The 69814-nt window shown below is 53.6% G+C and overlaps 2 protein-coding genes across 7 annotated transcripts; one reads left to right on the top strand and one right to left on the bottom strand.

The window, feature by feature from the left end:
- The first annotated feature begins 25009 nt into the window (after window positions 1-25009).
- Window positions 25010-29050, top strand: Irgc (immunity related GTPase cinema). 2 transcript variants are annotated; one of them, XM_042271750.2, is made up of 2 exons: window positions 25010-25132; window positions 27502-29050. In XM_042271750.2, the coding sequence occupies exon 2, from the start codon at window positions 27560-27562 to the stop codon at window positions 28952-28954; it is 1395 nt and encodes a 464-aa protein (XP_042127684.1). In that variant the 5' UTR covers window positions 25010-25132; window positions 27502-27559; the 3' UTR covers window positions 28955-29050. The 2 variants fall into 2 exon arrangements, with proteins under 2 accessions (XP_042127684.1, XP_006993324.1); XM_006993262.4 differs by having other exon boundaries at window positions 25021-25273.
- Window positions 29051-39306: 10256 nt separating this feature from the next.
- On the bottom strand, window positions 39307-59147 carry Smg9 (SMG9 nonsense mediated mRNA decay factor). Of its 5 annotated transcripts, none has more exons than XM_006993263.4 (14): window positions 58866-59147; window positions 55421-55576; window positions 53401-53475; window positions 53051-53315; window positions 52871-52968; window positions 51291-51403; window positions 46328-46439; window positions 44868-44963; window positions 44565-44650; window positions 42077-42183; window positions 41435-41542; window positions 41160-41288; window positions 40874-41018; window positions 39307-39725 (listed from the first exon to the last, which is right to left on the bottom strand). In XM_006993263.4, the coding sequence occupies exons 2-14, from the start codon at window positions 55568-55570 to the stop codon at window positions 39647-39649; spliced, it is 1563 nt and encodes a 520-aa protein (XP_006993325.1). In that variant the 5' UTR covers window positions 55571-55576; window positions 58866-59147; the 3' UTR covers window positions 39307-39646. The 5 variants fall into 5 exon arrangements, with proteins under 5 accessions (XP_006993325.1, XP_015842269.1, XP_076429387.1 ...); XM_015986783.3 differs by lacking the exon at window positions 58866-59147 and adding an exon at window positions 58681-58817; XM_076573272.1 differs by lacking the exon at window positions 58866-59147 and adding an exon at window positions 58729-58759.
- Window positions 59148-69814: the final 10667 nt, after the last annotated feature.

The following is a 69814-nucleotide window of genomic DNA, read 5'->3' as shown; positions in this document are numbered from 1 at the left end:
AGAGCGCACCCAGCAAGCACGGGGTGGCAGCTGCCTGTTCCTTTGTGACTTAGCCTTGGAGGTCACATCACGTCACTTCAGCCATGCTGGGTTGGTTGAAATGGTCCCCAATCTTGGGGCAGGTGTGTGACTCATACCTGTAACTCCAGCTACTGGGAAGGCTCTGAGGTGGAAGAACCCAAGTTCAAGGCCAGCCGGAGCTGCATAGTGAGACCCTGTATCAAACAACAGAAAAAAAAAATTAAGCTGGGCAGTGGTGGCGCATGCCTTTAATCTCAGCACTCCAGACGCAGAAGCAGGTGGATCTTTGTGAGTTCGAGGCCAGCCTGGTCTACAGAACGAGTTCCAGGACAGCCAGGGCATCACAGAGAAACCCTGTCTCGAAAAAACAAACAAACAAAACAAAATCTAGTTGGGTTTGGAAGGGAGATGGGGACATGGGGTGGGTAGGAAAATGGTAGCTGACAAGTCAGAGACAGAGGGCTGTATTTAGTCACTTGAAAAAAATAAAAAAAATTTTCCAACTCACTGCAGCCTCCAGGCAAGTTAATGTGCAGTTTCTTTTTCTTTTTTTCTTTTTGAACATAAAACCTGGTTAAAATTTAAAAGTCCAGGGTTATTTTAAACAGTAAAATGTTTTCTCTGCAGAAAATAGTATAAATGATAACATTTCCCAATAAGCCCTTTTAAGCCAAATAATAGCCGAATTATACATATAAATATTGATTAGATTCTGGGATACAGGAGAGACCTATCTTCATCTGTTCAGAGAGCTATGTTTTACTAAGTTGTGTAAGTGAGATTCCTATCCATCTTCCCCTTCACTGTTTGATTTACAGCAGACATTTTTCTGTAGGCTAATCCATAATCTAAGAAGATTTTAGCCTCCCCTCCTGAAAGTACAGCCAGCATTTTCTTTCATCAGCTTGATACAGTACAAATTTTTATCCTAATAGTGAAATGTTTCACTGAGGCTTGCCCAGTGATTGAGTAAAACCCAAACTTATTCTAAGCCACAGTCATCCTAGGGTCCCCCCTGCTATGTAGCCTCCCTGGATCTGTGGGTTGCAATCTGATTGTTCTTTGCTTTATATCTAGAATCCACTTATGAGTGAGTACATACCATGTTTGTCCTGGATCTGGGTTACCTCACTCAGGATGATATTTTCTAGTTCCATCCATTTGCCTGCAAATTTCATGCTGTCATTGTTTTTCTCTGCTGAGTAGTACTCCATTGTGTATATGTACCACATTTTCTTAATCCATTCTCCAGTTAAAGGGCATCTAGGTTGTTTCCAGGTTATGGCTATTACAAATAGTGCTGCTATGAACATAGTTGAGCATGTATCTCTGTGGTATGATTGAGCATTCCTTGGGTATATGCCCAAGAGTGGGATGGCTGGGTCTTGAGGTAGATCGATTCCCAATTTTCTGAGAAACCGCCATACTGATTTCCACAGTGGTTGTACCAGTTTGCGCTCCCACTAGTATCATGTCTTTTAAAATCGTGTTTGTACACAGATGTGAGAGGTCAGAGGACAAGGAGGGAGTCATTTCTCTCCTTCTGCCCTGAGGTTCCCGGGGTTAGAATTCAGGTTGTCAGGCTCAGTAGCCCCCGCTTACCCACCGAGCCGTCTCTCCAGCTCCCACATCTTGCATTTTTGATACACAGTGGTGGTGTATTCACGAGACTAGCCTGGAACTCTTGATTCTCCTTCCTGTACTTCCCCAGTTCTGGGATCACTGGTCGGAGCCCATGCTCATCTTGTGTATTTACTTTGAGTCAGGGCCTCACAGCATAATCTAAAGCCACTCAAACATCTGCCTTAAGAGATCCTCCTGAGAGGCAGGCGGGTCTCTGTGAGTTCGAGGCCAGCCTGGTCTACAAAGCAAGTTCCAGGACAGCCAGGGCTACACAGAAAAACCCTGTCACAAAAAAAACCAAAACCAAATCAGAACAAAAAAATACACCTGATATTTTAAGCCGGGTAGTGGTGGTGGTGGTGGTGGTAGCAGCGCACGCCTTTAATCCCTGCACTCGGGAGGCGGGAGGCAGAGGTAGGCGGATCTTTGTGAGTTTGAGGCCAGCCTGGTCTCCAAAGCGAGTTCCAGGAAAGGCGCAAAGCTACACAGAGAAACCCTGTCTCGAAAAACCAAAAAAAAAAAAAAAAAAAAAAAAAAGAAAAGAAAGAGAGAGAGAGAGAGAGAGAGAGAGAGAGAGAGAGAGAGAGAGAGAGAGATGGGGCTATAGGCAGGCATCGCCGTTGCCTGGTTGCAGACACATTGTTGAAACAGACGCATTCTGGGAAGATGTGGGTTGGAGGGAGGACTGTTTCAAAATTTAAAGCCCCTAGCAGAGGGGACAAGAGGGCTCACTGGGAAAAGGTGCTTGCTGCCAAGCCTGCAGGCCTGAGTTCAATCCCCAAGCTCCACCTGGTGGAAGGAGAGCGCCTACTCCCGCAGGTTGTCCTCTGACCCCCACCACCACTCCCCACCCACCCCCCACTCCCCACCCCCCACCCCCTGCACACTGGTACAGATGTGCCCCCTCTCCAATAAATAAATGCAAAAATAATAATAATAATACAGCAGACAAAGTTTGTAAAAAACGGCAAAGGCCATATAGAACAATTGAGACACGAGCAAGAGATTGAGGTGAGATCCCATTTAGTCTTATTAAATAAAAACCCGGAGTCAGATATTAGGGTGGGAGCTGAAAGATCAGCGAAGCAGAGCAGCCAGCCACAGTCACTCTTACCTCTACAATCCTCAGACCGAATTGGGGGGGGGGGCAGATCCTGTCCCCACCCACCTTATATTCCTGTCTCCACCTCCCTTGTGCTGGGATCAAAGGTGTGAGCCGCGACCACCGCCTGGCTCTGTTCTTCTTTTAGAATGGTTCAATCTCGTGTAGCCCACGGTGGCCTTGAACTCCTAATCTTCCTGCTTCCTCCTCCCAAGCGCTGGGATCAAAGGTGTGAGCCACCACGGGCTGGCCTCTATGGTTAACGAGTGGCTAGCTCCACCCTCTGATCTCTAGGCAAGCTTTATTTGTCAGAACACAAACAAAATATCACACAAGAGGTGGCTTGCATGGTTTCAGATAGAGAAAGGCAGACATCAAAACGGGGCGCTCTGCCTCCGAATCGCTCCTGTCACCTCCCCTGCTTTTACAAGGTACTTCTAAATCCTGGAGGACTGAGCCACACTTGAAGTGCAGACCTACAAGGGAATGGCACCCTGGGTCCAGAGGGCGCGCGCTCCGCCTCGCCAGTCAGACTGAACGGAACCCTCCAGGCTCCTCCCGCCCAGCCTGGTGCTCCCCTCAGAACCCATCCTCTCCACCTTCCTTCCTTGGCATACGCTCTTCCCAACAGCATGTGTCCCCAGGGCGCTCAGCACCCTGCCAGGGTGCTCTCAAGAGGAACCACTTACACAGCGCCCCACACATTCAAAAGCAGAGCGCCGCTGGCACACGCGACGGACTCTCACGATTCCATCCCAGCACCCACTGCGAATCTCCACAGCTGCAGGAATTTTAAGCTCCACCATCCCGAGCTGTGAGATTTGAGACTCAGGCTCTATTTAAGGAAGGAAAATCTCATGGTCGAGTTCCTTCTTCTTCCACTTCCTTGCTTGTGTAGGAAGGTAGATTTGCTAATAGTCTTCTTTGACATCACCAAAGAACATTCACTATTATCTTTGTCTTGGGGGAAGAAATGCTTGCTGAAAAAGGGTTTATAAGAGGAGCCTCTATGCAACGTAGAACATTTATCTATATGCCCCCAGTGAGGGGCTGGGGTGTGGTTCAGTGGTAGAGCCCCTGCCTAGAATCCCCAGTGAGGGGCTGGGGTGTGGCTCAGTGGTAGAGCCCCTGCCTAGAATCCCTAGTGAGGGGCTGGGGTGTGGTTCAGTGGTAGAGCCCCTGCCTAGAATCCCCCAGTGAGGGGCTGGGGTGTGGCTCAGTGGTAGAACCCCTGCCTAGAATCCCCCAGTGTGGGGCTGGGGATGTGGCTCAGTGGTAGAGCCCCTGCCTAGAATCCCCCAGTGAGGGGCTGGGGTGTGGCTCAGTGGTAGAGCCCCTGCCTAGAATCCCCCAGTGAGGGGCTGGGGGTGTGGCTCAGTGGTAGAGCCCCTGCCTAGAATCCCCCAGTGAGGGGCTGGGGTGTGGCTCAGTGGTAGAGCCCCTGCCTAGAATCCCCCAGTGAGGGGCTGGGGTGTGGCTCAGTGGTAGAGCCCCTGCCTAGAATCCCCCAGTGAGGGGCTGGGGTGTGGCTCAGTGGTAGAGCCCCTGCCTAGTATCCCCCAGTGAGGGGCTGGGGGTGTGACTCAGTGGTATAGAGAGGCAGAGACAGACCTAGAGAATTACTGGGCAGCTATTAAGTGAATTCAATCTAACGAAACTGTAGATATTTTAGACTTGTGAAAACAATGTTCTCTCTGCTTGGAGGATGCAGATGATGCCTTTGTTAGATGCTTCCAGCCAGGCCCATTCTGAGATGCAGAAGATGTTCCACATGCCGGATCTGCAGGCAATGCCAGAACATTCTCACCTTCGCATCCTCAAATTCCCAGCTGCCAACAGCTTTACTTTCAAAATTAAGCAGCAGATTAAATTAATTATCACAATGAAGAAAAGAGAGGCAGATGTGGGAGCGTGGAATTTACAATAGGAAAGGAGAAGGACAAGAGAAGATTGCCGAGGGGGTGTGGAATTTTTGCATATACGGTCCCTATGGATATGGACATAACATATCCATGTGTATGCATGTGCAGTCCCAGACCCGTTCTCAAAGGGCTGGTGGTGCAGCTCAGCAGTAGAAGGCTTGTCTAGAATTTACCATGGAAGGGCTATGAGTGTGACTGACTGGTAGAGCGCCTGCCTAGAGTCCCCCAGTGAGGGGCTGGGGGTGTGGCTCAGTGGTAGAGCCCCTGCCTAGAATCCCCCAGTGAGGGGCTGGGGGTGTGGTTCAGTGGTAGAGCCCCTGCCTAGAATCCCCCAGTGAGGGGCTGCGGGTGTGGCTCAGTGGTGGAGCCCCTGCCTAGAATCCCCCAGTGTGGGGCTGGGGTGTGGCTTAGCAGAAGAGTACTTCCCTAGCAGTCATTATGTCCTTGGTTCTAACCCCAGGATGGAAAATAAATCTCACATAGTTGTAGAATATGTAAATCCTTATCATATATGTGTGTGTACATTTATGCAAACACACATATATATAGAGAAATATAAATGAACTCATTCTAGCCTCGAACTCACAGTCCCCCACCTCTACCTCCTAATGCTAGACTTATGGGTGTGCAACACCATGCCTGTCACACGCACAGGAATACATTTGAACACTTCGGAACAGGGCCATCTTCCTATTTTCCCATCAAGATCCGATGAGAGTCCCTGCAGTCTCATCCACAGCCCCCGCTGTGTTCCAGAATCGTGCTGTTCAGTGCGAGCCCAGGGAGCCACAAGTGGGTACCGAGCACTGGTGACGTCGCTAGTCCTCATCAGTACGTACTGTGTAAAATAAACCGATTTCCAAGAGAACTTTGAATGCAGTTCGTACTTTCTTTCTGCCTCCTCCTCCTGTTCCTTCTTTTGTCTTTTTTCTTTTTTGTTTGTTTGATTTTCAAGACAGGGTTTCTCTGTGTAGTTTTTGGCACCTGTCCTGGATCTCGCTCTGTAGATCAGGCTGGCCTGGAACTCACAGAGATCTGCCTGCCTTGCCTCCCGAGTGCTGGGATTAAAGGCGTGCGCCACCACTGGGTGACTTGATACTTTCTTACACTGAAATTACATTATTAATTCCTCCTGGTCCTTTGACCTGTTTAATGCAGCTACTAGAGGAATTTTAAATTGTGTATGTGGCTCATATTACACTGCTTTTGGATGGCACCTAGGAAGGTTTTTCTTTTAAGATGTATTTATTTTTATTTTATATGCGTTAGTTAGTATTTTGCTGGTAGGTATGTCCACGCACTGCTTTCATGCAGTACCCACGATGACCAGAAGAGGGCAACGGTCATAGTTGCTGTTCTATTGCTGTCAGGAGACAACCCACGGCCAAGGCAACTTAAGAAACCATTTAACTGATGGCTTGCTTACAGATGGTTAGTCTGTTGCCACCATGGCAGGGAGTGCGGCAGCAGGCACAGTGTTGGAGCAGTAGCTAAGAGTTCACATCTGATTGGCAAGATGTAGGCAGAGACACCGGGTTTTTGAAACCTCAAAGCCCACCCCCGGGACACATCTCCTCCAAGAAGGCCACACCTCCTCATCCTTCCCAAACAGTTCCATTAACTGGGGACCGAGCATTCAAACACATAAACCTGCAGGAGCTATTCTCATTGAAACCACCACAGTGTCAGATCCCCTGGGACTGGAGTTGCAAATGGCTGTGAGCCGCCCTGTGGATGCTGGGAAACAAACTGGGAGCTTCTGGGAGAGCAGCTGGTGCTCTTAGCCACTGAGCCGCCATCACCCTGTCATCCAAGAGGGTTAATGCATCATGCAACTACGTTCTCACAGTGTCTTTATGAATTATGGGCTATTATACTCCTTTTCTTTTTATTTCCTTTTCTTTAGGCAGATCTCTCTATGGAGTCAGTCCTCTAGGCTGGTTTCAAACTCTTGCCCTTCTGCCTCAGCCTCTCAAGTGCTGGGATTACAGGTGTGAGCCACCAGCCCAGAGAGCATCTCTTTTTTTTCAAATGGCAAAACTGTGGCACAGAGAGGCAAATCCACCCATACAGGGTCACCCAGCACATCGGTGGCGGATCCGGAATGTAAACCCAGCACCAGGCCCCAGAGTTCCTCTCTCGTTTCTCTTGTGGGTTCACTTTGTCCCCACGAAACGTCTTGAAATTCATCTGCCCCTCCTGTGTACTGGGAGGGATAGTTTAGATCACAGTGTGAGCTGGGGATGTGACTCGGTTGAGTGCTTGCCTGGGGTCCAAGCAGCCCTGGACTCTATTCCAGCACCGTATAAGACAGAACTGGGGGCACACACTTGCAATTTCAGCACTTGGAGGTGGAGGCAAAGGATGAGACATTCAAGGCCAGCCAGGGCTACCTGAGACCAGACACACACACACACACACACACACACACACACACACACACACACACACACAGTTGCTTCTCATGAGTCCCGCAAACAGAATCAAGCCCCAGATGCATTTTTTATTTTTATTTATTTATATTTATTTTTTAAATTTCACTCATGATATTCATTACTTACACTCATGATATTAATCACATTTGTGGTATTCATAGATTACATTCGCAGTATTCATTCAATTATATTTTAATTTTAAATATCGAATGTCATTTCTTGAAGGGGGTAGGAGGTCTTAAATACAGGCTTACAGCACAATGGGAGGACCCCGGAGGGCAGAAGTTTGCTACTGATGTTTTACAATCTTGCATCTAAGCTGTTAACACCCATTATTCAGGATACACAGACAAGGAACTTCCCTTAAGCATTCAGGAGGGTGGAACCTGGCAGGGAATTAGCATTGGGAGGATATCAAGGTCAAGGTCTGCAAGCAAGGCAACAGTTACCCAAAACGGGGGCCAGGGCCCTGCAGGTCACCCTTTTATTAAAAAATGAGTTTCTGGCTTGGGTTGCGTGGGACATCAGCAGGTCACCTTACCCGTCATGGAGACGCCTGCCCAGGCCACACAGGCACTCTGTCTTAGGTTGGTGAGTGCCCCCCAGGCATTACCCATCTCTGAATACTCATTATCATATAGGCTCAATCGTGTGTGAGCTGCATGGTTAATTGCTGCCAAAGATCTCAAAGTGGCACTGGGCTTGCAATCTGTGTGTTCGATACAGAAAAGACCAACAGAGGTCCTATCTCACCCATAGCCAGTAGGCTAAAGGCAACTGAGTCATTCCCTCCCTTATCAAGCCATACTGTATGTTGGAGTCCTTGGAAGATAGTATCCCAAAAGCAACTGGAACTTGAGTTTATAAATTTATAATTTTCAAAGCCAATCGAAATGTATATAACTATTGAATTAAATTTATCATGCCCAATAAAATGAAAGATTAACTAACTGTGGTAGCTACTTTTGTTGCCAGAGTCTCCACTGTGCTAGCTGTAGTAAGCAGTTATGAAATGGTAATCCCAGAAACAGTAGCAGTGGTGTGTGCCATTGTTATAACAGCAGCAGCAGCAGCAGCAGCAATGTTGAATTCTCTTCTGGATTGTGTGGACATCCACTGGCATGGATACAACTCCAGGAACACAAACTGCCAAGGCCTGTTTTTCTTGATCCCAGCATGACTTTGGCTGGCAGCTCTCCTGGAGAACCCAATCTCATGGCTACAGTTCCTAGGCTTACATTAATTCTTGCCAAAGCTGGCCATATTGGGCTCTCAATCTCCATTGACATCAGAAGGGTAGATTTTTTTCATGAAGACCCATTAGGTCTCTGTGGTGTTGGGCTTCAGCAGCAGCCACAGGGTGTGTTCAGTGCTCAGGAATCCAAAGAGGACCCTCATTGTCCTGAGGAAAGACATAAACCAAACTCCGGAGCCACACCAACACCAGATCGGGTCTCCTCCATGTGCTAGTAGAAAGATCCTTCCATCGCTCCAGAGGGTGATTTGCAACAGGAGCCCTCCAGTACTTATCTGCATCGGATCCTCCAGCAGAATCCACCGATAAAAAAATTTTAAATATATAAAACAAGGGAAAGAATAGAATGTGGAGAGGAATGATGAGTCCCTAGTTCTCCCTTTTTTTAACTTTAGTAAAATGTTTGTTTGTTTGTTTAATATTTCAAATTTTTCTTTTATTTTTATTTATTTTTTATTGTTTAAAATTAATTTATTTTTCTATTATCAGCATGATAGAGTATGTATTCTTATCTTAATAGTGAGATGTTTCATTGAGGCTTGCTCAGTAATTGAGTAAAACTGAAATTTTTTATAAGCCACAGTCGTCCTAGGGACCACCATGCTATATATATATACATAGCCTCCATGGTTCTATGGGTTGTGGTCTGATTGTTCTTTATTTTATATCTAGAATCCACTTATGAGTGAGTACATACCATGACTGTCTTTCTGGGTTTGGGTTACCTCACTCAGGATGATTTTTTTCTAGTTCCATCCATTTGCCTGCAAATTTCATGATATCATTGTTTTTTCATTTTTGTCCCTAAGCAGTGTGCTCAAGCACATTGCCTCCATTCAAAGACCATATCCAGCCAAACACAGTCTCCCCACAGAGTTGCTGCGTGCAGAAAGAGGCATTGCAGAGTCCTGCTGGCCCTCAGGATGGGTAAGACACAGGAAGTCACCCGCACAGCATGAGACTGGCTGTGCAGAGGACGGTGATGGTCGGTGACTAGGCCTCTCAGGACTGTCTGGGATCCTTGGTGCACTCACAGGCTCTACCATGGGGGATTTCCCACTGGGCTCGGGGCCAGGGTTCTTACGTGGAGGACTGAGGGTTGAGTGATGTTCCCAACAGCCTATCTTCCAAAGACCAGCCCTCCTCCGAAAGCACACACTCTGTTCACCCAAGTGAGCGCCTCCTAGGGAAGCAGGGGGGTCCTGGCAGTTACTTGTCGACGAGGAGGTGTTGACCCAGAAGCCAAAGCCAGTGCCGTAGCAGAGAACCAGGATGGAGGCCCCGATTTCATAGTCCTGGAGGCCACGAGAACCAGTTCTCCAAGGAACAGTGCTCCCTTCCTCTAAGGCTGGAGAGATGAGGGAAATACGAGAATGAGAACAGGCAGCCACAGCCTCGCCTCTCAATGGAACTGCCAAAACCCTGTGTGTGACCTACCCGCCTCCATTCTACCAGAGGTCACCACACAACACATCCAAAGTTGGGCTCTGCTAGGGGAGACATTTCTCAGAGAACCCCCCAAGCCCTGTGTTTTGGACACACCTGTAATGCCAGCCCTCAGGAGGCTGAGACAGGAGGACCTCACGTTCACCAACATTTGGCTACCTAGCTAGACCCGGGCTGAAAAATGAACAGGCTGAGGATGGGGGCTCAGTGGCAGAGCCCCTGCCCAGAATCACCCAGTGAGAGGCTGGGGGTGTGGCTCAGTGGTGGAGCCCCTGCCTAGAATCCCCCAGTGAGGGGCTGGGGCGAGGCTCAGTGGTAGAAACCCTGCCTATAATCCCCCAGTGAGGGGCTGGGGTGTGGCTCAGTGGTAGAGCCCCTGCCTAGAATCCCCCAGTGAGGGGCTGGGGTGTGGCTCAGTGGTAGAGCCCCTGCCCAGAATCCCACAGTGAGGAGCTGGGGGTGTGGCTCAGTGGTAGAGCCCCTGCCCAGAATCCCACAGTGAGGGGCTAGGGATGTGGCTCAGTGGTAGAGCCCCTGCCTAGAATCCCCCAGTGAGGGGCTGGGGTGTGGCTCAGTGGTAGAGCCCCTGCCTAGAATCCCCCAGTGAGGGGCTGGGGTGCGACTCAGTGGTAGCATGTTCCCTAACATGTGCATGTCTTATGGTGACTCCATGCCCAGTGCCCACAGGAAATGTGAAGGGTTAATTGCATCTTACAAGTTAGAATTCATTATCAAGGCAGGCCAGGGCTCAAGCAGGAACTGGAGCAGAGGCCGTGTGGAGGAACACCGCTTACTGGCTTTCTCCTCATAGCTGGCTCAGCTCCTTCCCTTATACATCCCAGACAGCACCTGGCTCGGGATGGCACTGCCCACAGTGAACTGAACCCTTCCACATCAGTTGGCACTCAAGACAATGTCCATAGCCCAGACTGATGGAGGCAGCTCCTCAGCTGAGGTAAGCTCCCTCTTCCAAGGTAACTCTAGTCCATGTAAGCAGACAAAACCCAATCAGCATACAGAAGCACGCCGTCTACACAGGCTGCTGAAAGGAGTCGCTGAGATCCTTAAACACCTGCAGCTGCATCTTGCTGGAAGTACAGCCACAGCCAGTTAGGGAACACACACAAAGCCGGAAACCCGCACAGGTACCTAAGTCTAGCTGTTCAGACATGTGGACACCCACTCACGTGAGGGCCAGAGGAAATGCAGACACCCTCATCCTCCCCCAGACAGTTCTACATTACCACCCATGGGCAGTGTGAGAAACAGCACTACAAATTCTTCCTTGTGAACATCAGTACTGCAGAAATAAACACACAAAGGCACTTTCGCAGAGGCCTGGGGAGATGAGGCCTAGGTGGTTTTTTGCTACTACGGCAGAGGACCTGAGTTCATTTCCCAGCATCCATGTTGGTCAGCTTACAACCACCTGTAACTGCAGCTCCAGGAAATCCTACGCCCTCTTCTGGCCTCTTTGGGTACTGCACACACACACACACACACACACACACACACACACACATAAAAGTAAAAGGCATCGTTTTTAAAAGAACTTTTGTTTGCTTGATGGCATATACCAAGGTGCCTAAAAACTTGTATACACATGCATGTACACACACACGGCACACAGGCACACTCTGATGGACATGGACATTAGTTGTCTCTGGCTCCACAGATGCATGGCCAAGGCCACCATGTTTTACCTGCTCAGACCTCCGTCACTGCAGCCCTCTTCCCTGCCCGGAGGATAGAAGCTACTGTCTTCAGACACAGGGCACGGAGTGTGAGTGGACATGGGCGCAGGAATGTGGCCTGAGCTCAGTGGGACCTCTCCTTGCCCTTCCATGCTTGAAGCCTCAACTTTCCCTGGTTGCCTCGGCCAGAGGCTTCCGCGGTCAGAAGCGTGGGCTGCAAGTCCAGTACTGCACTCGTTTGTCTGACTTACTGATGAATACTCATCAGCTCAAAGCTGAGAGGCTTTTCACCAGGCACAAAGGACAAACAGTATGTGGTTTCACTTACTTAAGACGTCTAGAGGAGTCAGCAAAGCATAGAAACAGGAGGTGTGTGTGTGTGTGTGTGTGTGTGTGTGTGTGTATGTATGCATCTGTGTGTATGTATGTATGTATGTATGTGTGTATGTATGTATGTATGTGTGTATGTGTGTGTATGTGTGTATGTATGCATGTGTGCATGTATGTGTATGTATGTATGTATGTATGTATGTGTGTGTATGTATGTGTGTATGTATGTATGTATGTGTGTGTATGTATGTATGTGTGTGTATGTATGTGTGTGTATGTATGTATGCATGTATATATGTGTGTATGTATGTATGTGTGTATGTATGTATGTGTGTATGTATGTATGTGTGTGTATGTATGTATGTATGTATGTGTGTATGTGTGTGTGTATGTGTGTATGTATGTGTGTGTATGTATGTATGTATGTATGCATGCATGCTTGGGCTAGAGGAAAGGGGTAGTGAAGTAGAAGGATATAGAGTTTGGGGGGCTAGTGGTTCTCCTCTCCATCAACTAGAGATAGAACCCAAGGTTTTAAGTATGCTCACCAAGAGATTTACCACTGAGGCACACCCCAGCCCCTCACTGGGGGATTCTAGGCAGGGGCTCTACCACTGAGCCACACCCCAGCCCCTCACTGGGGATTCTAGGCAGGGGCTCTACCACTGAGCCACACCCCAGCTCCTCACTGGGGGATTCTAGTCAGGGGCTCTACCACTGAGCCACACCCCAGCCCCTCACTGGGGATTCTAGGCAGGGGCTCTACCACTGAGCCACACCCCCAGCCCCTCACTGGGGGATTCTAGGTATGTGCTCTACCTCAATTACAACCTGACTCCCCTGAGGTTGTTTTTGTTTGTGTTTTGAACAGGGTCTCACTACGCAGCCCAAGCTGGCCTCCCACTCACAGAGATCCACCTGCATCTGTCTCTTGAGTGTTGGGATTAAAGGCACACGCCACCACACCTGGCCTCTTCTCGGGGTTTCTGCATTACAGAAATAAAAACATTTTGCTTTAGTGCCGTCCATCAAATCCTCTACAAACTAGTGCATACTTGTTTTAGGACATCGATACAGGCTGCCACACTGTGAGCTCACCCACAGCTCTGATGAAGCAGAGGAAGAAGATGAAACTGTACAAGAGAAGGAGGTGTGAACAGCAGCCTGGGGAGGTGGGGGTCGTAGATTCTGTCAGTATCAAACTAAGGGAAAGCACACACAAGGAAGGGGCAGCTGAGAGCAGCCTCTAGGTCAAGAGCTAGAAGTTTCCAGGGATACTGTTCATGTGCAGAGTATACACGTGTGCAAAGTGAGCCTGTGAGAGGTGTGTGTGTGTGTGTGTGTGTGTGTGTGTGTGTGTGTGTGCAAGGCAGGCACACGTGCTGCTGTGAACTTCTGCTTGGGTATGACCCCTAATTCCCTCCCTTACCCTTGCCTCAGGCCACCGAATGCCTCTCTCCATGGTTGCAGTTCCCGCAACCTGTGCAGGGACCTGGAGGCACCAGAGACACCAGAGCTCCCAGGCTACCTGCTGGCCTGCGGGACACACTGCAAAGTCAACCCACGGCCCAGGTCTAGGCACAGGGCCACTCAAATGTGCTCCCGGTCGGTCGGTCACCTTTGTGCTATCCTAAAGAGTCTCCCTGGTCCCATTGGCAGGGAGGCCCCTCATCCCCTCCTGTTGCTATGGAGAACTGCTGAGGCCTGGCAGCCCCTGGGGACAGTGGGGACGTCCGGCTGGACTTCCTGTCTGGGACTAAGGTTTCCTTCTGGCAAGCTAAGCCTTCTTTTCTGACCTCATGACCCCAAAGGCTGACTTTTCCTTTAGACCCCCTTAGAGCTGAGCTGTGGGAAGACTGTGCCTCCCACGTTCAGGATGGGTTTCCCCACTTCAGCTAATTTAATCAAGAAAATCCCTCACCCGTTCCCCAGGGCTGTCAGGCTCTTAGCTGATCTCAAATTCAGTGACGTTAACAAGGACTTGGAGACGGTGTGACAGTCGTGAAGACAGAGGACGAAGGAAAGCATAGACAATATGCAGGGTGGGATGCATTTTATGGAGAAGCAGCCAAGAGGGACAGAACAGCCGCCAGAGACATGCAGGTTTACAGGGGTTCGGGTTTTGTGTTGGTATCTTTGAGACAGGGCCTCACTCTGTACCCCTGGCTGGCCTCCAACTCACAGAGACCTGCTTGCCTCTGCTTCCAGAGTGCTGGGATTAAAGCCATGTGCCACCACCACCACCAACTCAGAGTAGGACATTCTAAGGCAGAGGGAACTGTGCATGCAAAGGCCCGAGGCAGGTCGAATGGGACAGTTAATATTACATAATGAGAGACTAGAGAGAGGCATCCCACTGATGCCACAGCTGGGGTCCGGTGTGACGATACATTGTGTACCCCAATAAAGCTTGCCCGAGGATCAGAGAAGCAGAGCAAGCCACAGCCAACCTCACCTCGCCAGCTCCTCAGCCCATCCTGTTTCCTAACTGAAAGCCTCTGAGTCCTCACCGGAAAGGGTCTCAGCTGAACTTCGTTAGTTCCTGTTTCCTCGCACCTTATATAACTTCCTCCGCCCTGCCATCACTTCCTGGGATTAAAGGCATGTGTGCTTCCCAGTGCTGGGGTTAAAGGCGTGTGCCACCACTGCCTGGCTCTGTTTCCAGTGTGGCCTTGAACTCACAGAGATCCAGACAGATCTCTGCCTCCCGAGGGATAGGATTAAGGGTGTGTGCCCCCACTGTCTGGCCTCTATGTCTAATCTAGTGGCTGGCTCTGTCCTCTGACCCTCAGGCAAGTTTTATTGGGGTACACAATATATCACTGCAGTCCAGCCTCTAACAGCCTTTTCCCCCCCCGGGGTTCCAGAAGAGACGCCGCCAGTGGCAAGAATTAATTTGAGGGAATGAATCTAAGGACAGCAAGCTCTGTAGTCCATTCACTTTATTCTTCTGAGACAAAATTCTGTCTACACAGCTTCCCTTCTGTTCCCCTCCTGGGCTCCTCTCTGTCCCTTCTCCTCCTGTCCTCTCACGGTTCTAAGCTCTTTCCGTCTCCTTCTCATCTCCATCTTCGTTCCTCCTCCTCTTCCTGCCCAGTCTAACTCCCATGATCGGCAATACTCCGGCTCCTCCGCTTTCTGGTTGCGCAGGGCAAGTGTACTGGGTCGCTAGTGACCTGTGTCACAGCTAGTGATGCACCTGGTATGTAAAGAGCCCTTTTGTTCCGAGTAGTTGTTGGAGGGGAAGCCGGGGAGTGCCATTTGGGCTCATAGGAGAAAGAAAGGTTTAAGCTTAAAACAAGACTCTGTACCTAAAATCGGCCTGGCTCTGGCGGCTGCCTCAGAATGGATATTTACCTTATTTCAGGGGAGTGGCGGGTGGTCTGGAATGTTAGTTGTATCGGGAAAAAACTGTGCCCAAAGGATGATCAAAACACAGTGCTCCAAGAATGGAAAAGCTGCAATAGCACACGAAAAATTCATAGCAGGAAACGGCTAATATTCAAAAGCCAGTATCACCAAGACGCCTTAAGACTTGGCTTTATCCTCTGGAAGGTATTAGCTTTTGGCATAGTCAGCTGAATTCCTACTTCATACTTCTGTGGCCCGCAGCAGAGTCCTAAGAAACCTGTCTTTCTGCTCTGTTGTCCTCAATGTGTTGATGTCGCCTCAGGAGGGCCACAGCCTCCAAACTGGGCTCTGATGCACCGTACCCAAAACTGGAAGAAAGAGCCCTCGTTATTGCCTTCCCATTACCCCCACACACAGCTGTGCAGGCTTTCTCCTGAGCCTCCCTGGCCAGACTTGAGCCAGCCAGTACCTAGCAAGGTGGTGGAGTTATCCTACTCAGCTTAGAATCACCCAGGTCCACTCCCAGAAGATGGCTCAGTGGGTAAAGACACCTGTCTGATAAACCTGAGGGTCAGAGTTCAATTCCTGGGACCCACATAACTCCTGCACTTCTATGGTGAGATGGGAGAACCTTCTGGAAGCTTGTGGGCCAGCTAGCCTGGAACATGAAGCCCAGCAACAGAAAACAGACAGACCCTGCTTCCTAAGGTAGAAGGTGAGCACACACTCCTGAGAGTGTCCCCCACACAGAAGCCATGATCTGAGTGCGCTCATCCACACAGACACACATTAAATTTTAAATTTGTCTTTATTTTATGTGTATGGCCATTTTGTCTGTATGCATCTGTTTGTACACCATGTGTGTGCAGTGCCCCTGGAGGCCAGAAAGGGGCGGCAGATCTCCCAGAACTGGAATTACAGAGGGTTGTTATGCACCATGGGGTTGCTGGGAATTGAACCCTGGTCCTCTGGAAGAGCAGCCAGGGCTCTTAACTGCTGAGCCATCTCTCCAGCCCTCCCCTACTGCACACACACACACACACACACACACACACACACGCACGCACGCACGCACGCACGCACGCAAAGACCAAGACTAGGGGTACTGGTGAGATGGCTCCATACAACCCATGGCTCCTGCTGCTGAGCCTGATGACCTGACTTTATTTCCTGAAACCTCCCGAAGCTAAGTCCTCTGACTTCCATACACAGACGACAGACAGACATAGATACACAGTGCGAGACCGAAACAGGAGCAACGTACCTTGCACATTATGGACTGTATTAGGCCCCATACCTTATGAAAATAGCTTTCTATTTAAGAATATGTTTCCATTTCTTAAATCTGATGTAACCTGCAAAACAGGTGACCCCACTTACATGATGTTCATCTTTGTGTTTTGTAACAACCTCTAACAGCCAATTCTCTCGCCCCTGTAAGCACGCTTACAGCTGTTAACCTTTGACCTCTCCCCCCATAAAAGGGACCTCAAAAGGCCAGGAGGGGCTGCTCTCCAATATCTCAAATTAGGCTGAGACAGTGGCCGACCAGTCCTGGGTGCACCTCTAAAATAAAGCTCACTTAAACTGGATAAAACTGGGACCAGTCTTTCTCGTGATTTTCAGGTTTAACAATAGATAGAGCAGGGCAGTGGTGGGGCACGGCTTTAATCCCGGTACTGGGGAGGCAGAGGCAGGTGGAGTGTGTGAATTTGAGGTCCCTACAGAGGGAGTTCCAGGGCAACCAGGTCTATTATTAGACAGAAAAACCCTGTCTTGAAAACAATGAAACAGAAAACAATATAGCTAGATGGATGGATGCTACAAAAATAAACAGGCAAACAAGTCCATTCTCTGGTCTTCCAGAAAGTCCCCACCTGTCTGTTAGCAGAAGTTTCTCTTAGAAATGGGATAAAGGGGGGTAGATGAGCAGGAACCAGTTCAAAACCACAGGCTTCCCCAGTGCTGAGATTAAATGTACGCCACCAGAACTGACTGGCTCCCCATCTTCCCTTTTCTCTCTTCCCAGCACCTCATGGGAATCCTCCAAGTCTTCGGCTCCCACCCTCACCCCACCCCCAGTCCCCAGCTGTGAGGCGTGAGCCTCATGACCAGACATGGATGTACTGACATTCACTCCGCGGTCTCCGTATGGAGAGGGGTTCACACAGCTTCCTTTTTCTGCCTTCCTTGGGTGAGGACTCATGCCATTTCCTTTCATCTCCCTCCCACGAGGAGAGATATAGCTGTAAATGCCCTGATGACGTCTGTTCCTTTTCTGCATGTCACAAATAATTTCCAGTAAATCTTAAAAGCTTGGATGACATACCCCTCCCATGCATTGAAAGAAAACCCTAGCTAGGTGTGGTGGAGCGTGCCTATCATTCTGGGAGGTGGAGGCAGGAGGATCAGGAGGGAGAAGAAAAAAAAGAGAAAGTAGAGGGGGGCAGGAGTGGGGGGATATAAGGGAGACAGACAGAACAGAAGGGAGGGAGACGAGGAAGCCCTAAAATGTACAGAAGAGGGCTGGAGAGACAGCTTAGTGGTTACGAGTGCTTGCTGCTCTCCAGAGGACCCAGGTTCAATCCCCAGCACCCACAGAGGTTTACAACCACCTGTAACTCGGCCCTCATCAGAGGATATGATGCTCTCTTGTGGCCTCCTCTGGCATTGCACAGAGGCTGTGTTCAGCTGGTGCCTCCTCACGGCTGGAATGTGCTAGCCAGCTTTGGGTTATAGCAGGGACTATCTCTTCTTGGCATTAGTTCAGGGAGGCAGCCTGACCTCTTCCACAGCAGGTCAGGGTGCCAAGAAAAATACAGAGCCAGTGCCGCTCATGGGCTAGAACTGAAGTCCCAGAACTGATGAAGCAAGTCCCAAGGACAGCTCAAAACTCAAGAGAAGGCCCCTCCGCGTCTCCTGGGAAGCACGGCATTGCCCACAGGGAGGAAGGGAGTCACGCGTGGTAACGGAAAGGGCAGGCACCATGCAGCACTCCAACTCCATCCCCTTCCCCTTGATTGCCTGTTCTTCTTTTTTCTCACTACTTGGCTTCATTTTAACTATTTTTATCATCTCTATCTTTCAAGAATATGAGCTCCACAAAAACAAGGGCTAACCTGGGCTACATAGTGAGTTTCAGGACAGCCTGAGAAATAGGCTTCTTCACTACTGTGCCCTTGTGTTCCTGGTACCTATACGGCAATCAGGGTTTGAATGAATGAATGAATGAGTGAAACCCTGAAGGCTGATTGCATGTACACACACACACACACACACACACACACACACACACACACACACACACCTGTAATTCCAGCCCTCAGAAGGTGCTGGCAGGAGGATCAGAGTTCAAGGTCATCTTTTGCTACTTGGCTCAAAGTCAGCCTGGACTAAAAGAGATCTTGTCAACAAAAGAAAGAGAGAAAGAAAGAAAGGAGGAGGTGGGGGCCCAAAGGAAAGAAAAAAGACTGAAAAGATGTTCTACAGCATGAACACCCGGGACGGGTACAGCCTGGCGGGGCTGGATGGCTGCGGAGAGAGAGACTGTGGCTCACATTGTACAAACGTGCTCACGGAAGTGCTCCAGGATTTGTTGCTGTTGTTGTTGGCTCTTGTTTTATCGTGTGTGCATGCGTGCGTGCGTGCGTGCGTGCGTGCGTGCGTGCGTGTGTGTGTGTGTGTGTGTGTGTGTGTGTGTAGGTCGGGAGGACTACTTCTGTGGAGTGTGGGTTCTCTCCTGGGGGTCCAACTCAGGCCTCCATGTTTGCTTGGCCAGTGCCTTTGTCTGCTGAGCTACCTCACCCTCTCATTATTCCTCCTGTTTTGGTTTGACAAGGTGTCTCACTGTGTAGCCCTGGCTGTCCCGGAACTCCCGCTGTAGCCAGGCTGGCCTCGAACTCAGAGTCATCCACCGGCCTCTGACTTCTGAGTGCCGGGATTAAAGGCAAGGGCCTCCACTCCCGGCCAGAGGCCATTGGTTTTTGATACAGGGCTCACTGTGTAGCCCAGGCTGGCCTTGTATTCTCAATCCTACCATCTCTGCCTCCCGCGTGCTGGCATAACCGGCGTGCGCCACTCTCTATTTTTACACACACAGGACTGATGTGTGATAAGGATCTGTGTTCTCTAAATAAGTTCCCGAGAGCTCTTTCAGCTGTCCTGGAATACACATTTGAAGTGATAAGGAAATGTCATGTTGTGGTTTTATTGGCAGCATTATTTTTTTTCCCTTTGTCAGCGGGATCAAAAAAGGACGTATCCGGCAACCACAGGCGTCTTAGGTTTGATTGTGTGTGGAAGGATGGGATGAATAAATATGTCACTCTCCTCTGCCTCTATCGTCCCTCCTGAACTCAGTTCCTCCTCCTCCCCGCCTCCTCCCCAGCCTCTCTTCCCCTCTCCCTTCCCTCTTTCTGGTGCTGATCATGGAACCCAAGCGCCCCTGCATGCTAATCACACACTCCAAGGCCGCGCTCTGAAAAAATACTAAATGAAGTAGAAACAGTTTAAATGTGGGCTGGGGAGATGGCCAAGTAAGAGTCCTTGCTAGTCAAGCATGAGGATCTGAGTTCAAATCTCAACACCCATGTATGAACTGGACGTGGCTACTTGCGATTGACCAGTGGGTTAGAGCGGCCGGCTAGTCGCCTTAGGGATCCTCCTGCCTCCATCTCCCAAGTGCTTGGATGACAGGTGTGAGCGTCGGGCTGATCTTGTTTGCATGTTTCTTCTTCTACAAAATTACATTCTGTGTGTGTGTGTGCACACGTGTACATGTGTGTGTAGGTGGGAGTGTGTGTGTGTGTGTGTGCATGTGTGTGTAGGTGGGAGTGTGTGTGTGTGTGCATGTGTGTGTAGGTGGGAGTGTGTGTGTGTGTATGTGTGTGTACATGTTACCAAGGTGCACGTAGGGAAGCCAGAGGACAGGTTGTGGGAACTGGTTTTCTCTGTCTACCTTGTGGGACCAAATCCAGGTTATCTGCCTTGCAGCAAACACCCTCATCCAGTGAGCCGTCTTTTTTCTCCGAGACAGGGTTTCTCTGTGCAGCCCTGGCTGCCCTGGCTCTCACTCTGTAGACCAGGCTGGCCTCGAACTCACAGAGATCACCTGCCTCTGCCTCCAGAGTGCTGGGATTAAAGGTGTGCGCCACCACCGCCCAACAACACAAAGCCATCTTGGCAATCCCTTTTCTTTTCACGTGCGTGTGTGTGGTGTGCATGTGTGTCCACGTATGTGTTTCCTAGTGCTTGATTTCAAGCCCTCACACTTGCTAGGTCAGTGCCTATCACTGAGATAAGTCCCCCAACTCCTGTTTAGCTTTTAAAAATTTATTTTTATAAGATTCCTAAAAAGAGTTTTGTTTGCTGGCCAGTGGTGGCGCACGCCTTTAATCCCAGCACTCGGGAGGCAGAGCCAGGAGGATCTCTGTGAGCTCGAGGCCAGCCTGGGCTACAGAACAAGTTCTAGGACAGGATCCAAAACTACACAGAGAAACCCTGTCTGGAAAACAAACAAACAAACAAAAACCACAACCAAATAAAAAAGACTTTTGTTTGTATTTTTATTATTTTATGTGTATTGGGTGTTTTGCCTGCATGCACGCATGTGCTCCATGTATTTATGTGGTGTTCATGGAGGTCAGGAGTGTGTCAGAGCCACTGAACCGGAGATTCAAACATTAGGGAGTTGCCATGAGGATGCTGGGAACCGAACCCAAGTCCTCTGCCAAAGCAGCCAGTGCTCTTAACCTCGGAGCCGTCTCTCCAGCCACATGGTTTGCACATCTGCAGATCTGTGGACAATTCTGTGTCTGCCGGTCTTTCAGAATCCCCCCTTCCCCTCATGGGCCTTACACGTGTCTGTGAATTTGAGGAAGGAGTCTTGGGGACACGCCACAGTCTGCTCAGTGTCGGGGAACGTCTGAGACTATTTTTGACTGCGTCTCTGCAGCCTGCCAGTCAGCAGGATCCCACGGAGCAGGCAGCTGCTGCCCGGGGTTTGGAAATGTTGGACAGGGTGGGCGGCAGCCACTCCTGCCCTAGCTCCAGCCACTCTGTGCCCTCTGGGGCCTCTGTCCTCACCCCCGCAGGCTCCTCAGATGGCCAGAATGGACCTTTGAGTTGTTAGAAGCCTGAGGTGCATCCTAGGAAACGCGCAGGAGGAGGAAGGCCCTTGGAGCCGGGCTGGGAAAATGCTATAAGACCCCGGACTGGAGGGTAGACAGAACTGCCGCTTGAGATCAGCAGGTTCTGAGGGCAGCTGGAGTCCTGAGCCCCTCCCCTGTGGATGTCATGGCCCCACCCATTTTTTTGTGGTATCTGGAACTGATCCTAGGGGTTTACATGTGTGGGACAAGTACTCTACCACTGAGCTACATCCCAGCCCTCTCTTTAGTCTTGGTCATAATTAATTTTTGATTTTTGTTCCTTTGAAGATATGGTCTCATGCTAGCCCAGCTTGACCTGGATTTTACTCTGTAATCTGTGGTGGTATCTTGTGTGCCCTAATTAGCTTGCCTGAGGATCAGAGGACAGAGCCAGACACTAGTTCTTACCTCTCCAAAATCCTCAGCCTGAAGAGAGTGAGTTCCTGCTTCCTCATGACTTATATACCTTTCTCGCCCAGACATCACGTCCTGGGATTATAGGTGTGTGTGCTTCCCAGTACTGGGATTAAAGGCATGTGCCTCCACTGCCTGGCTCTGTTTCCAGTGTGGCCTTGAACTCACAAAGATCCAGACTCCGCTTCCTGAGTGATAGGATTAAGGGTGTGTGCCCCCACTGTCTGGCCTCTGTGTCTAATCTAGAGGCTGACTCTGTCCTCCGATCTCCAGGCAAGTTTATTAGGGTACATCCTATATCACCACAGTAGCCAAGGCTTGCTTTGGATTCATGGCTACGCTCTTACCTTCGCCTGCCGAGTGCTGGAACCACAGGCGTGAGGCGTCACGGCTGCTTCGCTTTCTATTTTGAGACAGGTATCAGTCAGCTGCCTGGGCTGACCTTGAAGTCTCTCAGTAGACCTTTCCCTCCCCTCTGGGGACGGAACCCCAGGATTGTGCGCGCTAGGCAAATGCCTGGCCACCGAGTCTCCCTCATTTCCCGTCTTTCAGCATCACGTGATTCACAGGCCTCTAGCTCCAAGCCTGTCCATTCTCTGTGCCCAGCGCTTCTGATCTCCCACTGTCCATTCCATTTCACCTGCTCTTTCCGGGAGCCCTGGGCCCCCCTCCGCCCCCTTCCCCCTGAAGCGGTCCTTGCCTCGGCCCATCTGCTGGCTCACACCTCTCTGCTTTCTCTTAGCTCGTTCGGAGTCAGTCTCACAGGGTCCAGGCTGGCCTCAAACTTGCTAAGTGACCAAGGATGCCTTTGAGCTCCCGATCCCCCTGCCTCCTCCTCTCAAGTGCTGGGGTCACAGGTATGCGCTACCACAAACAATTCATGTCTGCTTTCATTTCCCATGTAACCTGCATGCGGCTTCACGGGGTGACAGAGGAGACCATGAGAAAGGCATGAAGGCATGGTGGACGCGGTCCCTGAGCTAAGACTGACGGGGTGGGGGGTAGGACAGGACACGTTTAGAGAGGGAGGAGGAAGGCAAGGCTCAGTGCCCTGTCTGGTGGCCTCCATCCAGAGCCGCTGTGGTCTGCAGGTGGTACAGCTAGAAGCAGGTGCCAAGCTTTGCTTACGGTGTGTGTGCGTGCGTGTGTGCGTGCGTGCGTGCGTGCGTGCGTGTGTGTGTGTGTGTGTGTGTGTGTGTGTGTGTGTGTAAGCTAGCTGAAGCACAGCCTCACGCGTCATCCGCCTGCCACCTTTGAGACGAGGACCATTCATGGGTCTTTGCTACACTAATTAAGTGAGATTTGCTGGCCAGCAAACCCCAGCGATTCTGTCTTCGTGTCTCCAGTGTTAGGGTTACCAGTGCCCCCCACCACAGCCGGCATTGTGTACACGGGTTCTGAGGATTGAACTCGGGTCCTTGTGCTTGCAAGGTAAACACTTTACAGACTGACATGTTCTCCCTCTGCCTCCACCTTCTCACTGACCAGTGTGTGTGTGTGTGGGGGGTGTAGGGTTGTATGTGGTGTGTGTGTGTGGTGTGTGTGTGTATGTGTGGTGTGTGTGTGGTGTGTGTATATGTGTGATGTGTGGGGGTGTGGGGGTGTGGGTATATGTGTGGTGTGTATGTGGGGTGTATGTGTAGGGTGTATATGTGTGGGGTGTGTGGGTGTGTGTGTGTATGGTGTATGTGGTGTGTGTGTGTATGTTTGGTGGTATGGGGGTGTGTATATGTGTGGTATGGGTGTGTGTGGGGGTGTGGAGGGTGTGTGTGGTGTGTGGGTGTGTGTAGGTGTGTATGTGTGGGGTGTGTATGGGGTGTATGTGTGGTGTGTGTGTGTGGGTGTATATGTGTGGGGTGTATGTGGAGTGTGTGTATGTTTGGTGGGGTGGGGTGTGTGCATATGTGTGGTGTGTGTGGGGGTGTATTTGGGGTGTGTGGGGTGTGTGTATATGTGTGGGGTGTGTGTGGTGTGTGTGTTTATGGTGTGTGTGGTGTGGGGGGTGTATATGTGTGGGGTGTGTGGGGGTGTGTGTGGGGGGGGTGTGTATGTATGTTTGGTGGGGTGGGGTGTGTGTATATGTGTGGTGTGTGTGTGGGGGTGTATGTATGTTTGGTGGGGTGGGGTGTGTGTATATGTGTGTGTGTGTGTGTGTGGTGTGTGTATGGTGTGTGTGTTTATGGTGTGTGTGTGTGTGTGTGGTATGTGTATGGTGTGTGTGTGTATGGTGTGTGTGTTTATAGTGTGTGTGTGTGTTTATAGTGTGTGTGTGTTTATAGTGTGTGTGTGTATATGTGTGGTGTGTGTGTGTGGTGTGTGTGTGTTTTGAGACAAGGTCTCAAGTAGCCCAGATTGGGCTCCAACTCACTATGCAGGGAGGCTGCCCTGAACATGGGATCTGTTGCTCCAGCGCTGGATCGCAGGCATGAGCCATGGAAGGCAGGCCAGGCCCTTCCCTGTCATTGCCCACTTCCTCCTGTCCCAGCCAGTGCTAGCCAAGCTGACACCCACCCCCAGCCCAGTCCACGTCCCAGCCCACACGTGGCTCGAGAGGAGCATACGCTGCGTGGATGATGACAGGCTGGCGAGCAGCCCGCTGAAGAGTTCCCTGGAGCCTCAGATGTCCATGCTGTTCATTTAGGACTTTGTCCTGGGGGTGATGGAGACCACAGAGAGTTTCTCTTTTTGATTGGGGGTGGCTTGATATATATATATATATATATATATATATATATATATATATATATGTTATTATATTATATGTGTTATTATATTATATATGTTATATATAAAATTTCATTTATTATAGGGTTTCATGAATCCCAGGCTGGCCTCAAAACTTGCTATGTGGGTTGGGGATGTAGCTCAGTGGTAGAGCGCTTGCCTAGCAAGCACAAGGCCCTGGGGTTCGGTCCTCAGCTCTGAAAAAAAAAACCCAAAACTTGCTATGTAGCCAAGGATGGCCTTGACCTTTGACCCTTCTGCATCCAACTACCGAGTGCTGCTTTACTGGCCGTGTGCCACAATGCTGGGTGTACCTGGTGCTAAGGATGAAACCTTAGCCTAACCATGCTAGCCTAACCCTCTGTCCACTGTGCCCCATCCTCATCCCACAGGGGGCTCTGAACAGGTGAGTCTGTGAGAAAAGGTCCCTCTGGAGGGCCGGAGGTGGCCCCGTACGGTGGCTCTAGGGGCATCTGGGGCGGGAGGCCCTGCTCCCTGGGGTCCTGCCTGCTGATGTCATCATCTCATTATTGCATGGCGCCCAGCTGACCAATGGACTGAGGCTCACTGTTACAATGGGCCCTAGCAACAGGTTGTGAGCTTGGGCTGTGAGGACGCCCCACCAGCGGGGAGAGTGTGAGGGGAAAGGGAGAGCCTGCGGGTCAGGTGAGTCCCTGAGGGGCCGGGCTCTCCAGCTGGGCCCTGCAGGTCAGTGCACAGAAACCCGGGTTTCCAAAAGTCCCCACCTGAACCCCATCACCACTGCTCTGCCTTTGGCTTCTGGGACCTGTCCCAGGTCACACTGAGGTAGGTTATGGAGCGGGCCTGGGAAGGGGTGGGCAAAGCCGAGGCAGGAGGGTCAGCTGGTGGGGTGGGCAGCGCAGGAGGAGGTGGGGGACACAGGAGGGCCAAGGGGAAGGAGGATGTGGCAGAGCGGGAGAGGGGTGAAGGGGCCCATGGATATGGACTAGAGTCCCGACTGTGCCTCAGAGCCTAGGGCGATATCTGAGATACCCCTTGGGCTCTCCGAGTCCAGGTGCCTCTCCCTGCCAGACGAAGTGGGCTCCTGATTGCAAGGGTGTCACGAGATTTCACTATTTATTTGGAGGGGGTGTGTGTGTGTGTGTGTGTGTGTGTGTGTGTGTGTGTGTGTAGAGCAGGAATGCTTTTTTTTTGTTTGAGGCAGGACCTCAGTCTGTAGCCCAGGCTTGCCTTGAAATGATGGTCATTTCCCTGACATGGCCTCCTAAGTGTTGGGATGACAGGCCTGTGCCACCACATCTGGGTGAGTGGCTGGATTTCCGAGGTCGTGGGCCACGTGGTTCATGAGTGAGAAGAGGGAGGGCTGGTACCTCAGGGTGACAGTGAGGCGGTGTGGGGAGACACCATCAGCAGGCATCAGGAGATCTGAGGAGACAGGGGAGCGGGCCTGGCCAGGCTGCTGTGGCCAGGGTGGGGAGGGGGTGAAGGGGAGCTTACAGGCTGAATGAGGAGCGTCTTCACTGTTGACTGGGGGAGGCAGAGTAACAGAGGTAGGATTAAGAGGCCTTTCGGGGTGGCTCAGAGCAGGCAGTCAGGCGCAGGAGGACAGAGGGAGGCCCAAAGTCACAAGCCTAGCCAGGCCTGGGGGGCAGGCGGAATTCTCGCAATCCCAGTGCTTGGGAGGCTAAGGTGAGAGAGCTGCTGTGAGGTAGAGGCTAGCCTGGGCTACACAGCCAGACCTTGTCTTTAAAAAAGGAAGTCGTAGGCCACAGATATTAATCACGACACTGGCCGCTAACAGCAGCGCCTGCTGTGTGCCTGGCATTGTTCCATTCACCTCGTAGCTCACTGGAGTCTCCCACTCTCGGGAGACGTTCTGTTGTGAGGATGGTCACAGCCACATCTCACAGACCCACCTCTCACAGACCCGAGGGAGGCAGTCCTGGGCCAGGATGCGGCAGAGGTGACCCTGTTACCTCACACTGGCTCCTGGTGACCACAGCGGTTGAGAAGTAGTGGCTCTCCAGCTTGGCCAGAGCCACAGTCCAGGTCCTGCCGCCCAGTGTGGGAGGCCTGGCCTCAGTGAGACCGGACCGCTCTGGCTCAAATATTTGAAAGCATCAGCTAGGCATGGTAGCTCATGCCTGTTAATGCCAGCACTCAGGAGAATCGCTGTGATTCCAGGACAGCCTGGGCTACACAGTGAGTTGTGGGCCAGCCTGAGTTACGTAGTGAGACCCTGTCTCAACCCAGATACTGTAAGGCATCCTCAGGTTTTGGTCTTAGCAGGCCATCCGGCCTCACTCTGGGCACAGGGAACATATCCCTCACAAAGTTGTGTCCTTCCTAGGTTACTCAGAGACCACTGACAGTGTCTCAGTAGGCTGTTTGATGATTCTGCCCATTAACTATAGAGGCAAACAGGCACAGAGTGGTGTCGATTTTGTCCCAGGTCACACAGCAAGTCAGTGGCCCAGGTGGAAAGTGAACCTGGGCCTTTGACATGTCAGAGTCCTTTAACTCTTGCCAAATGGATCTCGGGGCTTGTTTTGAGGCAGGGTTACATGTAGCCCTGGCTAGCCTTGAACTCTCCCCATGTAGATGAGGATGCCCTTCAAATTGATCCTCCTACCTCCAGTTCCCAAGTGCTGGGAATACAGGAGTGAGTGACCACACTTGGCTTGTTATTATGGTTATTTTTGAGACAGAGTCTCACTATGAAGCCTTGGCTGGCCTGGGAAACTCCTATGTAGATCAGGCTGGCCTCGAACTCCTATAGATCTGTCTGCCCCAGCCTCCCAGTATTAGAACTGAAAGTGTGTGTCACCACATCTGGGCATTGCTGTTTTGAGACAGACTGTGTATCCCAAGCTATCCTGGAACTCATGGCGATCCTCCTGCCTCAAGCTCTACAGTGCTGGATTACAGGTGAGAGCCAGGGTACCCCAGCTCTTCGGGAAGGGGGAGCTGGTGGTAGTCTAAAGAGTCTCCTTTCACCTCCTCCACATCTGTCCGAGCGCATGATGTTTGAACGTCTCCCATCTCCCCTGCAGACGCTGAGGAGTCACACATCCCGTCACTGTCCCCCATCTTCCTGTCCAGCTCTGAACCATGGCAACTTCCAGGTTGCCCTCCGTGCCTGAGGAGGAGACCACCATCCTCATGGCCAAGGAAGAGCTGGAGGCCCTGCGCTCGGCCTTTGAGTCTGGCGACATCCCTCAGGCCGCCTCTCGCCTCCGGGAGCTGCTGGCCAACACGGAGAGCACCCGGCTGGAGGTGGGCGTCACGGGTGAGTCCGGAGCCGGCAAGTCGTCCCTCATCAATGCCCTGCGTGGCCTGGGGGCCGAGGACCCTGGCGCAGCTCTCACCGGGGTCGTGGAGACCACCATGCAGCCTTCGCCTTACCCGCACCCACAGTTTCCCGACGTGACCCTGTGGGACCTGCCGGGGGCCGGTTCTCCAGGCTGCTCAGCAGACAAGTACCTGAAGCAGGTGGACTTCGGCCGCTATGACTTCTTCCTGCTCGTCTCCCCTCGCCGCTGCGGCGCCGTGGAGACCCGCCTGGCTGCGGAGATCCTGCGCCAGGGCAAAAAGTTCTACTTCGTGCGCACCAAGGTGGACGAGGATCTGGCGGCCACCCGCAACCAGCGACCCTCGGGCTTCAGCGAGGCCGTGGTCCTCCAGGAGATCCGGGATCACTGCGCCGAGCGGCTGCGGGCAGCCGGTCTGAACGACCCCCGCATCTTCCTGGTGTCCAACCTGTCGCCAGCCCGCTATGACTTCCCGATGCTCGTGTCCACCTGGGAGCACGACCTGCCCGCCCACCGTCGCCACGCCGGCCTGCTGTCCCTGCCTGACATCTCGCTGGAGGCTCTGCAAAAGAAGAAGGACATGCTCCAAGAGCAGGTGCTCAAGACTGCCTTGGTGTCCGGGGTCATCCAGGCCCTGCCTGTCCCCGGACTGGCAGCCGCCTACGATGACGCCCTGCTCATCCGTTCTCTGCGCGGCTACCACCGCAGCTTCGGCCTAGACGACGACTCGCTGGCCAAGCTGGCCGAGCAGGTGGGCAAGCAGGCAGGGGACCTGCGCTCTGTCATCCGCTCCCCTCTGGCCAACGAGGTCTCTCCAGAGACCGTCCTGCGACTCTACTCGCAGTCCTCGGATGGCGCCATGCGGGTGGCCCGTGCCTTCGAGAGGGGCATCCCTGTGTTCGGCACGCTGGTGGCTGGGGGCATCAGCTTCGGCACGGTCTACACCATGCTCCAGGGCTGTCTCAATGAGATGGCCGAGGACGCCCAACGCGTCCGCATCAAGGCCCTGGAGGAAGATGAGTCCCAGGCCGCCGAGGTGAGCTTGGAGGCGGCTGGTGACATCGGTGTGGAGAAGCGGGTCGCCGGGGAGGGAACCAGCGAGGAAGCCCCGCTGTCCACCCGCAGGAAGATCGGCCTCCTCCTCAAGTACGTTCTTGACAGCTGGAAGAGGCGTGATTTGCCAGAAGACAAGTAAAGGCGCAGCCCCTCCCCCGCCCCGCCCCGCCCCGCCCCGCCCCGCCCCGCCCGCCTCACCTGCGAGCCAAGCCCTTAAAAACCATCATCAACCAAACAGGGCTACTGTGATCAACCCGAGAGCTGCAGTTATTGGGCATGAGGTGGAGGGGTGACAAGAGTCTGCAGGGTGGGTGGGGAGCGAGTTATGGGGGCCACACAGGCCTGGATCTAGGGGTAAATACTGAATGTGGTAACACTACCCCGAAGACAGGGAGGCTTAGGGGTGGAGGGGTGCCCGGGGCACCTCAGTAGTATCTCGCCCTGCTGCACCCCATGAGGCCAAGGTGGGGGGGGGCTGTCAATTGCCTGGGAGGCTGTGTGTGTGTGTGTGTGTGTGTGTGTGTGTGTGTCAGAGACAGAGACAGACAGAGACACAGAGAGACAGAGACAGACACAGAGAGAGTCAGAGACACAGAGAGAGAGTCAGAGACAGAGACACAGAGACATGGAGAGACAGAGACAGACACACAGAGAGTCAGAGACACAGAGAGAGTCAGAGAGAGTCAGAGACACAGAGAGACAGAGACACAGAGTCAGAGACAGAGAGAGAGTCAGAGACAGAGACACAGAGAGTCAGAGACACAGAGGGTCAGAGACAGAGAGACACACAGAGACACAGAGAGACAGAGACAGACACAGAGACAGAGACAGAGAGACAGAGAGAGTCAGAGACAGAGACAGAGAGAGAGAGAGGACCTCCTGAGGTACTCTGTATTATAATGTGATGGTGGGCATGGAACCCCATGGGGCCTTGTTCTAAGCTTTGTCTACCCCTGAGATACACACCCACTCCTTGTACTAAACTTTCACTCTCTTGTTCCATCCTGATAGCCCCAGAATCATATCCCAGAGACTACTTCCAAGAGTTAATAGGCACCTGGGAACTGACACAGAGATGGGGGCGGGGGGGGCAGGGCCTCTTGGGCCTCCTGATAGCAGGGAACAGTGGTGGGCAAGGGTGGTAAGGAAAAGGAGGCCAGAAAACCCGGGGCTTTCGTACGTGTGGGCCATGCAATGCTCAGGGAGAGTGTGAGGAGGAAGGCGGATGGACCCCTCCGTAGCCTAGACTGAACCTTTAGGCTTCAGCTGTCTGGGGTATCTGTGAGTGGGAGGGTTACTGGTTTTTTCCCAGTGGGCTAAATCTAGAGCTTCATGCTAGACAAGTTCTCTACTCACTGCCCCAGCCCCTCACTCGGGGATTCTAGGCAGGGGCTCTACCACTGAGCCACACCCCCAGCCCCTCACTGAGGAATTCAGGGCAAGTGCTCTACAGCTGACCTACATCCCCATCTAGAATCCTATAAGTCTCCATGATTTTGAGGTAGTGGATCTGCACAAAATACCTAAGCAAACCAACTTGAAGATCTAAGAGGATTCCTTTTGGCTCTCAGCCCATGATGCTTGGTTTCATAGCTGTAGACCTGTGGTGAGATGGCACCTCTTGGCGCCAGCAGTGCATGGAGGGGAGGCTGCTTACCTCATGGTACCCAGGAAACAGACACACACCAACTACAAGTGGGCATGCACATGAGCATGCACGGACAGACAGACAGACACACACACCAAATCACACACCACCACCACCACCACCACGCCCGCCCGCTACCCATTTCCTCCAAGCAGGCTCTGTGAGCTCTGGTTCCCACTCCTATCCCTACAACCATATTATGAATCCATTAATGGAGCAATCCACTGATGCCTTCAGCCCCTTCATGACCCAGCCACATCCTAAAAGCTTCTCTCTAGAGACAAGGCCTTGCGTAGCCCGTCTGGATGTTGAACTACATCTTGAAGAATCCTGCACTTCCGATTCCTTCTGCCTCCACCTCCTGAGTGATGAGATTATGGGGCGTGCACCACCACAACTGGTTAAGGGGTGCTGGGGATGGAGCCGGGGCTTCCTGAATGCTGGGTGAGCATCCTACCAGCTGAGCCGCACCCCAGCCCCCCACCTCTGAACATTGCATCGAGGACCCATGCCTTCAATAGAGAGGACTTTTTGGTGGTGCATAAGACCCAAGCCATAGCAGCATGGTTGAGCATGGTCACTGGGATTAGGCTGAAAGGCTGGAGGGCTGGAGGGCACAATCTGGTGTTAGGGTGCTATGTGTGGGGGGTGTATCTGATAAAAACATGGATGTGACTGGTATGTATGCTACAAAGGGTGAGACTGCTCTGATCAAGTGTCCCAGGGAGATTAGGCTCCTAGGCACTTATTAGGGTCTCCCTCTGTGCGTGGTTCTTGGTGGTGGTCCCTCTGATGGTGGTATGCAAAAATGATCTGGCCTGAACTCCCTATTAAGGGTCACAGTGTTCAACCTACTAGAAAGCCGGGCAGTGGTGGCGCACGCCTTTAATCTCAGCATTCAGGAGGCAGAGGCAGGTGGATCTCTGTGAGTTCGAGGCCAGTCTGGCCTACAGAGAAAGTTCCAGGACAGCCAGGGCTATTCAGAGTAAACCTGTATCAAAAAGTCATAAAAAAAAAAAAAAATGAGTTGTTGGGAGTGCAGAAGTCTCACTGAGGCCTGGGCATTGTGAGGAAGCTGATTTGCAACTTGTATGATTTGCAACCAGTATGGCCAGCTTAGAATGGTCTGGAAATATCTGAAAGAAAGACTCGTTTTTCTGAGCTGTGGAGCCAGCGGTGTGGTCTGAACTTGGCAACGTGAGATGAGAAGTCAAATTTGTGGTTCATGGGAGGCAGAGGGGCAGGTGGATGGATGGGGATCAGCTGTCCCGTGACTGGTGGTTCCGGGGGAGACTCGGGGTCCTCCGCAGGCTGGGAAGCTCACAGCAAATGGAGGGTCCTGCAGGCCCTGTCCCGTGCAGGAGGCTGGGCTGAGATCCAGCCTGGCAGTTGCATCGTGGGAAACCTTCCAAGCTTCGTGAAGCTCCCAAGAAGGTTCTGGAGATTATACAAAGCAGGTGGCAGACAAGGATGTGTGTGGGACAAGGGAGCTGGGCTCACCCAAGTCGGTCCCATCTGCTTCCTGAGGATTCCCAGATCTGAGGATAGTTCTAACCTTGAGTGACCTGGCCTAGCAAACAGCCCCAGACCGAGAGTTCCCTTCTCCTGGGAGATTATGGGGTGCAGACCCTCTTTGCTTTGTAAAAGGGCTTTTCTCTCCCCCTCTTGATTTGTGTGTGTGTGTGTGTGTGTGTGTGTGTGTGTGTGTGTGTGTGTGTGTGTGTGTGCATGTTACAGAGTGCACTTGGAGGTCACAGGACAACTTGAGAGTTAATTCCTCTGTCTTTACATTGGTCCTGGGGATTGAACTCGGGGCACCAGGCTTGTGTGCAGGTACCTTTACCCAGAATTCCCCTTTTCCCAGGAGGTGCCTCTCCCTTGTTTTGTCTCTGCCAGAATTACTTAGGGGCATTCATGGCCCTGTCTGCACCAAAGGGCCTGCAGGGATAGAAAAAACCCAGACCTGGCTGTGTGTGGTGGGGCATGCCTATAATCGCAGCAGTTGGGAAGTTGAGGCAGGAGGATCAGGAGTTCAAGGTTGGCCTCAGCCACATAGGGAATCTGAACTGAGGCTGTACTTGGGGGTAGAAGCACTTGCCTTGCATGCTTGAGGTCCTGGGTTCAACCCCTAGAACTAGACAGAAACCTTTGAAGCCAGCCCAGATGACTCAAAAAATGCCTTAAGAGAAAACAAACAAAACCAGCCACCAAAAGAAAAGCCCCAGCACGGGGCTGGAGAGATAACTCCGTGGTTAAGGGTACTGGCTGCTCTTGCAGAAGACCTGGGGTTCAGTTCCCAGCACCCACATGGTGGCTCACAACTGTCTGTAACTCCAGTGCCAGAGGATACAGCACCCTCTCTACTGGCCTCCATGGGCACCAGACATGCACGTGATGTACAGATATACACGCAGGTGCTCACACATATTAAAACAGCATAGGGGCTGGAAAGATGGCTCGGAGGTTAAGAGCACTGGCTGCTCCTCCAGAGGTCCTGAGTTCAATTCCCAGCAACCACATGGTGGCTCACAGGCATCTGTAATGAGATCTGGTGCCCTCTTCTGGCCTGCAGGAATACATGCAGGCAGAACACGGTATACATAATAAATATTTAAAAAAAAAAAAAAAAAAAAAAAAGCATAGACCTTCAGTGGGTCCCTTCCAAATCTATGCTCTAGATTAGCCCACAACTCTGTACCCTATGGATTGCTGACACCCCAGACACAGGGTGTCCTGGCTCTGTGTGGGGCTGAGATGGAAAGGTTGGGAACCAGGAGCCAGATAGTCTCACCACAGGTCTTAAAGTGCAGAGACAGAGTGGGTTTTTCCTTAACCATCTCTCTTCTGCTCCCTTAGCCAACCGGTCCCCACTTCCTGTCTCTGCCTCCATGTCTCCCTTCTCTACTCCATCCCCTCAGCTTCTTAGAGTCCAGGCCTTGTTCTGGGCCTGCAGCTCTTGCCCCAGATACCTGCTTTGTTGGGTCAGGCCCAAGCCTCATTCCCCATAGGAAACAGAAGAGTGTGTGTGTGTGTGTGTGTGTGTGTGTGTGTGTGTGTGTGTGTGTGTGTGCGCGTGCGCGCAGGCGTTGCTCAAACGTCTCTGTGGCTTCCCAGCCTGGTGTCCCAGGCCCTTCCTCTGCCCAAACCTCATCAACAGTAAATGCCTCCCTGAGACAGCACAGCTGAGGCCCCTGGGAACCTCCTCAACTGAAAACAGGCCCCCCCCTCTTTCCTCTCCAGCCCCTCCCTCCTTCCTCTCCAGCCCCTCCCTCCTTCCTCTCCAGCCCCTCCCTCCTTCCTCTCCAGCCCCTCCTAGGAAACGGGGAGCAAAGACCGCTGGGACGAGCAGGGATGAGCTCAGTTGTAGAATATTTGCCTATTAAATGCAAAGCCATGAGCTCAAATTCCAACACCAGGAAGGAAAGCTGAGGTTGAGGGAGGGCAGCGGGGAGGCCGCTTGCCTGGCACCCACAAAGCCGAGTACCATCCATCCCAGCACCCCGTGAGCTGAATGGCAGCATGTGCCTATAACCCCAGCACTCAGCAGGCGGAGGCAGGCAGATCAGGCGCTCAGGGTCATCCTGGGCTACACACAATGAAACAAAGGATCTGTAACCCCACCGATGATGAGGTGGGAGCCGGAGGTAGGTGGGTCCCTGGAATTATGAGGGCCAGCCAGTCTGGCTTACACGGCAAAGTTCCCAGCCAGTGAGGAGCCCTGTCTCAAACGGATGGGAGGTAGTGAGGACCAGTCCTCGAAGTTGTCCTCTGGCCTCTACACGCCAGCCTGCTCCCGCACACACAATGTACCCACAAGAACACACAGTGCCTCGAGGGTGTGACCTGGCTAGTTTCACGGCGGGGGATACCTATGGTCACTCAATGACAGAATGTCCACACCAGCTGTTCCTGGCCACCATATTCATCAGGACAGCAAGGCCTGGAGGCAGGATGGGATTTGCTGACCTGTCACCATGCCTCTTCCTTCAGGCCCCGGCCGACTGGGGGGTCTGGCCACGCCGAGTATGCAGCTGAGAAGCCATCGAGGGGTGCTAGGCCAAAAAAGACCTGTGAGTGCTGGACCGTGTCCTGGCTGGGAAGCAGGCTCTTCTAACCTCCTAGGCCTCAGTTTCCTGCTCTCTGAGATGGCGATGTAGTGAGCATGTGTGGCTGGATGTGGTGGTACGTGCCTGTAATACCAGCACGTGGGAGGTGGAGGCAGGGATCGGGTTCTGTTCCTCACCCCTGTATGCTAGCTGGTGGCCCTCAGCACGTTATTCCTCCTCTCAGAACCAGTGTGAGTAGGCGGGGAATCTCATTTCCCAGCTGTTACGAGGCAGGACTCTCAGGGAAAACACATTAATAAACCAGTCAGCCATATTGTTCTTCTCAGGCCTACAGTTCTTAAAGTACTGGGGACATTGTCATTAACTTTCATGATGTTTTTTTTTTTTTTTTTAATTTTTTTGAGACGAGAAAGTAAACCTAGTGCCTCTCACATGGTAAGTGCTCTACCACTGAGCCACACCCCCAGCCCCTCACTGGGATATTCTAGGCAGGGGCTCTACCACTGAGCCACATCCCTAGCCCCTCACTGGGGGATTCTAGGCAGGGGCTCTACCACTGAGCCACACCCCAGCCCCTCTCTGGGGGGCTCTACAGATAAACTATATCTCCAGTTGTCTTTTTTTATTTTCTATTCTGAGACAGGGTCTCACTAACTAGCACAAGTTCACTCTGTGGCCCAAACAGATCTTGAACTTGCAATCTTCTTTCCTCAGTCTCTCAAGCAGCTAGAATGACCTGTCTGGGCATCAGTCAAGCTCACTCTTCTGATTTCTTTCTACTTGGAAGAGGCGATAGGGAGAAGGGAGAGGTAGGGACCGACACATGCAGCCTACGGTTTTCCTAAACTCCCCTGGCACTGGCCATTTACATTGGGTAAAACCGGCTTGAAATGGAATCTGTGTATGAGAGTGTGATGCTGACACTGTTTTACTGTGACATGTGTTAGGCTTGCGTCACTGAGATGAATAGGTGGGCACTGTGTCTCAAGCCACCACAAGGCTGAGCAAGGTGACGAGTTCCACCTGGGCTTCAAACAACTTACGACAGACCTAAAGATGGACGCCAAGGCCATGAGATTAATTTGTCATTGGTATTAAACAACTCACGACGTGCAGAGGACCTAGAGAAAGGGAACTCAGTGGTGACAGGCTGCCATCCCCAGAGCATGGGCTCTGGCAGCCCTGGCAGGGCTCAGGCTGGCTAGTTCATGTTGCTGCTGGGGCCCAGGGCTGTGGCGGGCGCCGTCAGGCCAGGATACCTGCCAACAGCAGCTCTCCGGGTGTGGGCCACACTTCACTTGCTAGATCGGGTGCACTGACCTTCCTTTCTTTCTTAACAGTTACTTATCAAGGCGGGGTGGTGGTGGAGCACACCTTTAATTCCAGCACTCGGGAGGCAGAGGTGGGAAGATGTCTGTGAGTTCGAGGTCAGCCTGGGCTACAGAGTGAGTTCCAGGAAAGGTGCCAAAGCTACACAGAGAAAACCTGTCTTGAAACGCCCCCACCCCGAAAAAACCCTTATCACTCTATGTGTGCACGCGTGTGTGCCATGCTGTGCATTTGGAGGTCGAAGAACAAGCTGTAGGGTCAGTTCTCTCCTACCATGGGATCCAGGGGATTAGACTCAGGTTGTCAGCAAGCTCCTTTACTAATTCTCTCAGCTCCTTCCTGCCCCCTGCTTTTTAAGATACGGCCTGACTCTGTAGCTCAGACTGACCTATAACTCATGGCAATCCTCCTGCCTCAGACTCCCAGATACTGGAAGTACACCACGATGCCTTCCAGGGCAATTGCTTCTACTTCATCTGGTCTAAGACAAGCACAGACTTCCCTGCCTCTGGAAGCCCAGCAGCCTCTCAGATCTGGGATGGCGTTGGCAGATGTGGGCTGGGTGAAATACTTCCACCTTCCAGCCAAGCAAGGTCTAGAGCGGGTAAAGAGGTTGTTCAGGGCCGCATTGTGTGATGGACCAAACCCTGCAGTGAAGGAGTGCTCACGGCTGCCATTTCCTGAGTTGGCTCTTCTTGTAGCGGTGACAGAGGACAGCCACATGTATCAGGGAACAAGGGCAGAGGCCTGGCCCCGTTAATTTGGAAAGTCGAGGCTCTGTGGAGTTTGCATTCTGGGCTCAGATCCACTGGTCAAAAAACCTTCATAGATGGGAAAGCAGACCCCCAGGGAAGTTTGGTCCCGGGCCCAAGGCCACACTCAGTTGGTAGGGGTGGGGTCTGAACAGAGGGGGCTGCCTGGCTCTAGGGCTGACATCCTTAAGCCACACGCTGTGCTCTGTCAGGTAAGTGTAAGCCAGGTAGCACAGGTGGGACAGGAGAGAAGTGGGTGGCGTTTCCTGCGGTGGACACCAAGGTCTCCCTGCTGGCTGTGGTTAAATCTACCTTCCACTGGCGAGAGCGATGAATTGCAGAGGACTGGGTGGCATTTCTAGTGGCCATCTCACAGCCCTCTTAGAGAAGAGCTCTCCACAGCTCATCTGGCCAAGGCAACTCTGGGAACACGAGTCCCGCGCTGGGCAGAGGGAATGCTCAAGGAGCCGGAACACACTTCCCTGCTCTCAAGTCATTGCCTGACCCCTCTTCAGACAAGTGGAGCAAGGCAGCAGGTCCCACCACAAACCCAAGACACGGTCGATGAAAGCCACTCATGTGTGCCTCTGCTGTCACTGTCCTGAGCACATCTGGCACCTTCTGCACCATCCCCAGATGCTGACTGTGCCGGACATGGAGCTGACCCAGCTTCAGGGCAGTCCGTGCACAGCTGTGACCCAGGTGCAGGGCAGTCCGTGCACAGCTGTGACCCAGGTGCAGGGCAGTCCCTGCACAGCTGTGACCCAGGTGCAGGGCAGTCCCTGCACAGCTGTGACCCAGGTGCAGGGCAGTGCCTGCACAGCTGTGACCCATCCTCAGGGCAGTCCCTGCACAGCTGTGACCCATCCTCAGGGCAGTGCCTGCACAGCTGTGACCCAGGTGCAGGGCAGTCCCTGCACAGCTGTGACCCAGGTACAGGGCAGTGCCTGCACAGCTCTGGTGACCCAGCCTCAGGGCAGTGCCTGCACGGCTCTCAGGCTCCCTCCCTCCGGGCTGAGGCATGGTCGTTGGCCTGTTTCTCTTGCCCTACTCTGGGGCAAACTCCCAGCCAGAGGATGCCCTCCCGCAATTTGAATGAGCAGAGATTGGTTTGTTCACGGATCTGAGACAGGATCTAATCTCTATATAGCCAAGGCTGGCCTGGAATTGTGACCCTGCTGCCTCTTCAGAGCTGGGACTACAGATGTGCCACCTTGCCTGGCTTGAGACACCAATTTTGACAGTGAAGGGCTGTGCTACCTTAGGTAGAGAGGGCAGCAGGAGAGTTTCTGCACAGTTGGGGGCATGGCATAAGGAGCTGGCATGGCATAAGGATCTGGCATGGCATAAGGAGCTGTGTGAAAAGGCCTTAAGGTCATCTGCAGTGACCCCAGTGTTCCTGCACTTCCTTCCTTCTTGACTCTTTTTGGGTGCTCAAGATGTCAAAGAGAGAACATGGTGGGTCCTCCAGAGAAAAATTCTGGATTTCCCTGGGTCTTCCAGTAGGAATTGTGGTCAATTGTGCTGGCAATACAGGAGACAGAATTTTGTATATTGGGGCCGGAGAGATGGCTCAGTGGTTAAGAGCACTGGCTGCTCTTCCAGAGGACCCGGGTTCAATTCCCAGCACCCACATGGCAGCTCACAACTGTCCAACTCCAGCTCCAGAAGATCTAACATGCGTACACAGAAAACATGTAGTCAAAGCACCAATGAACATAAAATATAAATCATAAAAAAGTTCTGTCTATGGTGTTTGTGAAGGGAATCATGGGATGGCTCAGCAGTCTTCCTGCTATTGGTGTGGGTTCCATGGCGGGCTAAGGAAGGCAAGGCAGAGCTAAGAGACTACCGGCAGAGGTGATTCTGTGACAAGTCAGATCAAAGAAAAGGTGGGGTGTCTTCACTGTGAAGCTGATGTCACAATAAAGGAGAGGTGAAAGGTCCTGCCCTCACAGGTCCGGTTGATGGCATCCAATGGGGGCGGCATCACATGACTCTCCAGTGCATTTGTAAAACAGTCATTAGAAGGTCTTTGCTCAAAACAAACAAATCTGCATGGGGCCCAACCCCAGGGGCAGTCTGGGACCAAGTGCCACAGTGCGCCTTGGGTCTTGGACCCCCCAAACCGTGAGCTCTGCTGTCTGTGAGCAGAGGATCTGAAGGCCAGGTGGGACCCCAGCTCTCACCAAGAGTCAGTGGGTCCATGGGGCGAGAGAAGGGCTGGGGAAGGGCACACACAGCATGTGACGGGACAAAGGCCATATCATTCCTTTATTGATTGATTGATTGACTTTTCTAGACGAGGTTTCTCTGTGTAACAGCCCTGGCTATCCTGGACTCGCTCTGTACACCAGGCTGGTCTCTCAAACTCACAGAGATCCCCACACACACCCCCGCCCCCCAGTGCTGTGTTGTGATTAAAGGTGTGTCCAACCATGTCTGGTGCTCGCTCTCACGCTCTCTCTGAGACAGGGTCCCATGTAGCCAGGCTGCTCTCAAACTGCTCACACAGCTGGGGCTGGCCTTGAACTCTTGATCCTCCTGTTTCCATCTCCTGATGGGATTTAGGCCAAGCCACCACATTTGGCAATTGCACCTTTTCAGCCTAAGCCACTGTGTTGCCCGAGTGACAAGATCGGCTCCCTGTTCCTGGAGCGGGCGACGGTCAGGGAAGAACGAAGCCGGAGCAGGCCCCTTTGACCACGTTTATTTGAACCCTCACATCTGCCCCACAAGGAGCTCTCCAGCCCCATTCCATCCCCAGGAAAGCTTCCTGGGGACCCTTCTGACTCCACCTGCCTGTCTCAATGGGGATCTGGGAAGGGCTGCTCATCCCAGGCTGGGGTGGGATCTCTTGGTCACCCCGAGCAGCCCAGCCCCCCATTTGAGGGAGGGGCTGGCTTCAGACACCTCACATCTCTGGGCGGGAAGCCGCGCTCCCTCTGCCAGGCCCGTCTCTCCTCCCCTGCGGGGGAGGGCTCCATGTCCTTACTGTCCACAGGACAGGGTTCCCTGCGTGCTCCCGCTCAGCCTCAGGCCAGCAGGCGGCTGTACTCTGCCAGGGCTGAGGACTTCTTCACCCCGTCCCAGATCCGGGCAGCATAGTGGAACCTGTGGGTGGAGGGCTGAAGTCAGGGTTGGAAATGGGGCCCAATGAGTTCCCGCACACAAAGGAGCTTCCCTGCAGCGATGGTGCAGCTTCCCTGCAGCGATGGAGACCCTGCTTCTACGCCTCTCCTGGGAGCTGAGAGGCTGGCCTTGGTGAGGAAAGGAAGGCCACTCTCCTGCGGTGCTGTGATGGACAAACCCTTCAACAGTGGCCGCACAGCCCAGGTCCCCCCCCCCCAGGCCCTGGAGTTCCCCAGTGGCAGGAACCTGAGCTCTGCCCTCAGTGCGCTCTGTGAGGGCGTGCGCTCTCAGCTCTTCCGTGGCCACAGCAGCTGGTAGAGAGGCTGCACTGGCCGACCCCTCTCCTACTCAACTCCCCCAGCCCGAGCAGGCCGGAGGAGAGCTCCTGAGAGCTCCCCGCAGGAGTCCCGTGCTGGAGGGGCTGCCAGGGGGGCAGGGCAGAGTGCCTGAGGCAGAGGGACAGAGGGAGGCAGACAGTGACCCGAGGGCCAGGCACAGCTCCTGTGGGCTGGGCACTCATGACTTGAATAACTCTCCAACCTAACTAGGGTCACTGGTCCTTCTCCCTGCTTATTAGTGGAATTATACCGTGAGTGTGAGACTTTGCTATGTGACATTTCTTTGAGTCTAAATTTCTCTTTGTGAGATAAGGTCTCACTTTGTAGACCAGGCTGGTATGTAACTCACTATGTAGCTTAAGCTGCCCTTGAACTCACAATGATCCTCCTACCTCAGTCTCGTGTGCTGAGATTACAGGCATGGGCTTTCTTCCAGAGAAAACCCTGTGCCAAGCCTGAGGCCCATGGCTAGTCACATCAAACTGCACCCTGCTGGCCCGGGGAAGTGCTACAGATTAGCCTGGAGAGCCAGGGCTCACCGAGGTTCCCTGCCAGAGCGTCCTCCAGGCTGCACTAAGTGGGATCCTCAAATGTACCCCAAACAACGCTTTTTGTTATTGTTGTTGTTGTTTTGAGACAGGGTTTCTCTGTGTAGTTTTGGAGCCTGTCCTGGATCTCACTCTGTAGACCAGGCTGGCCTTGGACTCACAGAGATCCGCCTGCCTCTGCAGACTCCCGAGTGCTGGGATTAATGGCGTGCTCCACCACCGCCTGGCACCAAACAACTCTTACCAGTTCTTCTCGGTGAGGATTGTGTGCGACAGCTGAGGCCGAGCCATGGACATCACCTGGCTGCGGAGCTTGCTAACCAAGGACTGGAAGCTGGGGTGGCCTCGGTACCCAGGCAGCAGGGAGAAGAGGGGGCTGGAACCAGGCCCTGGAACATGGGGTGGGCGCTTCAGAGCTCTGCCCCAGACTAGCTCTTCCCGAACCTCTCCAATGCTGAAATGTGGTCCTGAGAAAGGCCCCAGCCCCGGGCAGGTGGTCTCCCCATGGCCCGGATGTCCCCAAGGTGTACCTGCTCGAGGTGGGTTCTCGCTCTCCGCTTCACTGTCCATGAAGGGCACCAGGAACAAGTTGACCTCGGAGTCCAGAAAGTCGGGCGGCAGCCCTGGGAAGATGTTGCACTGCAACATGGACAGCATCCCTGGGGAACGGACACTTCAGCCCACAGCCGGAGCTGCGCTCGGGGGGACTGGTGGCCAGGGAGGCTCATCTGCGGGTCTGTGCCTGGGATGGCACAAGGACCTAGGAGGCCACTGGCCAGCCTAGGAGGAACCTGGGGATGCTCACCCTTGTAGCGCAGGTGGGAGTGTGCCATGAGCTGGTCAATCATCAGGTGCATCTGCCGTAACTTCCGGGGACAGAAGTCCTCCCTGCGGGCCTTGTTCTGCAGGAAGACTGGGTGGGAGGGTGCGGCCGTGAGGCAGACGACGCTTGGCCTCGCCCTGAGTGCCTTCCCTACCAGTTCAGGGCATTCAGTATTTGTGAGCAGGGGGGTGCTGGGGACCTGATTCCCACCATCAAGGATCCCTTGCCTTGACAGACAGACAGACAAGGACAGCTGTGTGATCAGGAATGTGATAGGAACCTCAGATGACACAGTGAGACCTGAGGTTAGAAAGACCAGGGGCGAGTGTGTGCACATGTGTGTCTAGGAACACAACCCTTGAAGAAGAGCCCCAGGGAGGACAGAACAGGCAGAGAAGGGGCAGGCACAGGCCCCCACATCCACCCAGAGCTCACTTCCCTCCCCCGGGAGGTCAAGGACACAGAAACAGCAGGCCACTCCTCTCCATGTTGACTTGGAGCTGGACCCGGGCTCGGCCTCCAGGGTTGGACTCAGACGGTGGGGACCCGAGAGGAGCCCCAGCTAATCCTGACTCCCCCAAGTCCTCCTACGCACCCACCCCTCTGGCCCAGAACAGCTCTCACCAAGGTGCGGGTAGTACTCCGTGCCCTCATCCGAGCCTGCGGAGCTGCTGGACTCGTGGCTGGGGGAGGGCGTGGACGGCTTCACCATCTCTGCCGTTTGCAGGAACCTGCAGGTTTGGGGTAAGGGGCTGATTACCATGTATGTGCACCCCCTTCCCACATCCTGGGGAGGATGCCCCATGAGATTCTGATGAGAGTTACAGCCACGCTCCTCATGCGACTCTACAGTTATGACACCAGCTCATGGGCACCTGGGTCAAGTGTGCAGTGTCTTTGAGTTTTCTCTATTTTACATATAGTTGAGTTTTATCGGCGTGTGTCTGTAGTCCCTGCCACTTGGGGCTTGAGGCCAGCATGGGTTACACAGAAACAGACCCCCGCCCCCCCAACCCCGCTCAAAAACAAACAAAAAACCCACAACCCAACAAACCAAGAATAAACCAACCAACACCCCCAAACACTCTCTGAACCAGTTTTAGGTTCACAGAAAGTGGGGTGCCCACGCTCCTCCATGCACAGACTCCTCATCAGTAACAGCCCAGCAGACCAGAGCATGGCTGTCGCTGTGCACTCTGTGGTCAGTCAGGAGACATGCACTGGGCAAGCCGTGCCCAGCACAGCGGAGCGGGAAGTCCCCTGTGCTCCTGCCCCAGGCTTTCCCTCCTCCGGGCTGTCTCAGGGCTGGACCCACACTCTGCAGGCCCCCCACCCCCCCACGGCTTCTCAACAATAAGGCTCCTCCCTTCCTTTCACAGCCTGACAACTCGTTCGTCTCTAGTGCTGAACAACACCCCACCGTCTGGATGGACCCCCTTCTTCATCCATTCATTCACCTACTCAGAGGCATGCTGGCTGCTTCGGAGTGGCCACCGTCAACAGAGGTGCTATAAACACCTGTGCACAGGTCCTTACGTGGATGCATTTTCACTTTGTGCTGTTTTTCCAACACATTTTCCAAGTGTGTAACAGTAAATAAAACAAACCTGTTGTCTAACGGGGAAAGGAGACCTGTGAAGTGCATGGGCGTTCTCCTACATGTTTACCCATAGTTCCAAGGGCCACCTGCAGACCAGCGTCACAAGGCTCTGCGCAGGGTCCCCGCAGACCACAGCGTCACAAGCCACTGGTCCTGCATCCTTCACGCCTGTGCACCCGGAGCCTGGCACAGGGCCCCTTCGTAAAGCCTGAGGCTCCATCATTACGTCACTCATTCGTGGCCACAGCCTCCTGCTTCCTGGCGAGACTTCTCTACTGTTGGGAGACCCACCACTAGCCCCACCCCGCGGCCATGCCGCCCTTAGGGTACAGCACTCTGTCAGTATTCGGGTGCTGCGCCAGAGGCTCAGTCCCTTGACTGAGACTGCACAGCACGAGGAACTGGGCAGGTGCACACTCGACACAGCTGCGAGCCGAACTCTGCAGACACCTCATTTGGAGGACCCCAGTCTTCCCTGCTCCGCCTGGGCCCCAAGTTGCTCAGGCAGGACTCTCTTCCCCACGGTCCACCGCCTTTTCCTGCTGCCCAAGGGACCGGACAGGCAGTGCACACGCACACCAGCTAGAAAACAAAACTCCAAGGCCTGACCAAGCCCGCCCCGTGCACTCTGCGCCCACCGGTGTGCCTGGTCAGACTCCGTGTACTGCAGGAACCCACACCGCGACAGCATCAGACCTGTGGAGTCCCCCCAGAGTGGCAGGCGCCATGGTGGGGGTTTGGGAAGGGGAGGGGAGCCCTGAGGCTGGCCTCACACCAGAACATCACAGAAGATCTGCAGGCCAAATGCTTCCAGCCAGGGACAAGGGGCATGACGAGGAGCACCTTGGCACTGAGCAGCAGGCGGGATGACCAGTCAGATGGCCGCGGTGTCTTCCTGATGGTGTGGGGCCCTAGGCTAGTCAGATGGCTGCGGTGTCTTCCTGATGGTGTGGGGCCCTAGGCTAGTCAGATGGCCGCGGTGTCTTCCTGATGGTGTGGGGCCCTATCAGGCAGCAGGAAAACGGTTGTACCCACTACCGAGTGAGGTGAGGTCTGCAGAGGGGTACGTGCTTTGCAGGGCCTGCCTAGCCATCCATCTTTGCCGCTGGCTTGTTGACCACCGACTTCCCTCACAGGAGGGTGGGAGGTTCAGGAGACTCTCACCTGAGTGTCTGGCCACTCCTCCCAAGTTGTTGGCAGCTCTGCCCTAACCGCACCCCTATGGGGAGAGGGCACAAGCACGCAGGCGAGCAGGACTAGGGGGCTCCATCTTCACAGTCGTGGGCAGGCCGTCACCCCTCCCCTGCAGACCTTCCAGGCGCCTTTAAGGCCTCCCACGCTCCTGCTATTCCCACTGCCCTTGGAGGCAGCCGGACAACCGACTGCTCCCCAGTGAACCTGGTGGGGGTCTGTCCTGGGCCTTAGGAGAGGAGACAGGCACTGCCTAGACTGCACGGTGAGAAGACAGCGGGGACCCTGGCCTGCATCCTCCGTGGCTGTCCCGCAACTCACCTGTACAGACTGAGGTCGGTGAACCAGTCCTGCACCACGATCACCACGTGGCAGACCGTGAAGAGGAAGGCAGCGATCTGCAGCGACTGTGGGGAGCAGGAGGGGGTGGGGGCGGGCTTCAGGACATTTAGCCACTCTCCGTGTGCAACACACGCCAACCCTAACTGGCCGGGGAGGGGCAGCACCCCAGCTTACACAGAGGGACACCAGGTTGGGGGCGAGGGGTGGGAAGTGACCGCCTGAGGCCAGAGCTGCCCCCTCCCCCGGCCCAGCCCCCAGCCCAGGCCCAGCAGGCTCACCTACCTGCATTTCCACATAGGTGTGAGGGAGGTTGTATTCTGGAGGCAATTTGCGGTCATTATTGATGAGGTGGTCCAAGATAGATGGGCTCAGGATGGGCTGCAAGCAGTGAACCAGGAGGGTGAGGGCAGTTTCTAGGGGGCGCGTTCTGAAGTGAGGCCAGCAGTAAGGCAGGCCGAGTCTAACTGGTGCCGCGCTGGTCATCAGGAGGGGCTAACCACAAGTCCCGAAGCAGGCCCAGCTCCCCAGGCCTTGCTGAGCAGCCAAGCCTTGCTGTTCCCATGCGCCTGGTGCCCGCAGAGCCTAAGTGAGCCCTGTCCCTAAAGACCCCTCTTTGTTGTCGGCTGTTTCACAGGCTCCCAAGAGTTGCTGAAAGAATTACTGAGGTCAAAAAATGATTAGTGTGAACTTGGTGCGGATTTACAAATCACACCAGCGCACGGAAAAGAACCGGTGGTTAGCACACGGAAGTTTTCATGAGATCCCTCTGCCACTCAGCAGCGGGGGACTGTTCTGGAAGGCGCTCTCAGCCCGGTCTTGTTTTGCTGAACTCTCTTCTCTCCCTCTAGCTCCCGGTCGGCCGGAAGCCAGGCCCACTTGTATTCAGGTCCCTGCAGACCCTGCACAAGGCCTGGCACCCAGGGCTCCGGGTTTCCACCGTGTCATCAATGCCTGGAGAACAGAACCCCTCCAAGAGGGAATACCAACCCTGGGCCAGGCCCAGTGCCCAAAGGGGACTGGACACACACAGCAGTGGTTCCCACCACAGTGGAAGTGACGTGGACAGCAGTGGCACCAGAGGCTGGAAACTGGGAGTCTTTGGAAGGGAGGCACTGGCTGGGCAAACAGATGAAAGCATAGAGACTGTTCTAGAGAGCCCAACGCTAAGAGCCGAGAGCATCCTGCTCAGGTCCCTGTTGGTCCAGTGTAAAACTTTACTGTCTAACCCCGGGGACCCCCAAGCAGACAGGCAGTGTGACCGCCCTTTCTGAAACTGGGGGCAGAAATGGAAAAGGACCTGCAGAGGGCGAGGATAAGGAAGGCAGCCAGGAGGCCTAGACACAGGGCCTGGTGCTAGGTTGAGGCACCTGGAGGAGGAGGAGCTGAGGACCACTGACCACTGTCCACGGCACGTCAATCCCACGGACAGTGACAAGCCTGAGCAAGACCCTGGCTCCAGGTGTTGGTCAAGCACTGCCTGGACCACTCCACAGGCCCCTCTGAACTCCCAGGAGGCCGAGGAGGGCCTGCACCCTGACTGACAGGTGAGGGCAGCCTTGGGGGCAGAGTTCAACTTCAAACTGCACTGATGATAAGGCTGAAGTTCAGGATCTAATGGACACAGACCCAGACCAGACCCGAAGGCACCGGGCTCAGAGATCCTCCAGTGCAGAGGTCAGTGGGAGAGGGCCACATTCTGATAGGAGGAAGCTAAGGGCCAGGGAGAGGGGCTGGGCTGGCACCTGCGTGTCTAGGAAGACAATCCGCTCCTGGGTGATGAAGAAGTCGATGCCGCTGGTCTGGTTGCCTCCTCGTTCCTTCATCTCAGCACTCTGCGCCCGGAAGACATATGCCCTGGGAGGAGGAGGAGGAACACATGGGTGCGGGAGCTGTCTGGCTCTGCGCCTCTCAGGCCAGACAACAACCTGAGAAGTGGACACTGCAGCTAATCTGCTCTGCCAGCCCCCCAGGCCTTCCATCTCTTCCATCTGGGGCCGTGGCTGGGGTGACGACGGGATTCAGCTTCACTCCGACCTACAGGTACATTTGGTGCGGCTAAGGGAGTCGGTAGACTCGAGTGTTTACAGGCAGAGGCTGCAGGTCTCAGCTCTGTCTTCCAGGGCCTTAAGCCTTCTTCCTCAGTTTCCTTGTCTGGCAAACGGCGGTGACAAGGGCAGGGAGTCACGGTGTACATCTTTAATGCCAGCACCGGAAGGCCAAGGCAAGCAGGCTTCTGAGAGTTCTAGGCTAGCCAGGCTATACAGCGAGACTGTCACAAGTAACTGTAAAAACAGCCAGGCACTGTGGACTATATTGCTAACCCCAGCACTCATGAGGCAAGGGCAGGTGGATCTCTATGAGGCCAGCCTGGTCTACACAGTGAGTTCCAGGCCCGTCAGGCTACACAGTGAAGACCCTGTCTCATTTTTTTTTTTTTTTTTTAAAAGAAGGGAACAATACTACTACCCAGCCAAGTATGTCCAACTTTTGGTATTTGTGGCACAAATATTGCCATCTACAAAGTTCACACTCAGGAACTGTGCAATTAGGCTGGAGAGATGGCTCAGTGGTTAGGCGTGTGCACCGTTCTTCTAGAGGACCTGGGTTTGATTCCCAGCACCCACGTGAGAGGGCTCACAGGACAGAGCATCAGACGAGACGAAGCCACTGGCTCCCAAGACCTCCATCTAGCTCCCTAATCAAGGGTACTCTGAACCATGGGGTACGGAGGATGATGGGATGGGGCGGTGATCTGCCCTGGGGAGAGAAAGGACTGCGTTCCGGGGGCAAGTGAAGGGGGGCAGGCAGGACATGAGGAGGGGAGAGGAGGGAGGGGTGCAGGGGGGAGGGAGAGAGGGGTGCAGGGGGGAGGGAGGGATGCAGAGGGGAGGGAGGGAGGGATACAGAGGGGAGGGAGGAGGGATACAGAGGGGAGGGAGGGATGCAGGGGGGAGGGAAGGAGGGATACAGAGGGGAGGGATGCAGAGGGGAGGGAGGGAGGGATACAGAGGGGAGGGAGGGAGGGAGGGATGCAGGGGGAGGGAGAGAGGGGTGCAGGGGGGAGGGAGGGAGGGATGCAGAGGGGAGGGATGCAGAGGGGAGGGAGGGAGGGATGCAGAGGGGAGGGAGGAAGGATGCAGAGGGGAGGGAGGGATGCAGGGGGGAGGGAGGGATGCAGGGGGAGGGAGGGAGGGATGCAGAGGGGAGGAAGGGAGGGATGCAGAGGGGAGGGGGGAGGGATGCAGGGGGAGGGAGGGAGGGAGGGAGGGAGGGATGCAGAGAGGCCAGGGCTGCATCAGACTGATGGGGCAGCACAAAGGGCAAGACAGGGTGAGAGGCAAGGACAGGCCAGGTGGAGGCGGGAGCATCAGCATGGACAGACACGCAGATGCAGACCAGCCTTCCGGAGGCACAGGCAGGGGCTGGGGTCGGGGAGGAGGAGCCCACTATGCCCTGCAGCAGGAGTGGTGGGCAGAGCATCACGGGCCTCCAGTGGCCTCTCAGACCTCATCTCCTACAAGCCTCTGCCCACCGTTTCTCTGTAGCGGGGCTGAGACCCACGGGGCCTCGCTTGGCAAGCTGTTCCCGAGCTCCTGACCCCCTTCCTGTTCGCTCTGCCCCGTGTTTAAGGCTGTGTCTACATTCCCTCCCACCAGGACACACTCTGCAGAGCCTGTTCTTCCTTCAGTGCTGGATTTAAAAACTGATCTGGCCTGTTGTCATAACTGGTTTTGCTGTCCTTGAACAAGGTGAGGATGACCTTGAACTTATTATGGAGCTGAGGATAACCTCAAATGTCTGATCCTCCTGCCTCCACCTCCTGAAAACTGGGACCACTGCATGCACCACATGCCTGGCTGTCATCATCCTCCAACATGCCAAACGGCTCTAACATGCCAGATGGATTCTCTTTACACACTCGCCAGAAAACAAGCTCACATGGCAGGCGCTGACGGTCGTGCGTGTCGTGGAACCCAGCACCAAGAACAGGGGCTGGCAACGCAAGCAGCATTTGCTACGTCTGCTGAACTGAGCGGAGGCACAGGCTGGCTGGGTAGGTCTTGGCATCTGCCAGGGGAGATAATGGCTGGGAGCAGGGGCTGGGCACGAAGGAGGGAGATGGGTCGTAAATGAGGTGAATTCTCTAGGAGCTGACGAAGAGAGCCAGAACCAAAGTCTCCCACCTGCCACGGGGCAACACAGGTCTAAAATGCAAACTGAGCGATCGTGGTTTTCTCAGTTCAGGAGCTTGGACAGAGCACAGGCGACTGTGCCTGCTGCTGAGAGGGGACATGCAGAGGCCACCCAAGACGTGAAGCGGCATGGCACGGACAGCTGTAGTTGCAAGTGAGCAGAGAGGCCGGGGGAATGCAGAGGCCGAGGGACCTTTTAGCTCCAGGCTCAGGTAACAGTGCTCCCTAAACTCCTTTTCTGAGTTTCCACCAGGTCAAGACCTGGTGAGAACTATGGGCCCTTTCCCTGGAAGAAAAACCTGCCATTGAGGCAGCGGGATTGTAGGATAGAGGCCAGCCTGGGCTACATAGAGAACCTGCCTATGGAAAGAAACAAAACACAACCCCATCCCTAAACAAAGCCGAACAACAGCAACAACAAAAGCTTGCTGCAGATGTGAGACTCAGCACGCACTGTGAGCTCTCCGCTCCTAAATAAAGCCATCTGTGCGCTAAGGTACACTCTGTGCCAAAGCCCAGCCCTGCTTCTGGGGACAACCTGGCTCTCTGTTCCTTACGTGTCTGGTGCTGGGACTCTCACTGTGCTGGGCAGTCTTATGTCAACTTGACACAAAACGCAGTCATCTGAGAAGAGGGAGCCTCAACGAGAAAACACCTCCATAAGATGGGGCTGCAGGCAACTCTGTAGGACTTTTCTTAATTAGTGCTTCATGGATGAGGGCCCAGGCCATGATGACCCTGGGGTGGTGGTCCTCGGTTCCATAAGAAAGCAGGCTGAGGAAGCCATGAGGAACAACCCAGAAAGCAGCACCCCTCCGTGGCCTCTGCATCAGCTCCTGCCTCCAGGTTCCTGCCCTGCTTGAGTTCCTGTCCCATTGATCGCTAATTGAGAAAATGCCTTACAGCTGGATCTCATGGAGGCGTTTCCTCAACTGAGGTTCCTTCCTCTGATGACCCTAACGTGTGCCAAGCTGACACAAGAAACCAGCCAGTAAACATGGGATAACCCCTGAGAACAGCAGCTGTGGCAGAGCGGAGCCAGCCAGAAGCCAGAAGCCAAGCTGTGTGTGCAGCAGACTGGAGCTGGAGAAGGGACCCGAGGAGGCCTTTGGAGAGGCCCAGATGACAGTGAGTGAATCACAGGCATTGGACATGGAGTTACTCATACTGTTGGTTTTGCTTGGATCTGATTTTGACTGTGCCCTGGTTCTTCCCTCCTGAAGTAAGAAAGTATTTAACTTAGTGTTTTTTTGTTTTTCTAAATGGGAGCCCACAGTTGAGAGATTTTGATATTTTAAAAGAGATTTTTGATTTTTTATTTTATTTTATTTTATTTTTTTGGTTTTTTGAGACAGGGTTTCTCTGTGTAGCTTTGCGCCTTTCCTGGAACTCACTTGGTAGCCCAGGCTGGCCTCGAACTCACAGAGATCCTCCTGGCTCTGCCTCCCGAGTGCTGGGATTAAAGGCGTGCGCCAACACCGCCCGGCGAGATTTTTGATTTTTAAAGAGATAGATATTTGCTGGGCGGTGGTGGCGCATGCCTTTAATTCCAGCACTTGACACTCGGGAGGCAGAGGCAGGCGAATCTCTGTGAGTTTGAGGCCAGCCTGGTCTACAGAGAGAGAGTTCCAGGACAGCCAAGCCTACACAGAGAGATCCTGTCTCCAAAAACCAAAAAGAAAGAAAAAAAAAATCCTTCCCTAAGATCAGGCTTCACGCAAACCTGTAGGACAGAGGTCCTCAGCCTTCCTAATGCTTCAGGCCTCTAATACAGTCCCTCACGTTGTGCTGACCCCCAGCCATAAATTATTTTTGTTGCTGCTTCATAACTGTGATTCTGCTACTGTTATGAATCTTAATGTAAATATCTGTGTTTTCCAATGGTCTTAGACGACCTATGGAAGGGTGGTTCAACACCCACCACCCTGAAACAGTCGTGAGCCACAGTTGAGAAATGCTGTAGCGCATCTTAATTAGTGATCAATGGGGGAGGACCCAGACCACAGTGGATGGTGCCACTCCTGGGCTGGTGGTCCTGGGTTCTATAAGAAAGCAGGCTGAGCAAGCCAGTAAGCAGCACCCTCCATGGCCTCTGCATCAGAGGACCCGGGTTCAATTCCCAGCACCCACACAGAGGCTCACAACTCTCTGTAACCACCATTCCAGGAGATCTGAAGCCTTTTCCTGGCCTCTGGTGGGCACCAAGCATGCAAGCAGTACCTGGACATATATGCAGGCACAATACTCAAATGCATAACAATAAAACTGTTAAAAATCTACCTGAATAAGAGCTGACTTGCCTGAGGCCAACCAGTTGAGAAGAGGCACGAAGCCTGAGGCAGCCGCCACCTTTCAAAAGCCTTAGTGACTGCCTCATTCCACAGCTAGCCCACACTCATCCTCACCGTGAAGATGAAGCCACTTTGAAGCCTTTCATTACAATCCCCAATCCCTCCTCCCCAAGGGCGGCCACCTTCCCCCAACCTCCTCCAACCCTGCCCAGTGCCCTCACCTCTGGTCTTCCTCTGGAGTGTTTGCCGATAACAGTGACATGACCATGGACTTTCCTGTCCCCTGGAGGCCTAGGACACCGACCACCAGCACGTCAGTCTGATCCAGCAGGTACTGGGGGACAATGGGGAACATGAGCCTCACAGCCTGGCAGAGCCTGGCAGGGGCAGCCAGGCCCCTTCATGGGCTGACCCCCCACCCCGACCCGGTCAGATCTGAGAACCCCCACAGTCCCTCCCCTTCATCTGGGCAAAGGGCCTGTGTTCTGTGCTGTGGCAGGGTTATGTGTAAGACTCCGGAACCACAGAACAATCTGAGAAAGCTGAGGGAGAAAAGAGCCTACTGTGGTTGAGAATACACCATACGTAGGGCCCCATCAACCTACTGGGAGGCTAAGCAGTGTTGGGCCCTGTTAGCACTAGACAGAATAAAACAGGAGTGGGGGGGCTGAGAACCAGCGGGGAAAGGCCAGTGTACTTCAGGGGAGGGGGAGGCAGGGAGACAGGACCACCTAAGCCAGGCCCCTGCTCTAGGCAGTCTCTGCAGATAGAGTGTGCCTAGATCAGAGCAAGGGGCTGTCTGTAAACACCTGAGACCTGTGCCTCCAGGCCTCCAGCTTTGCTGATCCTCACCACCAGGGGGCGAAAGAACCTCTCCCAAAGGCCAACTGTTCTGCTGGCAGTTCCCAGAATCACCAGAGGGACTTAGAGAAACATGCTCTGTATCACGCCGACCAGAGATAATGAGCCTCTGCACCTTAAAGCCAAACTACCCAGGACTGGGTGTTCGCTGTGGTAGCCGATCACATGTGGCTATTTTAATTCATTAAAATGAAACAAAATTGACAATTTTGTCTTCAGCCCTGGGGTCACAATGTCAGTCCTGCAGAGACGGAGGCTGCCATACTGCGTGCGTAGTACAGGAGGCTACCATACCTCGTGCGTAGTACAAAAGGAAGGGCCCCGGTGAAGCAAGCAGGCGGGCCAGGTTAATACACAGCCCTGGCATGCTGCTCTAACAGGCTCAGGTTACAGGGGCGGGAAGGTTCGGCCCTTCGATGGGCCACTGAACAGTGGAAAGCACTAGGGCAGAGGCCCTAGCTAGAGCAGGGGCTGCTGGGAAGGAGCCTCTGGCTAGCACCGAGAAGACAGCGTGGGGCTGGACCTAGGAGGGAGGAGTGTGGGAGCAGGATCAGGCCCTTCCTCTGCTGGGCAATGGCACAGGGGTTCTGGTATTAGGGTGGCAGGGTTTCAACCTGCCCTGGTGTCACAGGCCTGCCATCGAGCTACTCAGGAGGCTGAGAAAGTTCAAGAGTAGCCTGGCAACTCAGTGAGGCCCTGCTTCCAACGGAAAAGTTAGAAACAGTCGGGGGCTGCAGCTCAGGACAGAGAACTTGCTTAGCCTGCAGGGCCCCAGTCCGATTCCCACTGCCCCTCCCCAAACATCAGCAAACCAGGTCTTTCAACTAAAGCCCCCCAAGCTGGATGAAATTCAGGCCTGACTGATGGGAACGCCTCGCAGGTCCCAGGGCTGTTCTGGAGGGGAATGGACAGAGTGTGGGAGCTAGGGAGGGAGCTGTACCTCAATGGCACTGTCACACCAGTTCATCTGGTCGTCTACCAGCTTGATGCTGTGCTTCATGCGCTCCGGGGGCAGGAGCTTGGCCTGGCCCACCACAGCTGGATGGGAAGAGGAGACAGGACGGTGAGGGTCTGAGTGGGCCAGGAGCTAGTCCCGGCCCGGTCTTTGGGGTCCACTTACGGTCCATGGCCGTTGGGGCAGCAGTGCCCATGCCCCGGTTCTGAATCTGGTACACAGGCTGTGTGGGTCTCTGCCCCTCCTTCTCTCCTTTGGGCGGCGCAGGGGCTGTGGGGGGCGGCGGGGCAGTACCCTCAGGGGTGGCAGCCCCCGTTCCAGCCGCAGGCCCCTTCCCCTCCTCACGTGGCTTCATGAGCACAATGGGTTTCTCCAGCGGGGCTGGGGCTGGCGGTGCAGCCGGGGCTGCGGTGGGTGGCGGCTGCTTTGACTGTGGAGTGACAAGGTTGCAGGCCACTGGGGAGGAGAGCCCCTCACCCTCTTCCCACCCCCCTCCTGAGGGCCTTGATGCTCACCCGCTCAGCCGGGGGCTTTGAGAGAATGATAGGGGTTTTCTGCATGACGTTGGTGCTGGGGTCTTCGCTGCCGTCCTGAGGAGAGGGAATGCAGCTGCTACTCCAGGCAGCCTCCATGAGGCCCCCCACCCCACCCAGGTGCTGGCACTACTCCCCTCTGATGGGGAGCCAGCTCGAACTTGGACACGCGGCTCCAGAGACATCCTCACCACTCCCACCAGCTTCCTCTGCTGGACAGCCCCATGGCAAGGAGCGAGGGCCTGAGCTTTGCAGCTGGGCTGGGTGGGGAGTAAGAGCCACCCCTGCTCCCCTTGGTCAACTGCGGGAGTGGGGCAGGAGCGCCTCCCTCACAGGACTAGTACAGGACAGAGGGAAAGAGCCTGTGCGTCACCCGGTGGGACACCCGACACATGGCAGGTCCTGCTCTGTGAGAGCAGAGGTCTGAGGAGTCTAACAGGAGGACGGGGACCCTTACTACCCCGACTGCCAAGCCCTTGGCCCCGCCCCCGTTCTCATGGGTGAAGACTCCTTCCTATGCCCCACCCTCTTCTGCCTCCCGACCACCCCAGTCCAGGGGGCAAGGTCCCAACTCCAGGCCTGCTCTGCCAGTGGACCCTCACTGGGCCTGTTTCTCCTTAGGCCCATGCACTGCGCTGGCTCACAGGCTCACTGGAACCCCAAGATGACCCAGAGTGCTTTGGCAAGGACAGCTCCGAGAGAACACCGCCAGCATGGGGGTGAGGGTGGGGTGACAGACAGCTGCGCTCACGAGGCAGGGGTGTCTAAGGAGGACGGGGTGAGGTGACTGACAGCTGTGCTCACGAGGCAGGGGTGAGGGTGGGGGTGACAGACAGCTGTGCTCACGAGGCAGGGGTGTCTAAGGAGGACGGGGTGAGGTGGGGTGACAGACAGCTGCGCTCACGAGGCAGGGGTGTCTAAGGAGGACGGGATGGGGTGACTGACAGGTTGCTCATGAGGCAGGGGTGTCTAAGGAGGACTGGGTGAGGTGACAGACAGCTGTGCTCACGAGGCAGGGGTGTCTAAGGAGGACGGGTGGGCAGGAGGCTCAGAACACGCCCATCGGGAGGAGAAGAACACAGGAGCAGGACAGCAGGAGGAGCTGGGGTCAGATGGGTAGGGCTGGACGGCGGGACGGCGGGACAGCGGGCCGTACAAAGGCTCAGCGAGCGGCCCCACCTGAGGCAAAGGTGAGATCTGCAGCAAGGACTACTGCTGACACACTGTGGGGAAACCTGGACGTCCCCACGGACTGCATGACGCAGAGTCCACGGGGTCTCGGGGCGCTGTGGGTTCGCGAAGCCGCCCAGAATCAGTGCACTCTGCAAAGCAGGGGCACACAAGCTGCCAGGTGCTGCTGGCGGCATGCGACTCTCAACAGGGCTGGTGCCAGCTCTGGTTCAATCCCCCAGTGCAGCTCCTCTCTGTGGAAGCCCATCATGCCTGTGGGACCTGAGCCCACCTCCCCTCGGTTCCCCTTCCTGCCGCAGCCCCGCCGGCCCACCACACAGGCTACCTCAAGACCTGTGCACACGCCGTTCTGTCTGCAATGCTCTGCATCTGGAATGGCCTGTCCCTTCACCTCCTTCAGCCCCCAACTCAGTCATCTCTTGGTGCTGGAGACATGGCTCAGTGGTTAAGAGCACTTGCTGCTCTTCCAAAGGACCCGAGTTCAGTTCCCAGTACCCATATCAGGTGACTCACAATTCCAGCTCCTGAGGAGTCCGATGCCCCCAAGGGCACCTGCATTCATGTGAACACCCCCCTTCCACATAACTAAAAGTAATAAATCAAAAACTAAAACTAAAACCACAGAGTCACCTCTTCCCAGGTCTTCTTTGGGCATGTCATCAAAGGAGTCCCTTTATTATCCTCCCTCCTTGCTCCGAGGGCAGCTGTGGGCACGGATATGTCCACTGCCCTGGTACTGAGCCTGGCTCGTGGCAGCGGTCCAACCAAACCAGTCACTGGATCCCTGCACGCCATCTTTGGGCTCACTCACCCGTCTCTCTCTTTCCCAGGGTGCAATGTAGTCTCTCTCCCGACCTCCAGGCCCAGAGAGGTTCTGGGGGCCGCTGGAGCCTGGCTCCTTCCACCTCCTCCTCCGCTCTATCCCATAGAGCCCAGGCTGGCTGTGGCCAGACTCTGACATGGTCACCTGGAGGGAACAGGAGAGGTTAGCGCAGGAGTCCTCCCTCTCCATGGGGGACATCTGACTGCATGAAGGCTCTTCTTTATAAAAGGAAGCTCTGGGACCTGCGAGATGGCTCAGTGGGTAAAGGTGCTTGCCACCAAGACTGACGACCCGAGTTCAATCCCTAGCACCCACATGGTGGGAGAGAGCTGACTGATTCCACACACAAAGTTACCAATGCTTCTGACCTCCACAGACACCTGCACTTACCACACCCACCCACCACTCTTAAAAATATCCTAACAAAAACCAACAAAACCCAAACCCACAAACCAACCAGAGGCTGGAGGGATGGCTCAGCAGCGCATACCGCTCTTGCAGAAGACCCGAGACCTATTCCCAGCACCCACATCAGACAGCTCACAACCACCTCAAACTCCAGCTCCGGGGCTCAGCGCCCTCTTCTGTCTTCCTTGGGTACTACAGGCATGTATACATAACCGCACACATATATGCACACAGAACAACCCAAGGGAGCTCTGTGGCTGAGGCAGCAGCTGGCCACCAGTGGCCTGTGTCTGTCCTGACTTCTGTTTGGTGAGGTTAGCACATAGCCAAACAGAACGTAATTCTCCTTAGCTTTTTTTTTTTTTAATTAGGTGTGGCAAATGGTGTGGTAACAGAAGTGTGGTTTGGGAGTGTTCAGAAGCTTCCTTTTACAGAAACAGGTACATGACTTTTGCCTCTTCCTACTCTTGACTAAAGAAATGTCAGTGTGGAGACTGGAGCCCAGGCAGCTTATCGGCACACATGGAAAAACAAGGCACAGGTGTCGGCAATCCCATAGAAACCTTAGGTTGTCTACCCTGAAGGCAGTGAGAAACAAATCTATTGGCAACTACCCAAATGTTCCAATACAAACACCACTTACAGGAGCAGAGTCACATAAAAATGGGACACTCCCCTTCTCAGGACGCAGCATCAGTGACGGAATCCCAATCACCCGTGTGTGTGTACGGTGACGGTGGTGGGGGCTGGCTCCGCAGGTCCCACTAGGTTCCCAGGTATTACCCTCTGCTCCCGCTGGTCAGCCCACCCCACTCTGAACGTCACAGGCCTCCTCAGCGTCTAATCCTCGAGATGTTCTGAAACGTAAGGCCATGCCACTAGTGTTATCTGTTCCCAAGCCTCTGGGGAAAGCTCCTTGGGGTCTTTACAATGGACTCTGCGGCCCCGAGACCATGGAACAGCCTGCTCCAGCTCAAGGTCAGGCTGGGACACTGGGGTCTGCAGACTAAATCTGCACTGCCTTCCCTCTTCCCAGACACAAGAGCTCACTGGAGCCTGCCCACCCAATCTACAGCGGCTATGGCTGCTTTCTACAAACGGAGTAGTGGAGGCGGGGTCAGTGCGGTCCTAGAACCCGCAAACACAGCATCTGGCCCTCACACTGTGTTCCTCCAAACCCTCCCCATCAGCGCCCCAGGCCTCAGTGACATCCACAGCTTGCTGTGAAACACTCTAGAGCTGAGGGGCCACTCTGCCAGCCATGCAGGGGCTTGTCCAGCCCCTCTTAGGACCTAGTGACCTCTCCCTGGCCACAAACTGGACTGACGGAGGAGGGGAAGGGCCTGATAACAGATGCTTACGGGCATGACTCAGGACTTAAATGGCTGTTTACAGTCTCGGGACCTCTCCCCACAACCTGGGACTCCTTCCTCCCCTGCAATTAACTGTCTGTCCCCCTATTATCCTGAAAACCTCCCCAGTGCTTGAGTGTCTGGCTCCCTGGCCCCCCAGGGACCCTGTCCTCACACTAAAGTGGCTGTTTACTGTGACTACCCCCATTTCAGGCAAGTAAGCATCCATTTGCGCAGTGTTCTGGAATCAGTATTTGAGTCTACTTATGGGCTCTTGTAGGGAGCAATCCAGAACCCAGGCCATCTACCTGCGACCTGGGACTTCTAATGCTGTTTCCAGAGTTCTCTGGGAGCGCTCTCCACAAACTAAGCTAGTGTGATTGTCTATTACAGGGCTTCTACAGTGAACTCGCAGAAATGTAGTCTGCACATTCTTGGGGTGGGGCTTCCCGAGTTTCTTCTGATCTCAGGTGTAGTTTCTTAGGGGGCCTCCCACTTTCTTTCAAACTGTGTATGTGCACGTGTGTGCGTGCGTGGGCGCACACCCGCACCACAACCCCCCCCCCCTGCACAGTGCCATTATCACACAGGTGGAGGTCAGGCGACAACTTCTGAGTGACCATTTTCTCTTTCCACCATGTAGGTCCCAGAGATGGAAATCAGTTCCTTGGCCCTGGTGGCACCTTTACCCGAGGAACCTGCTTACCAGCCCCCCTTTGTTTTTAAGATGGGGCATCTCATGGAAACCGGAGCTTTTCAACTGAGCTATACTGGCTGGCCAAGACCTTGGCATAGCCGCCCGTTTCTGCCTCCACAGCACTGGGATTACACACGCAGGCCACCACACCCCACCATTTCATGTGGCTGCTGGGGCTCAAACTCAGGTCCTCACACTTGCAAACAGGCGCCTCAGAGACTGAGCCATCCCCTCACCCCTCGGCCACCCGCAGCTCTCCAGCATCTCTTCTGGAGAACCTTCCAGAACACACAAGTTGCTTTGCACATTTTCTCCTGGGGATCGCCCAATTCCTAACTGTTCTCATGCCTTTTCTCTTGAGGCGTGACACATCCCGGAACTTAACGGTCTACAGTTTTCCTCTTCCTCTCCTCTCCCTCTCAAACAGGGACCTGTTCTGTGTAGCTCAGGCTAGCCTCACACTCATGGCAATTCTCCTGCCTGTGGCTCCACGCTGCTGGGATTACAGCGTGGAGCCACCATGCCCAGCCGCCCTACCCCATTTTTCCCAAGTGCTCCCTGGTACTTAAAATTATTATTTGCAACCTTATAGGGGGGCCTCCCTCCCATACGCAGCCATAAAGAACCCCCAAACCCAATTTCCGCGCGTACATTCCTTGGCAGCCCTAGGATGTAAGAGTGTGTCGGGCTTCTAGGGGAGTATTTCCAGGGATTTCCTCCTGACGTTGCGAGGAGGGCCGGACCACAGGGACACTTTACAGGAGTTACCGTGCCTATCAATTTATTTGTACCTCCGGCTGACGGTGTCACTAACCAGAGACCTTCAGGCTCCCACTCACACTGGCCCGCTGCCCAGCACCTTTCAACGGCAGGGCGCGGGGCGGGGCGTGCGGGGCGGGGCTTGAGCACGCCCCGCCCCTCAAGCCCCGCCCCGCCGGCGCGCATGCTTCTCGCAGGCTCCCGGGGGACCCCTTACCTAAGGCGGCTGCTGATTGGCTCCCGGGGCGCGGCGCGCGCTCTGAGTGACAGAAGTGCAGCGTGGGCGGGCAAGGGCCTCCCCAGCCACCTGCCGAGCGAATGGCGCCGGAAGGCCACGAGCGTGAGAGAGAGGCCGAGAAAGCGGGTGCCAGCTATTCCGGAACAGGCCTCGGCGTCCCGGAAGCGCCCAGAGGAGGAGGAAGAAGAAGAAGAAGAAGAAGAGGCGGACCGGGCGCAGTCGGACAAGTCAGGCCCCGCGCGGCTGGCTCTGCGCATGCGCCGCGGGCTGGGCGCGCGCGCGAACCAAACGTGCGCGCTAGGCTGAGCATGCGTGAATGGAGGTTCCTGGTTTCAGCGCGCATGCGGATTACGGAGGGGGCGGGAGCTCGTTGCGTTTGACAGGGCGCGTGCGCGTCGTCCCTCTGGGCGGGTTTTGGCTAGGCGAGCAGCTGCGGAGATTTCGAGTTCGAACCCCGGGTTTTCAGTAGTGTTGGCAGGACGGGGTAGGCTGCGGCGGAAGGGAGGAAGTCCAGTGTTCTGAGCTAAGCCAGTGCTACGAATACAAGATTGGCTCAGAGCTGCTGCGAAGCGCGATCTTGAAGGACTTTTAGGCCCAGCTCAGCAAAGGCAGCGAGAACACCTAATGCGGCGACCCTTAAATACAGGTCCTCAGACGGGTGGTGGTGGCGCACGCCTTTCATCCCAGCACTCAGGAGGCAGAGGCGGGCGGATCTCTGTGAGTTCGAGGCCAGCCTGGTCTACAGAGTGAGTTCCAGGACAGCTGGGGCTACACAGAGAAACCCTGTCCTGAACCCCACCTCCCCACAAAAATGCAGTTCCTCGTGGTTGGTGACCACCAGCCATAAGAATACTTCCTTACTAGTTGTGATTTTGCTATTATGAGTTGTAATGTCAATATCTGTGTTTCCCGACGGTCTTAGGCGACCCCCTGTGAGAGAGTCGTTCAAGGCCTTCCTTCCCCAAGGGTTCACGTCCTTCAGGTTGGGCTGACCTAGAGAAAGGTTTAGACTTGGATCTGTGGTCAGAGATGGGCAGCAGGGTCTGATCATCTCGGGGATACGGGGCCTGGTGGAGGACAGAACTATCATAGATTTCTGGGGGCTGCGAGGAGCAGGGGTCAACATTCGAAAGGCTCTGGGGGCAGCCAGAAGCAACAAGGAGGCCAGGACAGCGGGCACAGTCCCAGCGACTCAGCCAGCCATCAGGAGTCTGTGGTTGCCCGTTGAAGAGACAGGTGAAGGGCGGAGTTCTGCATCCACTATTTCTTTTCCTTCTCAAAGGTCTCAGTGTTGTTAGCTTGCTGTCCCTGTCTCCTTAGCATGTCCTGCCCGCGTGTGCCCTCACAACCAGCTCAATCTCTTGTTTCGTTTTGAGACAGGGTCTCACGGTGTAACCCTGGCTGGCCTGGAACTCATGGAGACCCACCTGCCTCTGCCTCTGGAGTGCTGCCCACCCCCCAGCTCTCCTGTTTCCTCTCTCTCTCTCCTTTGTACTAAGAAAGGAGAGAGGGCCCTGCTATATGGCATGTGCTCTACATTTCAAGACACACTCACACCACACACACACACACACACACACACACACACACACACACACACACACACGCTTGTCCCCAGTATGGCTGATCTCCATGATCACCTTCACTCATACAGCATGCCCCACCCCACCCCCCAGCTCTTCTCTTCTCCATTCCCCTATGGGCAGCTGCCAGGACTCAAGTTTGCCTTCCCTCTGAGTTTTCTTTCAGGTTTCAATACAGTTGCCCCCCGTCCCCCGGAGCGCTGAGTGAGATACAGGCGTGCCCCACGATGCCTGGTTTTTGTGGCGCTGGGGACTGAACCTAGAGCTTCATGCCTGCTAGACAAGCACCCTGCCGCCTGGGCCACATCCCCAGCCTCTGGAGGATTTTTGTATTAAAGCTTGGAGACAGAACGCACGAGTTTTTCGTGTTGGCTGAAGGTGACCTGCAGGGCAGTGATTGGTTGGAGGACTGTTTATAAAGAGTGCTCAATGCTTCTGGATTCACTGGAGTTGGAAGCGGGGTGCCATGGCCTCTAGGGGGTCAGGATGAGGTTTGAATTAAAGGTTCGTCTGTTCTGTAACATTTATTGTGTGTGCGTGGTGTGCGCCCAGCACAGTCATGCATGTGGGGAGGTCAGAGGGTGATTTGCAGGAGTCAGTACTCTCCCTCCATCACATGGGTCCCACAGATCGAACCAAGGACTCTTACCCAGCAGGCCATCTTACGCCACAAAGCGGGCCACTGTGTATCAGGTTTTGCTTCCCTCTGACAGTCCCCGCCCTCGTTTAACAGGTGCAGGAAAATGAAAGAGACATGGAGGCCCAGTGGTTAGGGAACATCAGAGCCTGGCTTCCAAGCGGAGGTTGGTTCACCCAGGAGGAGCCTGACACTTCCCTGTGGGAGTTGGCATCACAGTCAGCCACCCCAGAGAGCCGTCAGGTCAGCAGCGCAGGCTGTTAGAGTTTTCTGCTGATGTGTACACACGCATCCTGAGTGTTCCTTCTAGACATGTATTCCTGTGTGTACTTGGCTGCATGTATATGACAGTATTATCTTCTTAATTAAAATCGTTTTGTGTGTATGCGGAGGTCAGGAGAAGGCACTGGATCCACTGGGACTGGGGTTACAGCATTCATGGTGGGGTGGACACCAACAGATCCCGGGTGCTGCCAGCTGAGCTCCGGTTTCAGTGAGAGACCCTTTCTCTTGGCAGTGAGGTAGAGAACAACAGAAGACATTCCAGGGCCTCCTGTGGCCTCCACGGGTGTGTGCACAGGTGTGTGGACCCATATTCACGTGTATGCACACCCCTTACACACACAGGCCCATTGTATGTCTGGCATTGTGACTACAGTTATGAACAGTAAACCCTACATTTGAATTTGCTAAGAAAACGGGCTTATGTATTCTCACCAAATAATAACATAAGTATATGAGGTCAGGCAAATGTTAATTAGTTAACAGCCCTTCAGTCTCTAGACCCAGGGCCAGGCCTTGCTGTTGAAGAAGGAAATATTTAGGAGATAAGACAGAGGAGGAGGTCAAGTTTATTCAAGGTCTTGCATTTGGAGGGAGTCCTGACCACAGACTCCTGTCTTGGGGAACTCTGGAACACAAGGGGACTTTTTTTTTTTGAGAAAGGGTCACACTGTGCAGCCCTAACTGGTCTGGAGCACCCTATATAAACCAGGCTAGCCTCCAGCTCAGAGATCCGCCTGCCTGCGCTTCTGGGGTGCTGGGATTAAAGGCGTGCACTACCACACCCACCCTTTTCTGAAGGGGATGGAGGTGCAGGGAGGCTCTACACTGGGCTGGGTTTCCATCCCCAGAATGTCTCCTTCCTCCTTGTGGACGTGGACCTCCGAGGGTCACTTCCTCTCCTCTTTCAGTGGTCCCTGGCTTTTTTCCAAAGCTGAACTGCTCAGCAGTTTGCATGTTTTGTGTTAGTGCACGGAGAAACACCGAAGGGTGCTCCAGTGTCATCTGAAGGTCAGCAGGTTTCTCTGAGCTCTCTAAACCCGAGGAAGGATTATTTAGGGGCTAACATCTTAGCTATTTATGTGCAGCTTTTTAGAATTTAAAATGCTGGACCGAAACAAAGGAATATAATCCTTGCAAAAGGCTTAGTGAGGGACACAAGTTTGTACAGAGTCTTGTGTAGCCCAGGCTTTGAACTCTGTGTGTAGCCAAGGATGACCGAAAACCCCCATCCTCCCACCTCCCACCTCCACTTCCCATGTCTGGCTAGGAGGCAGCTCTCAAAGGATCAGGGGAGGAGACTGAGTCCTTGCAACAGGACGGTCGCAGCCCTTCACAGATGAGTGTGCTGTAGTTCTGGCCTCCATACATTTATCCCAAAACACTGTGTGGTGCTGCAGGAATATATCATAAGAACTCAGCTGGTTATGGCAAAGTCACTACCTGGAGGAATCAGGGAATTCTTCCAGAGGAAGCCAAATCCCAAGAAGTTTTTGGTGTTACTTGGTTTATCAGCTGTATTATGTTATGGAAATCACGTGTGCCTTCATAGTTTTCCCAATTGACTTTCCCCTAAGAAGGGCTAACAGTGTGGACTGATCACTCTCTGGACATACACATTCCAGGAATTTGGAGAACAGCCTCAGGAAAGGCTTTCTCTGGAATCGGATTATCTCCCTTAGCCACTTTCGAGGACTACAGGAAACGCCACCCAGGTGGGCGCCCAACTTCCGAGTACTAACAGTGATAGCAGCCCACGTACAAGTCTCCCAACTTACAGTAAATTCACAAGGGGATACCGCCTAGGTCAGGTGGACATTAAGTAATAGCTTTATACAATTTAGTTCAGGCCCTTCTTTCTTACAGCCTTACTGACTTTAGACCTCGAACTCCTTACCTAACCACTTCTAGGAATATTTAGATTTTTAACATTCTTTACCAAACGCATTTTAGATTATAGTTGAGCACATAAGATCCCTTTTCTTAGCTATTACCTGAACTTAGCCTTTAGTCAATTCATTAGTCACTTCCCCTTAAGTGATGGTAATCAACAACTATTGCCCCTCATTGTGATTCTTATCATCCCTCCATTTGATCCTGATAGCGGACAATCACTGCCTGAGGAAGTTCAGGCTGGGTGTCCTGGGTGGAGGGGAGGATTGTGATTTTTTTTTTTGGGGGGGGGGGATACATAACTGTAAAGCAATGGATGGAAGAGGATAAAAAGTGAATGGACTAAGAGCTGGGTGTGCTGAGATTCATTTTTCCAGAAAATAGTCCTCGTCGTCAGTTGTCTCTCCTGAGCCCCTGGGGTGTATAATATTGAGGCTGATCCCTCTAATATTATACAAGAGTGTGGGGGCTGGCGACATAGTCCGGTGGCAGAGGTTCTTGCTGCTAGGCCTGATGACCTGAGTTCGATCCTCAGGACCCATGTGTAGAAAGAGAGAGGAAGTTCCAAAAGTTGTCCTCTGCCTTCCATGTGTGTGCATGCCACACACTTGTGCACATGCACGTGCATCAACACACATTAAATAAATAGACAACTGTGATAAAATTCATTGCCCGTCATACACATTCAATTTTTATTTATTTTACAAAAGAAAATATAACTCAAAAAGACAGGGGGATCAAGAGTTTTAAAAGTCAGAGAGTGGCAGAGCCCCAGAAAGCTACTGTAGGGGTGATGCCTGAACAGAGGCATTAAAGGGTAAGGAAATGAGCTGTCAGGAAGGTTCAGAAGCACCCTAAGAGGTGGGAGCGGGCCGGGACCGGAAGAAACAAACTCGATTCCTCCCCCTCCCCCCATCTCTCTACTGCATGACAGCAGGTGTGGAGGAGGGGGTTCCCAGCATGCAAAGCAGTAGAGCTGAGTGTCCTCTAGCTAAGGTTCACACAAGGTTGCCTGCTGGCAGCGGCACCCCGCAGATGGGGCTCTGTCCCCCACGCACCAGTCACAAGCCTCAGGTGTCCCATTCCCACAGAGGTCAGGGAACGCTAGTTCCTCACGAAGGATGGAGTGTGGCGAAGAGCCAGACAGGACAGGAGGGTCTCCAGGGGCATGGCCAGGTATCCCGAAGTTCTCAGAAAGCTTGTTTTTCTGAGACAGATCCTCCCTATGTAGCCCAGACCGGCTTCACACTCAGGCCAGTCCCCCTGCCTCAGCCTCCTGAGTGCAGGGATTTCAGGTGTGCACCATCTGCCTTTAAATTTATTTTCATTGCATTTACTTATTTATTGTATATGTGTGGCAGTCAGAGGACAACATTCTGGTTCTCCTCTTCCAACATGTGGGTCCCTGGGGATTGAACTCGGGCCCTCAGGCTTGGCAGCAAGGGCCTTTACCTGCTGAGCCATCTTGCCAGCCTCTCCCTTTGGGGTTTTCATGGGGCTGCATTGCACAGGCATAGTTGATGACATCACTGGCCGTTGCTGATCAAGGCGGCCTTCAGCGTCTGACCTGTCCCTGAGAGTTGGGGATTGGACTAGCCATGGAGGCGGCCAGAGGGTCCAACAGAGTGGCAAGAGGAAAGGGGGACAGGAGTACTTAGGAATGGAGGTACAGGCTTTCTTTTTCTAAATTTCTCCCTACATTTGTTTACTTATAATGTGGGCATGGGGTGGGGAGATGTGGGGGGGGTAGGGGTGTGAATGTGCGCACCGTGGTACACATGTGGAGGTCAGAGGACAGCACCAGGAATCATTTTCTTTCTTCCACCATGTGAGTTCCAGGGACAGAACTCAGGTCATCATGTGTGGTGGCAGGCGCCTGCTGAGATGTCATTCACACCCAGAGATACCATCTTCCTAAGTCATGGTATGGATTTATAACTTCCAGGTGCACCCAGACATGATTGGCTATGTGCAAGGCCTAGCATGTTCTGGTGTATTTTTATTATTATTAATAATAAAATATTTTCCTAGTGAACCACCACCCTTCACAGTGGTTGCCTGGAGGGTAAAGGTGAGAGACACTTGTGAGTCAGGACTTGGGGGGGGGGGTTGCGGGAGGAGGGGGACATTGCAGAATGCACTGCGCTTTCTACCACGAGATGAGCAGGGACCCACGCACTAGGATTGCTGAAAACGCTCTCTAGGTGCTTCGAGGAGAAAGGCCTGCAGCGCCGGCAAGTGGGGGCAGGGCATGCGGAAGCTGAGGACCTGCCTAGGCGCGAGGCCCCAGGTGCTGATTGACAGGCACGAAGAGAACTGGAGGGGATTTGGAAAGTGGAGCAGAGGGTTGAGCCAGAGCGAGAGGAAGTATGACTCAGGGGTGACAGACAGTTATCTCAGGGATCCATCAGACAACACGATGATCCCAGATGATAACCACAGGCAGAATGCTGCAGTTTGCTGAAAGAAACTTAGGGGTTTTCATGGCAAGAACGCAGGTGTCAAGGCAGTGCATGTGTTAATTAGCATACTTGTAAGCAACATGCTGGAAACACCACGGAGGTTAAAAAGTTCTTTTTGAGGGGCTGGAGAGATGGCTTAAGATCCAGCTGCTCTTTAGAAGATCTGGTTCAGTTCCCAGCACCCATATCAGACAGCTCAGAACCCCCATAACTCCAGCTCTTAAACTCCAGATCTGATGTCCTCTGGCCTCCACAGCAGCTCCATGCATGTGGTGCACATTAACTCAGGCTAGCACACACACACACACACACACACACACACACACACACACACACACACACGCATAAAGATAAAGAAATAAATCTTTTTTTTAAAGAAAGTTCTTTTGATGCAGGGCAGTCTTTGGAGACAGGCTCCTAACCCCAGCTGGCCCCTCACTCACTATGTAGCCCAGGCTGGCCTGGAACTTGTGGCCACCCCCCTGAGTGCTGGGATGACAGATGTGCACCGCCACATGTACCCACAGACATTCGTTCTAAGTAAGGGCCTGGGCTTACTTACCTGGATGAATGAGGCTCCTTATGGTACAGGGAAAGGACAGAACTGGACAAACCTTGAGGGTGGCAGAAAGCCAGGCATTGTGGTGCACACCCATAACCCCAATCCAGGGAGGTTGAGGCAGGAAGATCCTGAGTTCAAGGCCAGCCTGGGCTACATAGCAAGAGCTTTTAGAAGTTAAAGTTGGAAGGAAACATTTTTTTCCTTTTCATGAAGTGATTTTGAAGCATATACAAGGGTATGATGGTATCAAGAACTCGCACGTGTCCACTGCCCAGTCTAGGGGCATCTTACCTTGTTTCCATGCCCCGCCTCCCATGGCCCCAGCCTGCCCCCTGGCCTGCTTGTTTTCTGTGTTGACTAGGCTTGGATGCCAGTTTGACCTCTTGGGAGGAGGGAACCTCAGGTAAGGAGTTTGCTGCCATCCAGCCGGCCTGTGGGTATGTCCGTGGAGCATTTTCTTGATTGCTGACTGCTGGAGGAGGGTCCATCCTACAGTGGGCAGCACTCCCCCTGAGCAGGTGGTCTGAGTAATAAAAAACAGCATCTGTGGTTGGAAGTTTCTCCAATCCCACCCGGCTCCGTGGTCCCGTGCTTGTCCGCTCCCGCCTGGCCCCACGGTCCTGCCTGGCCCCACGGTCCCGCCTGGCCCCACGGTCCTGCAGCTGCTTGTAAAATAATCATTCATTATTTTATTATTTACCAATTGTTTGGTCTATGGCTCAGGCTCCTTGCTAGCTAGCTCTTTCATCTTAAGTTAACCCATTTCTATTCATCTATTGTCAGGTAGCTGTGGCTTTACCTGCGTCCTTGAACAGCACTTCACCCCACCCTCCTTTCTCCTCTCTCTATCTTTCTTGGATTTCCCGCCTGGCTCCATCCTGCTCTGCCATAGGCCAATGCAGCTTTATTTATTAACCAATAGGAACAGCATATACTCACGGGGAACAGAAAGACATCCCACAGCAGAGCAAGCCTCGAGGAACGGGGCAGCAAGCAGAGCTGCTCCGTGGTCTCGGCTTCAGTTCCTGCCCCGACTTCCCTCAGCAGTGAACAGTGACCTGTGATGAAATACAGCCCCCACCCCAGTTGCTCACGGTCAGAGTTGCCTTTGGGGTTTATTTATGTATTTATTCATATATGGATGTTTTGCCAGCAAGTATGTCTGTGCACGGTATGTGTTCAGTCCCCATCGAGTCCAGAAGAGGGCACTAGATCCTTGGAACTGCAGTTACAGACAGTGCTGAGCTGCTGTGTGGGTGCTGGGCATTGGACCCAGGTCCTTTAGAAGAGCAGCCAGTGCTCTTAACCACTGAGCCATCTCTGCAGCGCCTTGGTCAGTGTTTATCAGAGCGATAGAGAAGCAAACGAATGCATTTTCCTTTTGGCTTTTGTCTGTCTCAAGCAAATGACAGGTGTTCTGCCCGCTGACCAATAATTACACGGGTGTGCTAAGTTTACATGTAGCTGATATTTAAAGTCCTGAGACCTGCTGAGGTCATCTGGGCTGAGGGGTTGGAGAAGACAAGTGAGGCTGGGCCTCTTGGAATTGGGGATAGGAAAAGGAGCTGAGTGCTGTAGAGGGGCTGAGGAGCAGAGACATTAGGAAGACCATGACTTAGCCACGGGGACAAAGTGCCTCAAAGAGAAGTGATGAGCTGGAGGTGAACCTGGAGACCATCGTGAGAAAGACTAGGACTGCTTGGTCTGTGTATGATCCTAGGGGCAGAATCCAGGATCTCCCATAAGCTAGGCAAATGCTCTACCACTGAACCACACCCTAGCCCCTCACTGGGGGACTCTAGGCAGGGGCTCTACCACTGAGCCACACCCCAGCCCCTCACTGGGGGATTCTAGGCAGGGGCTCTACCACTGAGCCACACCCCAGCCCCTCACTGGGGGATTCTAGGCAGGGGCTCTACCACTGAGCCACACCTCCAGTGCCTCTTTTAATGTTTTTACTTTGAAACATTGCCTCACTAAGTAGCCTAGGCTAGCTTAGAACTCACTTTGTAGCTCAGGCAGTCTTCAACTTTTGAGGCCTCCCAAATAGTTAGGATCACAGGCCTGTGCTATAAGGCCCAGGCAAGGCCTTTAAACTCCCCAGTCTAACTCTACTATGAACATTTCTCAAAATCAAAGTACATATTCTGTGAGGAGAAGTTTGTCAGGGCTTACTTGTCTGTCCTTTCTTGGGAGAAGTGTAGCTTTGTTGAGAGAGTATGTAAGGAGTATGGCGGCACACACCTGTTATCACAGCCCTCTAAAGGTCGAGGCAGGAGGGTCACCAGTGGCCTACCTCCTGAGACCCCATCTCAATAAATACAAAGTGCATGAAGGACACAAGATGGATGATGTTCTTGCAGTAATATGGAATAATATTTCAACTCCTGAGTCATTTTCCCAGGCCAGTTCTCTCTCTCTAGAAGGTTCTGATGCCCTGAAGCCTATCTTGCTGGATCAACTAAACCCGTCTCCAATCTTATCTAAGTGACACGAGCCAGCCTGCCATCTGTGTATCTGCTTCGTCCGCTTTCAGTGTGAAAGTCTTCCATGTCACGTGTCACCCACCGTGTGTCCCTTAGGAGCTGGCTTTGAAGGATTTCCAGATACCGATAATGGTATAGTATTTGGTTTTGAGACAGTCTCATGGCGTAGACCAGACTGCCTTCAAAATCACAGAGATCGGCCCGCCTCTGCCTCTAGAGTCGGACATTAAAGATGTGTGCCCCTCCACGCCTGCAAAGTGTCCAGCGTTTAAAACAAAGACCCATGTGACCCAGCGGTGGAGCTTATACATGCCTGGCATGTGAGAGGCCTGAGTTTTGGCTGCCCGTACAATACAGAAAGGAACGGACGAACTGAAAGGTTGAATTTCACATCTGCATGTTCGGCTGTTTGGTGGACCTTAAGTACAGCGGAGAACCTAGAGAGTCCCTTAAAGTCCCTGTGGGCATGTCTGCAGGTGAATGTGGGCAAGTTAGCCTTACCCCCCCTCCCTCCCTCCCTCCCTCCCTCCCTCCCTCCCTCCCTCCCTCCCTCCCTCCCTCCCTCCCTTCTTCCCTCCCTCCTCTTCTTCCTTCCTTCTCTCTGTCTTCCTTTAAGACTGGGTCTCACATACTGCAGACAACTAACTGGCTGCGTGTGGATGACCTTGACTGCCTGCCTGATCCTCCTGCCTCAGCTCACTGAGTACCGGGATTGTGAGGTTACAGGCCGCTGTGCTCAGGCCAGGAGTCTGTCCGTAAGAAAGTGAGAGAGGGTGCACACAGGACGGAAGGGTCACCTCCTTTGGCAAGAGGAAGGAAGGTTTGGCCCTTTGGCACTCACTCTGCCCTGTAAAAAGCACCGCCTGGCCATGGTATGTTGGCAGAGACTCCCCAGCGCAAAGGCTCCCAGCAGGTCTCTGCACAGCCAGCAGAGCGAGGATGTTTACAGACTGTAATAAATCACGGCACCAACACGGGAGATGTTTGTTCTAGGCGATGGGGCAGCGGGGAGGGGAGAATGGT

Source organism: Peromyscus maniculatus, chromosome 1, assembly GCF_049852395.1.
Source record: "Peromyscus maniculatus bairdii isolate BWxNUB_F1_BW_parent chromosome 1, HU_Pman_BW_mat_3.1, whole genome shotgun sequence".
Lineage (NCBI taxonomy): Eukaryota > Metazoa > Chordata > Mammalia > Rodentia > Cricetidae > Peromyscus > Peromyscus maniculatus.
Note: the sequence above shows the minus strand (reverse complement) of the source record. Positions and strands in the feature narration are given on the sequence as shown.

Excerpts from the sequence above, each read along its gene's own strand:
- Irgc (XM_042271750.2), top strand. The coding sequence starts at position 27,560 with ATGGCAACTTCCAGGTTGCCCTCCGTGCCTGAGGAGGAGACCACCATC.
- Smg9 (XM_006993263.4), bottom strand. The coding sequence starts at position 55,570 with ATGTCAGAGTCTGGCCACAGCCAGCCTGGGCTCTATGGGATAGAGCGG. Across the intron at positions 44,651-44,867 it reads ACACCTATGTGGAAATGCAG|TCGCTGCAGATCGCTGCCTT; the intron begins GTAGGTGAGCCT and ends TGCTCCCCACAG. Across the intron at positions 42,184-44,564 it reads ACCGACCTCAGTCTGTACAG|GTTCCTGCAAACGGCAGAGA; the intron begins GTGAGTTGCGGG and ends CCAAACCTGCAG.